At 41.1% G+C, this 72089-nt stretch overlaps 2 protein-coding genes across 5 annotated transcripts; one reads left to right on the forward strand and one right to left on the reverse strand.

Annotated features, from left to right (window-relative positions):
* Nucleotides 1-354: 354 nt before the first annotated feature.
* Nucleotides 355-24125, forward strand: C7 (complement C7). Of its 2 annotated transcripts, none has more exons than XM_009511271.2 (18): nt 355-523; nt 808-863; nt 1604-1679; nt 2635-2776; nt 3596-3737; nt 4568-4706; nt 5345-5479; nt 6561-6804; nt 7450-7563; nt 7986-8152; nt 9194-9422; nt 9973-10144; nt 10512-10599; nt 11940-12072; nt 13048-13239; nt 15613-15709; nt 20673-20857; nt 22738-24124. In XM_009511271.2, the coding sequence occupies exons 1-18, from the start codon at nt 518-520 to the stop codon at nt 22923-22925; spliced, it is 2505 nt and encodes an 834-aa protein (XP_009509566.2). In that variant the 5' UTR covers nt 355-517; the 3' UTR covers nt 22926-24124. The 2 variants fall into 2 exon arrangements, with proteins under 2 accessions (XP_009509566.2, XP_064295523.1); XM_064439453.1 differs by having other exon boundaries at nt 503-523; nt 1601-1679; nt 22738-24125.
* Nucleotides 24126-36939: 12814 nt separating this feature from the next.
* On the reverse strand, nt 36940-65070 carry C6 (complement C6). 3 transcript variants are annotated; one of them, XM_064439450.1, is made up of 19 exons: nt 64977-65070; nt 64676-64766; nt 63222-63379; nt 62293-62449; nt 59820-59964; nt 59062-59203; nt 58095-58233; nt 55933-56133; nt 49591-49831; nt 48773-48895; nt 47643-47809; nt 46529-46754; nt 45172-45343; nt 43955-44066; nt 43401-43533; nt 42212-42403; nt 41596-41686; nt 39754-39995; nt 36940-37814 (listed from the first exon to the last, which is right to left on the reverse strand). In XM_064439450.1, the coding sequence occupies exons 3-19, from the start codon at nt 63377-63379 to the stop codon at nt 37636-37638; spliced, it is 2820 nt and encodes a 939-aa protein (XP_064295520.1). In that variant the 5' UTR covers nt 64676-64766; nt 64977-65070; the 3' UTR covers nt 36940-37635. The 3 variants fall into 3 exon arrangements, with proteins under 3 accessions (XP_064295520.1, XP_064295522.1, XP_064295521.1); XM_064439451.1 differs by lacking the exon at nt 36940-37814 and adding an exon at nt 38559-39013; XM_064439452.1 differs by lacking the exon at nt 64676-64766 and having other exon boundaries at nt 64977-65046.
* Between the last annotated feature and the right edge of the window lie 7019 nt (nt 65071-72089).

A 72089-nucleotide genomic window follows, 5' to 3' on the forward strand; every position in this document is an offset into this window, starting at 1 on the left:
GTAAGCTGATTTTCAGTGTGAGAACCAATACACAAAACTCAGCATGACCGCAGAAGTGGAGACTGAAGATTCGTGATCAAAATTAAATCTTATTAACATCAGCTTAATTCTAGAGCAGCTATTCCTACTGAAACTGAGGACTCAGCTGTGGTGTAGTGTACATGGCACCAGGACTGGCCTGAGGTCTCTGAAAAGTCTTGTTCAGAGGAAAGAAACCATGAGAGATAAGGAAAAGATGATTTTTCTTCCAGTAAGTACTCTTCACAACTTGATTTATGTATCTTAAAAACATTGAGTGGCTCCCAAGGCAGGCTGTGTCCCTAGAGAGGACTAGATGGGTTAAGATTAAAATTCCTTGGCAATATTCAGCCTTTTTAGAGAAAGAAAAGCAAAATAGCAAGACAGAGTGAGAAGAGATGTACAGTAGCAGACAGACTGACTGACTCCTTTGGCTACTGAATTGAGTGGAAGTGCATTTTCTCTGGTAATTGCTGGATATCTGAGTATTTTATCTAATATGAAGGTAAGACAATTGCTTACTTAATTTGTACTGATGAATATGGCAAGTGCAATGAAATTTTAATTAATGTGGAGAAATACTTAGCTGAAAATGTAATTGAGCAGTATTCAAGAAAGAAGAAAACCAAAAAACAGCAGCTTGCACAACAAAACTGAGGAAAATCAGAGTGGTGCTCTCTATTTCCTTAGCTGACTTGTGTAAAGATTGCAGAAAGTTAGAGCAACTGTACTAGCTAATGGAAAAAGCAGAAAAGCAAAATAAGTTTCCTTTTGCTCCTCTTTTTTCAGGTGCTGGGGATTTTTCTGTTGCTGGAAGTTTCAGGCTTCTTTTCCACTTTTTCCAGGTGAACGTTTCCTTAGTAAACTACAGGCTGAAGAATGAGCATGTATAATTTAACAGTCAACTTCTGGTGCATGATATAGGACAGGGCTTAAGATATATTTCCTGGGAGAGGAGACACTGTTTGGTGTCAGTGCTGCCACTGCCATCAGTGATGAAAAGAGTGAGGCATTATGGTGACCCTTACCTCTGCCCAGAGGAGCCAGCCACCCTTTAGGAAAAGAACACAGCAGCGGTGTGAGCCACAGCAGTATATAGCTGTGGAAAATAGCACACCTTACCTGAAGACAGCCCCAGTCCCAGGGGCAGGTAGCACCCTCAATGTCTCCCACTGCCAAACTGGCTGTTTGAGAGCTGCTGTGGAAAGGTCTGCTGCATGCCATGGCACACACAGCCCCTGGCAGCTGCCTGCAGATCTCCAGATGTGGTCTGGCCTCTCCCTGCTTTGCAGCGTGAAGCTGGTCTCATTATGGTGGCACAAAGTTGTTGCTGATCTTCAGGCTAGGTGAATATATTTAGTATCATCTTTTCAGTGACCAGAAAACCCATCTGGGACTGATTTCAATCTTACACATGAAAAGCAAATCCAAGTGGGTTTAGAGGGAGCCTGATCATACACCTGATTGTTATTGGAGGCCTGCTTTGCTGTTTAGGAAAGCTTTGCCCTAATGCTTATGGATGGAAATTCTTGATGATTTTCCTCTTTTTTTTTTTTTTTAATGCAAAAAAATACTACTGGAGCAGCCCTTCCTCTCCAGTTCATTGCCGCTGGAATTCTTTTGGCCCTTGGTCCGAGTGTGATGGCTGTACTCAAAAACAGGTATAGATGGACACACCTTCTCTGTACTCATGACTTCATAAGCATATGATTTTTTCCCCAGTAATTAAGAAGCTGCTGTATCTTTAAAACCCCAAATTAGGTGTCAGACAAAAGCCCAGCAGAAAGAGAATGTTGTGGAACAAAGAACTCAAAAAGGGAAATTCTCCAGTCTGTCCTCAGTATGTTCCCTTTCAAAGCTATGATATTCATGTTGTAAAATAACCTGTGCACTTTTTATTTTGGTAATAGTTCTAAAAACCTCAACTGAACCTTTTGGTAAACCAAGACATTTTTCCACTAATGCTGGTTTATACCATTTCCATTGATTTTTCATTAGTGGAGACACATCTCAAGGAAAGAAAATGTGGTTGCAAAGTATTATCCTCAATGAAAACAAGTTGATGATTTTTACAGTGCAGCTCTACTGATGTGCAAGACACTTGCTTTTGATTTTCCTTCTCATTTACTTTGATGTTGCATCAATTAGAGAGGGATTAGTCAAAATTAAAGATGTGCCATAAGACAGTACTTACTCTTTTTAGAAGCAAAAAGTAGCCAACTTGACGCTAGATTTTATCATCTTCCCTAATGACACTGTTTACTTTGAAGAACTTTAGCAGATACATATCAGGCATGATTGTTCCAATTAAAAATGTAAAACAACCCTGAAATTTATCGGCAGCTTTCTGTTGGTTTCAGTTACATATTAGATTTTTGAACAAACCAGCCGAGCTTATGCATCAGTGTAAAGACCTTATAGCTAAAATAGTTGTCTTTCTATTAACCTAAGAGTTTGTTACCATATTGTGGTAATACTAAGAGTGGTTGTTCTCAGAAAAAAGTAGTGAATGTCTCATATCCTTACAGCAGTAGAGAGGTAGCATCCTCTTGACAGTACTAAACTATTCCTGCTTTGCATTTGGACTTTTTAAGATGTCCTTTGATTTGCATTCAGATTCGGAGACGGACAGTAGCAGTTTATGGCCAGTATGGGGGTAACCCCTGCTCTGGGGATGCCTTTGAAACAAGACCATGCACCCCCACAAGAGGATGCCCGACAGAGGATGGCTGTGGCGATCGGTTCAGGTGTTTCTCAGGTACCATGCAAGATACTTTTCACCATTTTCTGGTCATAAATTTAAGAAGGTAACCTTATTATCTTTGAACTTTAGTAATGAGCAATGTCTCTGCAGAACCCATGACCTACAGATAAATTTGGTTTAGAAGACTGCTTCCTTTATGCCAACCTTGACTACACATGTTTTTAATTTCATCTGGAGTGTTGCAGAGCTTTGCAGATAATATTCTGTAGCCCTGAGAGCCTCTCTAACTCATTCTGCCATACTAATTTGCCCCAGAATACAGGTTTTTTTAATTATGAGAAGGTAATTAAAGAATGCAAACTGACATGTGATTGTCAAAAACTGTTCTAGACTATATCCAAACATTTTGGAAATCACCTGGGTCATGTAAACTAATACTCCTTAAAGCAGTGCTAGTATCCAAGCAGCTTCCCTTACCTTCACAAAAAAAAAATCACATTATCTCAGTAGGTAAACGTTTATCACAGAAGAAGATGATGAACATATTTTGGTGCTACCAGAGAGATAATCACAGTTCATCACAAGTGATAGGGTCAAAGGATGAAATCTCAGGAAATAAATCTAGAAGTCAACTGTTCTATTAATATATCATAAGCCTTGAATGGCTGTGGTTCCCTCAAGTGTATTATACACTATTGTTTTTTTGTCTACATTTACTGTTGTTTCACAAGCCCTCTTAGGCACAGGCTGTTCATTGTGGGAGTGAACAAGCTAATTAATGTAGGAGATAAGTAGAACTTTTGCTTTGATTTTAGGTGATTTATTTTTAAACAAACACTTTTCCTTTCCCCATGCATTTTTGTTCTGATTTAGGTCAGTGCATTAGCAGATCTCTTGTGTGTAATGGAGATCAGGATTGTGAGGAAGATGGTGCAGATGAAGATCAATGTGGAGAGAAGAGGACTGTATGTGATATTGATAAAACACCTCCGAATTCAGAACTTACAGGAACAGGGTAATGTTCTGTGCCATGCTCAGTAGTACTTGTGCCAGATGCATCTACATTTTGTTGTATTTACAAGCTCTGGCTGTACAGATAGGCTTCCTGGGGCTATGGTAAAATGTCCCATATGCAAAAGTGTTCAGTACAACAAACAGCCTGCATCACACCAGTGGCTCAGTGCAGCCACGATGTACAGGCTCTTTGATCTGAAGCACAGAATAAAGGCTTTTATCTTTCATTCCTGCTATTGAAAACATTTTTTAAGATACAAAATGAAATTTAAACTAATAACACATGATCATCAGCATGGGAAAAATGAGCCAGCAATGCTCACTCTTTTTGTTCGTTGCTGTTGCATTTAGTACTGTAGATCCATATGGATTTCTGTTTATACATCCCATCTGCAACCTAGAAAAAAGAATTATCTTAAGTTTCTTTAGTGTAGTTGTATCACTTGATATGTGACATAATTCAGATATAATACAAAAACCAGTTTGGAATGGTTGCTGTTTTTTCTGTGTTGCATTAATTGCTGGAAAAATAAAACTTAATGAAATCAGTTGTGATAGGTATGAATGTCTTAATGTTAAGAGATATTGATGTGTGTTCATTTTTGTTGACAAATCAAGAACAACATTTTGCTTTCCGTATTGTAACATGCTATGCACACTGCAGTTCTGGAGGTGTAGAAGTCTAGCAGTTGACATCCCCTTTTCTTGGGTAAATCAGGTTATGATCTGTAGATACAGCATTCAGTTATAACACCTCTGTAGTTTTTGCCTCCTGAAAAATAATCTGCTACCTCTGTGTCTTAATGATCTGTCATGTTTTTCTTCTTGTAGCTTTGATGCCATTACTGGTGAGACTAGGGGAAGAGTCATTAATACAAAAAGCTTTGGAGGACAGTGCAGAAAGGTCTTCAGTGGTGATGGGAGAAAATACTACAGGCTGAGTGAAAGCATTCTTGCCTATTCTTTCCAGGTATGTTCCCATTAAACACAGCTTTATATTTAGAGTCATGATTAAAACTGGGAGATGATGCAAAGCTTGTAGGGTCTCTTGGCAGGTAGGTTTCCCTAAAGGCAGCTGAATGACACCTGTTCCTTCTCTGCAGTCACTTTTATTTTGAAATACAAACTGGTGTATATCATGCTAAAATTAAAGAAGAACTGTAATTCGTTCATGTGATTTCTAATTCTCTCACAGTTAGACTGAATGTAAAGCCATCCCCTTAGCCTAAGTAGCAGCCTGAATCACCCTAAGAAATGTTATGTGCACAAGGCTTTGGGGTGCATTGTGGAGATCTTCCAGGGCTATGCTTTGTTTGAAGTCACTGTCTCAGAGATTTGGTTTGTCTCACTTTATCAAAAGCATGCCATGCAATCCTTAATGTACTTTACTTCATAGCATAAATACTTAATATACAAATATAAAAAAAAAAAAATATATGTAATGCTTTTCCAATAGCGTTCAGTACTTTTTATGAAATCTGAAATAGATTCAGCCTGAAAAACACATTGGATTTTTGCATCAGGAAGGACTTGGTCTACTCTGTAAGTTACCATTTTTAACATCCTTCAGGAAGCTCTTTATACAAAATTCTATCTTTCAACTTCTAGGTTAAAATTCAGAATGATTTCAGTTACGAGTTTTTCAACAGCAGTTGGTCGTATATGAAACACACAGAGAGGTATGAAAAATCAGACGGTGGACACAGTTATTCACAAAGTAAAATTGTGCAACACAGTCAAAAGGTATGTATAAGTTGTCACTGTGGCTTACTATTTTGCATTAACATTTTCATCATTTTTTTAATGTGTTTTTACTGTGAGATGCAAATATTTATTTCATCCAGATATTTTTGGCACAAATACATGACAGAAAAAATCCCATGAAACCTTGACAAAGATATTACTGGTTTACTTATCATACAAGGACGGTTAGATGCTGTTTTTACTTTCTCCATCTTACCTCTCTATTAGTAATTTATTTATTTACTAGTTGCTTTCCTCCCTACTTGAGGAAAAAACCATTAGCTTCTTGTAATTGCTTAATCTTTTGCATTTTATTCTAATAATTTACTGCCCTTTTTTTTCTATTACCTCTGGCCGTATTTTGCAGTGAAAAAATGGAAATAAATCTGTGATTAAAGTGAATTTATTTTATAATACATTTCCCACTAGTAGAACTCCATTAACAGAGAGATCTGGTGTCTTAAACAGCCAGAAGGTCACCGTGCTGATGCCTTTGACTTATTTATAAAGGAGCATTATATAAATAACTTGAGAGAAACTCTCAATTATGAAGTATAACCTCTATCTTATAGCAAATAAAATCAATTACCAAATTTATACATTTTATGGCCCCCAAGCTGACAGAGGACAAGTTCATTTTACCACAATAACAGTAACAGTTTTTGTGACTTAGCGTAACAAAGTTCAAAAGCAACTTTGAGAAGCTGAGGTATAGGCATATAGGATTTTATAATTCAGCAGCCTCTCTAGTGCCTCTGATTTGCTTTCAGATAAGGCTCGTTAACCTGCTACTGCCAGGCTTCTGTTGTTGGAAACCACTGTTAGCTTTGAAGAGTGATATTTTCCTTCTTGTTTGTCCTTATGCTAACTTGCAGGTACACAGGAGGAAAAGAAAGGTGTTGCAGCAATTATAAATAAAGGTCTGAAAGGTATTTCCTAAGTTCAGGGTATTCTTTTTGTATTCACTGAGTTGCTAGACATATCTAACAGCTCTGTAAAGCTGTTGATAAGTAGCCAATATAACTTGCATGTCATCTGGCTAGTGACATGGAGCGTGACTGATGTCTTTTCCTTCCCCCAGAGTAAGCAGCTGATGGTTGTTGAGAACAGCGTGGAAGTTGCTCAGTTTATTAACAACCACCCAGACTTCCTCACTCTTTCGGAGCCCTTCTGGAAGGAGCTGGCCAACCTTCCAGTCATCTACGAGTACAACATCTACCGAAGACTTATCGAACATTTTGGGACTCATTTCTTACACTCTGGATCTCTAGGGGGACATTATAAAGTTATTTTTTATATGGATACCGACAAAATGAAAGCAGAAGGTAGAGTACTAGAGTACTTCTTTCAAGAAACAAAATGAATAAACAAGAATAGAAATTTTGCATGTTGTCCCAGCTAATACCTAAACTCAAGAAAGAGACTTTTACTAGTCACCACATTCTCTTCACAGGCAAAAGAAAGATTAGAAAAAGTGCTGAAACTGCAACATTTAATTCTAGATCCACATCTGTGACCTGCAGGGCTCTGGGTATCAAAGATTTGATAGTTGGATCAGGATCTCATCAGGCTAAATTTGAATTCTAGTGCCTAACTAAATCTCAAATAATGTTAAAGCTTAAAAGGTACTTGGAGATGAAGGTTGGGTAAAACTGTGTAAAACAGAATAAATTACAAGCAGAGCAAACACCAGAGTGATATGTATGATAGTAGTCAGTGTGGAGCAGTACTGTAGAATTAAGGACTGCTGAGAAAAGAGATGAAAGAAACAGACTTTTTCCAGATATGCAGTCTGTTTCTCAGCTTCTGTCCATAGGATTTAGCAGTGCATGGACCTTCCCACAGGATATGCTAGTTAGTTGCCTTCTTTAGGCATAATACTTCATAACATCTCAGGTCCATGAGAAACTTGGAAATGAATCCAACACACTTTCTGTGTCCAGTATTGTTAATGGATCAATTATGTGCAGGTATGAGCATAACAGACATGTATGAGTGCACCACATCAGGCTGGAATGCATTCATTGTGAAAAAGAAGAAAGTAAAGTGCTCCAAACTGGATGAACTGCTACAGACTTCTTCAGGTAAATGTTCAACAGTGACTTGTACAGTTGTCATGTATCCATCTTTCATGTCCTTCTAAATAGCTGCCAAAATGAGGAACAGGTGTTGAAAGCTTTGTTGCATCCTGTCTTAGCATGCTGAACTCAGACACCAAGTAAGTCGTTTAAAAGGCTCTCCAACACTCATCAGTCACTGCTAATGCTTTTCCAGTAACTAGTACATTTTTAGAAGCCCTAAGTGAGGGATGCCAAGACACCTGCAAAACCAGATACTTCTTGTATATTATCAATGTAGGAGCTCTTGATCCAGGCACAGGTGGTTGACCTGCACCAATGAGTCCTTTCACTACTTGTTAGTATAGCTTTTGCATGTGTTATTTCTGTTTCCATTTGTAAATATAGCAATGCCGGTATTTTCTGTATTTCCCATCCTGAATCTACAGGAAGCAGTGGTAATAAGATTAAAGGAGACCCCTACATAGAAGGTGGAAGCCCAGGTGCTGTTGCTGGCCTTAGTTATCTAGAGCTGAATAATCCTGCTGGGAACAGTCAGAGATACTCCTTTTGGGCTGCATCAGTGACAGACTATCCCAGAGTAATTAAACAAAAGGTAAGGCTATTTTCCTGAAGCAGAGTTGAGCAGACTGGATCATCTCAAGGGGACAAATTATTAAACTATAGTGTTGATTAATCAGTCTATAGTCTGCAATAATTTTGATTTAAGATTACTTTATAAAGAAGAAAAGAAATGTTCACAGTAAGAAAATGCCATGAAGCTAACATGATCCATTGCATCATGAATCTAAGTCCTCTGGCAGGTCAATACCTACAATCTTAATAGCCTTCAGTGACTGTGACTGTAGTGCAGTTCTGCTTAAAAATAGAGGGGCACCCTAGCATAGGAGAAAGCCCAGATTTGAGAGACCCCCTTCCTTGAAGTTCATATTGGCAGGTCTGTTTGGCTTCTGCTCAGCTTGCCAGCTTCACTGTATTCTTTTTATCCCTCCTCCTTCTCTGTGTATCCAGAAGTTTAGCATAACTGGAGATTCTGGAAACCAGCCATTTCAAAGTTGAGTATGGCCATATTCATTGCTACTTTGTCTAAGTCCCTTTTGGGAACCACCCACACGCTGAAGAACAGTATAAATGCAAAGATTTCTCTCAGGATGTTTTCAATTAAATGTAAAAGCACAGAATATCATAAAATAGGCAATAGAAATGCACAATGTTTTAACTTATCATTACCTTCAATTACTGCTCAATGAACTACCATAATGAGTTGTTTAAATGTCCAGCTTTTTAGTCTGGGAATAGCTGGGTGAGAATTCAGGTTACTGTACATTGGTGGTCTGTGCTACACTTTTATCTCGACTGTAATCTCATAGCTCAAATACATTTAAACATGCCTGATCTACCACTAGCTTTGAGGGAGGCTGTTAAGCAGAGCTGACTTTTCAGAAAAAGGCTAATATTAAATACTAACATAAGATTTTTAGCTAGCTAGCTAGCAAATTAGAGCATCTGTCAGCTCCCATGTGCAGGAGCATACATTACAAATTATTTTGCATGACAAAATGTGCTTATAAACTCTTATATCCCAATATATCCCAATTATAATTACTTAATATAAATATTTTTCTGCTGTGTGTAGCTAACACCATTGTATGAGCTGGTAAAGGAAGTGCCCTGCTCCTTAGTCAAAAAGCATTACCTAAAACAAGCCATTGAAGAATACATGGCTGAAAATGATCCCTGCAAATGTCAGCCTTGCCAGAATGGTGGTAAGGCGGCCGTGGAAGGAACTCAGTGTGTGTGTTACTGCAAGCCTTACACCTTTGGAGCAGCTTGTGAGCTGGGGAGTCTCGTGCAAGATCAGCCAGGTCAGCACCGTTTAAACTTGTGAGAGTTTAGATGTGGCAAAGTGTGTTCTTCTGCTTCCAGAGTCTGTTTATTGCACCATACAACATGAATGAGTGGCTGATGTGCAGTGGCAGATGTACAGCGTGGGGAGGGTCATGCTGAGCGTGATTCTTTGTCTAACATGTCCAAACAGTACTTAACGAAGAACTGTTTTTATTATTATTGTTAAATGCAGTGGACAGTACTAACCACTGAAAATGTAACCTTCATTAAATACGTATATATACTAAATGAATGAGTATCAATAACTTGAAAAATTTTTGCTTTTTAATTTTATAATGAGTTGTAGCTGATAGATATTTTTATGTTCTCTCAGGGTCTGATACCATATAGACTCTGTGGAATTATACTTGTATAAAACACAAGTTTGGGAAAGGTGAGAGATTAGATCATTGCAGTCTGAAATTCTATGTAACAGCACAGTTTGGACCATCGCTAGCTTTGAACAGCCTGTGCCTTTAAACCACCTACAGATTTGTTTAATGCCAAACATCCCCAAATGTTGCATAGGTGTTGCTGATGGACAGTGGAGCTGCTGGACTTCCTGGAGTCCTTGTTCAGGGGGAAAGAAGTCAAGGAGTCGAACCTGCAACAACCCCTCCCCACAGGGTGGTGGGAAGGCCTGTATAGGAGAGCAGCATGAAAGCAGGCCGTGTGAAGATGAAGAGTTGCAGCATTTTCGGTAAGCAGAAAAAACATTTGGAGCATGACTATAGGAAGATTTAAATATTTATTTCAGAAAGGTGCATAAGCTATTGGATTCAGGGAGATCACTTACTGAACTTTCATATTTAAGTTGAAACAAAATGAAATTCAGAAGCCACGAATCTGACACAAGTTAAGAGTAGAAAATGGGGTAAAAGCCAGTAAACCTGACAGTATTCTATTTAGCACTCTCTCAGATAGCCTGGCAGTGCCTGATTTAAGTATAATTGTGATGTAAATGGGATGCATAATAGTCTTGAAAATGGGCTTCACTGAGAAGTGTAGAATTTTGAAAGGAAGTGAGTCTGAATTCAAACTAAATTGTACTTTTGTTTGATTCATAGCTTGATTGAACCACACTGTTTTGATTTATCCATAACTCCTACAGAATTCTGTTCACCTCCTCCCCTTTTGGAAAATGGATTTGTTCAAGTAAGTTATTTGTATTACTCTGTTATCTGTCCTATCCCTGCCTGCAATGTCTCTATTACAGTTAATACAGATATTCAGTTGCAAATTTGTATGTATCTTGGTAAGCTTAGTATCAGAGCTACTGTAGAGAAGGTCTCTCAGCAATTCTCCCTGGCTAAAGCTTACATGACATTAGCCAAGACTTCTTACAAAAAAAAAAAAAAAGAAAACTAAAAGAGTGCCACCCCTGAAACTAGAAGAAAGCTTTGCTTTTCTGGACCAAGGTACCTATAAAGAAAAGTAATCTACTTGTCCTTTACCCTATACACATATTAAAAAATTTTCTGAACCACAAGAATTACATGTTAAAGCACAGGAAACTAGAGAGAAAACAGCACAGAAGGTAACCTGTCCAAGGCCATCCAGCAAGTCCAGCAAGTACACTCAGTAACTCCATTGCGCTTCCTTGTTCCCTGGACTATGATCTGGCGAGGTATAACTTGGGGCTATTTAACAAGGGAGACTAAATTCCTCTCTTGGAGGAATGGATTATGCCTTCTCCATGTAATGTGGCTGTCTAGAGTCTTTTTGCTCAATAAATAGATAAAAGGATTAGTTCAAAATCCATTAGTTGTCTCTCTACAGCTGCAACCTGAGGCAAGATCAAAAATTTTGTCCTGCCTCTTTTGCCAGTGATTTTTTGGGGGGATAATCAATAGATTATCCTATACTAATACTTCTCTTTCACAAACTAAAGGTAAAACCTGGCAATTTGTGGCGTAGTCTTGCTTTTTCAAAAGATCTCTCCTTAAAAGAGAGTGGATATAAAATGAGAAGACCTGCATTTTCAAGTCCAGCTCTTTTGAGTGACCTTATCACATTAACCTTTAGCAAGCTGATAATGTGCCATCCTGAGAATTAGCAAAGCCATGTACTCTCCACTGATCCCCCCAGAAGGCTGTTCAAAAGCTTATGTTCCCCCTCTAATGCTTGATAACAGCCATATTAGCAGTCAGTTTATACACTGGGAGGAGAGCACTATTCCATCACTGATGTACCACTGCCAGACCCCTCTCACAAGATACCTTCAACTCTAACCCTCCCTTTGCTAAGTTAAGATAGCCCAAATATTCTGTATTCTACCAACTCATTTGCTGCTTCGTCTCCATTTTGATCACATTTACTGACTATTGATAACCAAAATTGTCCCCAGTATTCCAGGCACTCTCATCAGTGCATTGCAGTGGCATTAATACTTCTCACTGTCCTCAGATACTGCATCCCAGGATCAAAGGGAGTTAAACGCTACCGGTGGCTCTTAGATTGTACATCCAAAATGTCATCTGTTCCTTTTCTTTCAGAATGCTGAAAACTCATACCCTGTTGGGAAAAGCATTGTTTATGCTTGCAGACATGGATATTCTCTTGTTGGTGATCCTGCTGCTAAGTGTGGCAGTAATTTACAGTGGCAAGTTGGAGACAGATACTGCAAGGGTATGTATAACTGATTCTTGTTCTGAAATACAGCTCCATTCCTCAATTCCAGTGAAACTTCTCTGAACATTTGCCTTCCAACAACAATGGGGGAAAAATACACACCGGCATTTCCCAGTTCCCCAGACATAATGAGGTCTAAAACGACTATTATTTTGAATCCAGATATTGTAATACTGAAAAGAAATATGTCCATAAAGTCTGGTTTTAAGGAAGGCTGGAAGTGAGAGAGAGTAAATTCCAGTCCAAGAATTACTTGTGTGGAAACAAACTTAGTTGCTTAATTCAGTCTTGTGGCTATATTCAAGAACCATGGGAATGAGTCTACGTCTAAAGCCAACTTAGGAAAAGATCCAGTGAACAGCACTGGGCAACCACAAAGTTCTCAAATAATCTCCTTGTCATAAGAACACAACCCCAAGGATCACTTTACATTTAGAACAATCTCCCCACTTCACTCTTTTCCTCTAACCTGGTCAGTAACCATTAGGGTTTCACATTTTATTTGTGAGTCAACATTGAGTGTGATCGTACAGACTTGAGAATTTTCAGACATGCAGTTCAACACCATTCTTTCCTTCTTCCAACCAGGACTGACTGCCCACACTGTTTAAATGCATCACTTTGTGTATCAGTACATGGGGTCCCAGGGTCCTGTATGTATGACCTCTCTCTACTAGGATGTTACTTTCAACCCTCAGAGAAGCGCAGGTCCTAAGAACAGAGAAGCCCTCTTCAAGCTAGGGGCTGAACCTGCAGGGAGTAGGAGAAGGTATTGTCACTCTGTCCTTGGTATAGCACATTTGGCTAGTGTGATGAGTTAATATCTTGTGCTAACAAGATTGATGTTTCTACAGGAAAATCAGGTAATCTTACCATTCAATTTATTAAGGAATGTAGGAGCAGATAAAATATGTGACTGCTTTCTGCAATCCACTGATTTATTGTGTCTATCTCAAATGCTTCAATCCTTAGAAACTGCTTGTCTCCTGCCTATTCTGGAAGGGGGTTTGCAGGGACAGCCATGGAAACCTGTGTATGAGATTGGTGAGAGAATAACTCTGTCTTGTCCACATGGCATGCACTTAGAAGGGGCACAGTCTGTTTTGTGTGAGCCCAATCTCAAGTGGTCTCCTGACATGAAGAGTATCCAGTGCAAGAGACCAGGTAAGCCATTGCAGTCCTCCAAGTGCAATGCAGAATTTTCCTTCCTGGACAGATTATGGCTTACGTAGGTATAATATAGACAGAACTATAGCTGATACTGTGATAGAGAAGCCAAGCTTACATCATCAGCAGGAAGCACAGAGAATGTGAGTGTGTGTTTTCTGTGGGCTGTTCAAACAAGATGCCTTAAGACATTTCTAGTGAGGTTTCCTTACAGCTTTTTGCTTCCCACTCCCTTATTACTATCAAGATTTGTCACTAACAATATTTTAAATGATTGTCTGGGATGTTTGTAGCCTATTCTGCCACCCAAGTATACTTCACTTTCCTCCCCTGTTGTGTAACAACACCATGTGAGCTGTACCTTAGGGATACAGCTTTTCTATCTGGAAGCTGTTCAGTGCACCACAGCCTCTCATGGCTGAGAAGGACAGGGCTGGATGACTCCTTTTGCTCATCTGACAGTCCCACTGCTGATACAGAGTAAATCTCAAGGAACTGGAAAAAAATGGAAAAACGCTGCTTCAAGTACATGGTAACAGTTGTTTAAGCTCTGGGTTGATATTGTCAGGCGCTGGTAGAGATGGAAATGGGCTATAGCATACAGCAGCTCTGTCAAAGTAATCTTTTCCAGCTGTGGAAGGCAGACAAGGCTTTCTCTTGAGCATTCCTGTGATGCTGATCGGTGACATACAGGCATCCAAGCAGCTTGCTGCTTCAAGCCAGTCACATCTTCACCCAAGGTCCCACATGTTCTAATACCCCTGGAGAAACCCTTGCTTGGGGACAGCAGCCACTGCTGTAGAAGACTAGACATACCTCCTACATTTCATATCTGTCCTCTCCTTATCAGCCAACTGCTGCCTGAGGTTACCTCACTTGAGGGAAGAGGCAGGTAGCAGTCAGGCTTTGACCTCAAAAGGCAGTGGTCCTCTGAGATTCCCAGTGTAAGTCATCTGTTGCTGTGTCCTATCCACATGCACAGGAAGCGTAAGGATTTCGGAAGGCATAACATAGCTGTACCTAAACAGCTCACTGCTGCTGAAGTGCCGAAGTACCAGTGCTGAAGTACCGTTGCCAGTTACTCCTTAGGCTTAGCCTTAGTGACTGATTTTTGTCTATTTTCTTTTTTTGGTTACATTACATATTCAAAATCCAGCAATAATTAGAAACAGTTTAAATGCTTCCATCTTTAGAAACAGATTGTGCCTGGCTGTATGGGAGCATTGCACTAGTAGAAAAGTTAAAAAACAAAAAAGAGACAAAAAAATAGGTTAGAATAACAGCTAAAAAAACCAAGGAATACAAGATAAGAAGGGTAAATATTAAGAAGATATGTATAGACAGACACAGTGGCACACATACCTTTGAGTGAGAGAATTTAGTCACCAACAGTGTCAGTAACAGTCAGCTATTCAACCAACATCCCAGGGATGGAGACAATGCAGTGATTTTTTGGTACAAATTTTCCCTCTGCAGGAAGACAGCGTTATGCTTGCTGTCTGTGTTGTAAAGCACTGCAACCCCCACTTTTTTTTTTCTTCTCTGGTAATTTCTGCCTGTCTATTTTGCTTAGCAAGTCTTAATCCATAAAGGAGTTGGTTTTTTTTTCTTTTAAAAGGCAACAGTGTCCATGGATATTAAAGTTTCGCGTAAAAGTAGAAAACTGCAGACATGCAATCTAAAACACAAATCAGTATAAAGCTGTCTCAGAAAGTCTTGCCATTACTTGTGACAGAAATCTCCAGAGGAATGTTTAGCAAAAGCTTAATTTTCAAGCTTGGAATACAACTCAGAACTCAAAGAATAGTACATGGGATGTACATGATGAAAATTCTCCAAGAATCCCTATTGCTTTTACTTTTAAAGTTAGTGCAGACTGAGGGCTGATGTTGGAACTTGTAGTTTTCATTTCCATCAGTGTATACAGATACTCAGGTTCACATTTCTTCATAGGACTTTGGAGCCGTAGCTTTTCTAGTGACAATAGTGAAGCCAGTAACTCTGAAACCTAATGATAAAGCTGTTGTCATCTATGATTCGGCACTACTAAGTTTAATAGAAACAAACAGCTGCTGCAGAAATGGGATGAATGTTTAAGCTTGAATATAGTCCTTGTCTCCTTCCATCTGACTCATGACCCATAGATAAATTACTGAACAGTAATTTGCAAAGTGTATCATACTTTTTTAATAGTGTTGATTCCCTTCATGCAGTAGATACTTTTAATGAACATGCAGGATGAGACTTTATGTCAAGGTGGTATAGTTCAGTGCCTTTTAAGCTCAACTGATAGGATAATTTCAGAGTAGACCTTTAATAGCCCTTGTTTTTCTGACCCTTAATAGCACTGTCTGTGTTCTTCCACCTCAGTGCCCAGTGTGAAACCAGAAGTGACAGACCCTAAATGTCAGCCATGGGAGAAAGTACATCAGTCACAATGTGTGTGCAAAATGCCCTATGAGTGTGGGTAAGTTCAGGCTGAATTTGGCAATGACTTTCTCTATTCATGACCAATTAAATTTCTTAAGTCTTCAGTCCATGAGAGATGAGAAAGCTTTACTCATATGAGGAGGAGGCATTGTACTTTGCTTTACAGCTCAATCAATGTCCTGTTCATCACTTACCTGCCTTGTCAAAGCTGTCAGTGGGTTTTAGCAGTGATGGAATTTGGTTGTATGACAGAAGGTGAAGGCATAATTTCAGCTCCACTTGATCTGTGAAATAGATGGGAAAAGATAAAATGATATTTTGAAGATTTAGATGGAGGAAAAGTTAGAACAGAGGCCCTTGGGACATAAACCATCAAAGCAGTAAGCTAGTGAAATAAAGCAGATTTCTTTCCCTTGCTGAGAGACTGGAGAGTTATGAAAGACATGATAATCTAATCTCCCACCTACGCAGCAGTTTGCACAGACCAGGCACATCACCTTTCCTGACCTCATAACTTGCAGACCAGAGTTTATTGTTTCCTGTTTGAACTAAGCCTATATTCTGCAATAAGTAATGCAGGAGAAATGTAAGGATATTAGTAGCTCTCTCAGTTCTCAGACATGGAGGTAACAGAACCAAGGCAAGAAGACATCTAAGGCCACATGGTACTGATGGCCAGATGTGCCGAAGAGCTCAGCACTCCAACATCTGGGCTAGTTTGCATAGGCCGGATAAAGTCTCCTGTAAAGTCATTACAGTGGATCTGAGCTCTCGATATGAAATCTGTCCAGGTTTATGCCACAGCAGGAGCTGAGATGTTTGGAAACTCTAGGATAACAGATCGAGATTGTCTTATCCTTGTGTAGTAGGAGGAAGACATTTTGAAGTCATCTCAACTGACTTCAAGGTAGCAGAAGTTCTCAGTGGAGGATGTGTAATTTCCGTCAGCCACATAGTTCAAGAGTGCCCTGCATGATGCCCCTGGTTCAAAGCCAAAATCAGCACACTTTCAACATCTCAAAATTAAAATTGGTGAGCTTAATTCAGGTTTTGTAGATTCCCTAGGGTCTGAGGCCATTGTTTTGCATGCGAAGGTAAGTGCTATGTTTGTAACAACTCTGCTAAGACCCTATTCCTATCCTTAAATGCCTAAATAATTTAAATAATCTGGTGCTACTCTTTTTGTTTCAATTCTCATTAAAGTGCGGCAACAACCCCTCCTCTGGTTCATGGGTGTGTTGAGGTCGGTTACATAGGAGATGAGGGGAATCCACAATGCTAGAGACGGCCTTGAGCAGAGTCAAAATAACCTTGGAAGTTAATGGAATTACATTCAGTTATGCATTGAGGCTTCAGTTATAATTAATCTACTACTTGCCTGTTTCTGTTTTTTTTTAATTATGTTCAAAATGAGAGGAAGATAGATAACAGTCATTTCTGTTACCTGATGCCATCTTTTCACTCTGACTTGAAATAACACATCTAATAATAGAAGGATAAATCATCAGCTGTCAAAGCAGACTAATCTGCTAGCCTGTTAAGGCTTAGGGGTAAGGCATGTAAGTGTATCTTGGACCTTCCTCAGACAGCAGAAGTAACTTGGCTTGCTTTGCTGTGGCAATGACTTTCAGCAGCTGCCTCTGCTCAGAAGAGGTCTGGGAACAAGAGTTCATATCGGAATTCAGGAACACCATGGATTCAGACCCATCCTGCATCCTTTCTGTTTCCAAGAGACTAGCAACAGAGACTTCCCAGAACAGCACAAGAACCCCACAACAGGCTGGTGAAGGGTAATTTGTCCCTCATGTCATGGTGCCTAGGGCTACATCTGTCCTCATCAGTTAGAGCAAGGGAACGATCCTGGGCGCGAGAGCTGCTAAATTGCTAAAGCAGCTCCTGGTAGAGCTCTGGCAAGGGCCGACTGCTGAATAATTACCAGACAGATCGCAGGAGTTACTAGGGTCAGGGACCATTCCAGTCTGATGCAGTCCCTCATCTTTTGGGGGCAAAGAGTGTTTTAACAGTATGGATACCAGCTATTCTGTGTGAATTGGCCTTAGTGCAAGGAAGGGGTCAGAGCACAGTTAGTGTGTTAATACAGATGAAAACTCAGCCTCCAGTAGCTAAAGATTATCTCCATAGTGAAATATGAGATTTGGTAATTTTTAAGTACTCTTTTTTCCTCCAAATTTATTTGTGTAGCATTAATGTCATTCCTAAGCGTTCTTGGTCTGTGTTATATTAAAACTTATGATGTTGAATATAATTTTAAGAAGTTAAAATAATTTACAGCATGCTGAATTTTTCACTTTTTAGTCTCACCAAAAGTTGTCAAGTTGTCTGCCTCTCATTGTAGGTGAAAGGGGGAGAAGGTATTTGCTGACTTACATATGCTGTTTCATTTCTTACAATATGTGCATTAGTAAAAGCTTGTGTTTATCCAAGCCTTCTTTTTCAGGTAAAAGGTATTGAATTTCTCACATTCACTTTACAAAAGGATTCTTCCTTGCCTTCAATAATTTCTATTGCACTGTTGTGATGCTCCCAGCCCTGTAATATCCTTTCTTAGGGCAAATTATTAATTTCTCTTTCAAGTACAGATTCTCCATCCTTTTTCTTACGCATCTGAACATGTCGATTTCCACTGGCTTTCTCCCAGATAACCCAGCTATAGCAAATACGTGAAGCACTCTCAAGGCAGTTTGAGGGATTATACTGTAGAGAGAAGTTGGCAGTACAGACCATGAACTCCCTGGGTTCAACCTTCAGCAGCTAGTTAAATCAACCTCCCTCCTCTCTTTCAGGTGTTGTTAAAGTGGTGCAATGTGGACAGATTAGCGTACTTGTGTCTGGACTTAATCTTTTCAGCTAAATTAAGGTGCCTTGTGTACGAGGTTTTGACCTTAAGACTCAGATATTGAGATTTATTACTCAGACAAATACAGAGGGCCTCTGAACAATTTTAAACTTAATAAACAACTTAGTTACGGATTAGGTGCTTTCCCTGGATCACACTTTGTTCTTCCAAATTTAAGATGATATTTAAAGATGAAGTTTTTCTTACACCTCTGTCTGTAAAGATAATTTTCACATTATAAAACAGTGCACCGCTAACTCGTAGGCTGTGCAGGTAGATGAGCAAACAATATAATGCAAACAAATGCACCAGTTTCCTTTATCATCTGCCTCAGGATAAGAGGGTTGACCTCATTCTTTATGTTAGCAAAAGATCATTAAGGAAAATTCAGGCAACAAACTTTACTAGGGATTTAGTGGCTGGTATTTTGACTAAGCACAGCAGTTAAGGGACCCATTGCAGTTGAGGATACTAACTTAAGTAGGAGATGTGATACAGTAATCTTTGAAGGCATATTTGGTTGCAGGTAGATGCAGCAAAGTTTTCAGGGTCAGCTAATGAACTCTTTGCCAAATTTTAAATATCTTAAAGGTGAACTACATTACAGGTAGTTAAACTTTCCATAAAGCCAGCTCATTTACAAGGCTTCAAAACCATCTCTCAGAGAAACATCCCCAAACCTCGGAGCAGGCACTTTTCCTCAATGCCTTATTTATTGCTCTACCAAAACCGACTTCATAATTCCCAGGGGAAAAAAAAGGGGGGGGGGGGGGGGGCAAAAGAAAAAAAAAAAAGGGAAAAATTACCTTAACACTTAGCCAGAAAGTGAGCAAGGTTTGAATCAGGACTTTATTACTAGACCTTCCCTCCTCCAAGTTCCTCTTCCCTACTCTGACGATCCACTTTCACTGGGACTGTTACCCTCCCCTTCAGGCAGCCTTGTGAAGTTCATTATGGCCATTTGCCTGTTCCTCATCTGCCTTTTCTCCCCACCAAACACCTGTTTAGCTGATGTTGACCCTCAGAACTGACCCATTAGACACTGAAAGTTTCTGTGGGAGTGTCTGTGAACTCAAAAGGAGGAGCTGTACTGAAAATAAGCCTTTGGAGCTGTATTTCAAAGCCCCCTGTCCTGGGAGCATGCTTTCATACTCTGCATAGCACCTTACCTGTGGCTGTAAAGTGCATCCAGGAGAGCACCAGCATGCGCTGCTCCATAGAGTGCTTTTTTGGTTACTGCACACAGATGTCACTGATTGCATTGATAACAGTGGAGAAACCTGGGGTTTGAGATTGAAATCCAGAAATAGTGGAAAGGCTTTTCCTCCCCTCTTGCATTTAGAGTATGAAACGCAGGTGATTGATTAAAAACTTCCTGAAACTGTCTGCAAGCAAACACTGTTCAAGGTTGTCCAAGAACTGTTATTACCCCTTTCACAAGCTAATTTTTGTGGGTGTTAGAAAAATACCTGTATTTCAAGAAATAAAGAATCAAATTCCCTGGAAAAATAAAGCAGGTTTTTCATAAAAATTTCTGTGAAGATCTATACGTATTTCCAGAAATATCTTTGGTCTCTGATGTTCGATCATAACATTTTATTTAGTAAAAGCTGGGGATTTTAAAGGACAAGAAAGTGTTTATTATAATGTCTTATAATTAAGAAATACTTATAAAGTATTTTCATCTTTGTGCAAGTCTGTATATATCATTATAGGTATATTAAATATTCTCTGTGTATATATTTAGGTGCATGTATGTGTAATATATTGAAGAATAATTGAGATTTGAACTCTCTTAACGAAAGTCTTGCTCTCACTGCTACTGAGGTCAATGACAAATACACAGTAATATCGCTGTCCTTCAGAGGGGACAAACCCTGGCTCTGCTGAGGTGCAGCATCCCGTGGAAAAGGAAGCAGTTTGCATTATTCTCATCTCTATGTCTGAAGTTCCCTTGCTGCACTCTTAGGACTTACTTCAATGAACAGGGAAATTGGAATTCCCTTGCTGTGGTCTTGGGAAGTACTTCAATGAACAGGGAAATTAGGACTGGACCCTGAATATTTTTCACTCTTTCAGCTCTTTTTAAGAGGTACCAAGACAAAACATATTTAAATAGCGCTATGCCTGCTTTTGTTTTCAGTCCTTCCCTGGACATCTGTGCTACAGATCAAAGAACCAAGAGAAACACACATTTAACTCTTTGCAAGATGCATGCCTTGGAGTGCATGGGCAGAAGATATTCTCTTACTAATGCGGAAAACTGCAAAATACCTCAGGCAGCTGAAATATCGTGTGGATCATGCCGTTCCTGGGAAAAATGCAATGGTAAGAGATTCTTCACAACTGTAAGCAAAATTAATTATATGATCAAAATGAAATCTTTATTCCCAGTTATGCATTAGCTGTAAGTCTGTCCTGGTATGGTATCTCCAGACCTTCCCAGAAGCACCAGGCACTGCTAAGCTGGTTCAAACCATCAGCCCAGTGCTTGGTGTCCAAACATGGCAGGAAGCTCCAACCATGGAAAAGAAAACCCTGCAGGATAGCATAACAAAATGCACTATCTACAGGAAAAGCTTATTCCTAGTCCCTGTTAAGTGGGTTACCCTGTTGGTCGGCTAGAATTTTTTGGGTGAAACCCTTGTCCTGCTCTTTTTTCACTGTATCCACCTGTTCTAAATTCTGTAACCCTGAGCAGTCTCCCCACCAGTATCTTGTGGCAAGGAATGGAATGTGTTATTCTATGCTATTTAGGAAAGTCACTTACTTTTGTTTGTACTTCACTGCCTATCCCCAGTTTCTCATATTATGATCAAAGGTGAATATCTCTGCCCTCAGAGGAAATAGTCCCAGTTTTTTGCAATCTGTCTGCACTGGAAGTTTTCAAATTCCCTAATCTAATTTTCCTGAGTGTCCTACACTACATTGCATTTAATGAAGGTTTGGCAGAAATGGGAAAATAAAGAAGTAAATTAGGTTTTTAGAAGTGCTCCAGATAGAGGCACAGTTATTGTCATATTTTGAAAATAAAAAAGATTACTTGATAGGGGTTCATCTGTTTTGTGTAACAGAGTTCAACAGACAGAAATAATAACACAAGAAGATAACCAAAACTGGCTGGAGCTTCAGCAGAGACAAACACAGGCAAAAAACCCCCAACCCATACAAAACCAAAACAAAGACACAGTTATGAAAAATAAGATCTTAGATGGGACCATAATTTTATCTGATTATTTAGCTGTTGTCACTAATACAACTACACACATTAATTTGTAGGAGTAGATCCTTTGATCTTAGTGAAACAGCCCGTATGTAAATAAAGATACCAGCTGTGTCTGTATGATCAGGTTGTTACTGTCCAAGTACAGACGTCTCATCTTACATGTTATCTGGACTCTGAAGCAGTAGATAAACAAACTGGTTCAAGTAGTAACATCAGAGCAGTCTTTGAGATCAATATCTCAGGCACCTTGAGCAAGGTTTTGCCCCAAGCCCTCTCCAAGAGGAGAAAGCCCCAGCAGTGCACCACTCATTTCCACTTCTAGGTTTTCCACTGAACCTGAATGTCAGCTAATGTTACTTCTGGTTAGGAAAAGAATCATAGTATCATAAAATGGTTTGGGTTGGAAGGGACCTTTAGAGGCCACCTAGTCCAACACCCCTGCAGTGAGCAGGGACATATTCCACTAGATCAGGCTGCTCAGAGCCCCGTCCAACCCGGTCTTGAATGTTTCTAGGGATGAGTCATCGACCACCTCTTTGGGCAGCCTGTTCCAGTGTTTCACCAACCTCGTTGTAAAACAATATTTCTTCCTTATACCTAGTCTGAATCTACCCTTATAGTTTAAAACCATTACCTGGTGTCCTATCGCTGTAGGCCCTATTAAACAGTCTGTCCTCATCTTTCATATAAGCTCGTTTTAAATATTGAAAGGCTGTAATAAGGTCACCCTGGAGCCTTTTTCTTCTCCAGGCTGAATAACCCAACTCTCTCAGCCTGTCCTCACAGGGGAGGTGCTCCAGCCCTTGGATCATTTTTGTGGCCTTCTCTGGACCCGCTCCAGCAGGCCCATGTCTTTCTTGTACTGAACACCCTCCAAAATAAAATTGCTCTCAGTACTACAGTTTTGCAGGAAACATTTTAGTCTGTTTTTTTTTTGAGTCGAATGCCATCCTGAGTGTTTTCCCTCTGTGCTTTTGCTTAGTGCAATCCAACAGCTGTGTTTGTGATGAAGATGGGCTGTGCGAGGAGGGAGGCATTCAGATCTGTGCTGAAGTGAGCGATTCTGTTGCCCGTCGGACCATGACTGAGTGCGAGGCTGGGAGGCTCAGATGCCAGGGGGAGACTGTCACCCTTGTCAGCATAAGGCCCTGCAATGTACAGAGAAAATAACATATGTTGTGGTTCATTTTGCTTATTGCCATAGGATATATCAAAATGTGTCAACTTTTGGGCAGGACATACTTCGAACCTTGCTCCACCAAATGTAAGCTCTGCTGTGAAGTCCACCACAGCTGATGAGACTGTGCACATCAGATCTGATTGGCTCTGAATCAATGCCTGAGACTCTTCATTAAGCAGAGCTGCACTCACCACTATTGCTCATGACAGGGCTCTTGCTTAGGCCCCAGACGTAGCACTGGAAAGTTTACTTCATAATTCCATCAGAATTAAAAAATGTTGCTGAAGTGAAATTTATAGAGATGGATGACAGTGTCTAACATTATAAATACATTTTACTTAAAGCCACACAAACATATACATGCACTGATTAGATTTAGAGTGCAGAAAAAAAGAATAGGCTTTACAAAGTAAGATGCATGATTCTCCTCTTCTAATAAATTAATTTCTTCCTACTGTACCTTATTCAGTTGAGCAAATAGCATGCACAGCATTTAGCCTGCCACTGAGACTCAAGCAATATGCATTAATAGTAAAGTCAGCCCAAAGTAACTAGAAGACTTCCTATGCTTGCAGCTTCTTGTACACACAACTGCTTCATGAAAAATCTCCATTTTATGTTGTCATAACTATCATCATAAGCCACATTTGTAAGCACAGGTAACTCTGTTGCATTTATCACACATATTTATGTTAGTGCCAAGACCAGTTTGCTTGCAAACTGTTGCACGTAAAGGCCTTCCACTACAGCAAAATGTTCTCAAAGGCAGCTATTAGGGAAAGCATATGGTCACAGAAGTGGGGATGCTATGCATACAATCCCCCTGAAGATATCTTTGGACAATCTCCTAAGGGTGTTCCTAGATAACAGAAGTCTCTTACACATACAGTGTACCTTGCAAGTCCATTCAGGTACCTGTCCTGGCAGTCTGATCCCTCCTGACTATTCTCAGATGCAAATAAGGACAAAGGGCTGGATAGCAAGTGGGTGATCAAGCAAATGCAGTACTATCAGCAGGAAGCTCATATACTTTTTAAGCGAGTGATTTTATTTTTTACTATCAATAAATACCTACCAGATAAAACAGCGCTCTTGGTTTCTTGTTTGTACCTGTAGCTTCCTCACATAAACCCTACCCTCAGCTGGAAAATCTTTGTTTTCTGTGGTGCTAGAAATGTGGATTAGGCTAGAACAGCAGTAGTATGCTTTCCCTTGGAGACTCCCTCTCCGAGGAACAGCTATGTTGGAGGGCAAGGTTGCCACTGTACCACCTGAAATGATCTCCTGATCTTTACGCAGTCTGGAATGTAATGGCACTTTTTTGTTTTTTAAATTAATTGTAATTTTTTACAAACAGCTTATAGATGAAAACAAGTAGAATAAAAGCCAAATTAATTTAGTCAGTTATTTGCTCAGAAGTAGCATGTTTGGAAAACAGCCTGAAAACAGCTATTGAAACAACCCTGTGGTTACTCCCAACTCTCTTGTCCGCACTTTCTAGACTTTTTTATTGGGGTAGCTGGCACAACGTGTGATTGGACCATGAGCCTGCTCGGTAGCAGGAGGCAAGAGAAAATCACCTGAAAATTTCCTGATAGATAGCTCAGAAAATAACAGTGACTTGATGATTCATGTCTTCAAACACAGGGAAATGTAGGAAACCAGCACTGGGCCTCAAGAAATGTTGAGAATTCCTGCTTAAGAAACAGTTCAAAAAGCCAGTAGGTTGCCTGATAATCATCTTGATACATCAGCAGAAATAGATCTCTGTGTCCATAAGTAAATTAGTCTGAGATAAGATAGACAAAATATTAATGAAGGCTGCATTTCAGATGCAGTCCCTTACATCTCACTGTTTATTTGACCCCTCTAAATCTTTGCAGGGATCCTTCTTCTCTCCTTTTTCTTTCTAAGTACTCACTCCATCTTTTATCCTCCTACTTCTCAGCCCAACCAGCTCCCTCCCTGTAGACACCTCATAGACCCTTTCCCTCCCAGCCGCCTGCCTGCAGGTGTCCAGCAAGGGTCTGCTCCCCTTTATGCTGTGACACCACAGTCCCTTCCCTGCCTGACTTCTGCCACATACTGTTTTCAATCTTGTATTTGCCCAGGTCAGACAGCACTTAATTCCCATCATCCGTCTCAAAAACCTGAGGACATGATGCGTTTTTTTTTTCTTAAAACAGCCAGCTGACTGTCTAATGCTGCTTAGGAGGGAGGAAGTAAAGTGAGTAGGTAGAAGTTTTCTTCAAAGCAATACGACTATTTAATGACTGAAAAACAGGTTCATTCAGGACCAGTGGCTGGGAGGATGCCCTATCCAATTTTTCATTCATTCACCTCTGCCGGCCACACTTTGTCTCTTTCAGAACAAAAGTATTCATCATCACCATGGTCCACCTTTTCACTATACTATTGTTAAACTAACAAGAAACTGCAGGATGTTTTGGTCGCAGTCTGTTCAGCTGGTGAGAAAGCAAGTCAGAGGAATTAGTGTCAAATGAGAAGGAAAAAGAGGGGGCCATGGTTCCATGCAGTCAATCAGCTTAGCAAAGTTAGCTGGCAGAAAGTGGTAAACCTCTTTGTTTTACCTGAGCGTTGGGTGAGCATTTGCCCCATCACCATGTGTTAGGATACCTGGGAGGAATTTGATATTAGATGACCTGGGCTTTGGGCAGCTGAACTATGAAGGGCAGAAATAGAGAGCTGCAGGACACTTCTGTGCCAGACTTTTACAGGAATTGGGCTCTTTTAAGTTACTGATAGCATCACTACACCTTGTTGTCACATTTCCCAGTCTATGATGTCAGATCCAGTGAGACCTTCAATGTATACATGTCCCAAGAGAAAGCACCTTAAGGTTAATGTTCCTGCAGTATCTTAAATATCTGCTCCTATTATCAATGAGATGAAACACTCCTAGAGTTGTGTAGAGGGACCAACAGTTTCATATACTGTGTGAAGGGAGAAGGAGAAAGAATGAAGGGGAAAGCTCACAGCAAGCTGGTAAATTCTTGCATGACTAAAAAAAATATTACTGTATAAGAAGCTGCCGAGAAACAGAAACCAATTGGGAATTGAGTGGTGCTGTGGCAGATGAAATTTAACTAGCTTGAAGTAAGGTAAGGTTGTTATCCATACTGACGAACCATACTCACAGGATCATCTGAGGCCAATGACTTGGAAGATATCATCACAAAAAGTAAAAAGGCTTACCTGATGCAGACTAGAAGGGACAAGGACAGAGTGGAGGGACCTTTATAAAATAGTAACACTGTAAAAATTCCTTGTAGTTAACACTATTTGGTAAACACTACCAGCATGTGGAGTGAAATTCAGCCTTCATCGCTTAATTGCAAAAAAGTGGTCCCCTGTGCAGCATCACTATCAAGAGTTGGCTTTCTGGATATTTACATTTTTTTATAGATTCTCTGATGAATAAGAACAAGTTTGCACTGTGTCCTTTCCCTTAAGGAAGACACAGGAGAGATCTTCCTCTACCCAGCTGCCTATTTTCATGAAAGATACTAAGGAATCAACACCTTTGGAGCATCTAACCTTCCATTTCATGTTGTTAAAAGGTGGACAACAGGTTCAAATGCTATTGAAGGAGCAACACAGGTATATAGACTCCTGCTCAAATGGCCTTGTGACAACTCCCTTTCTGAAAAATGGAAAACTGGAAAATGAAGGAGATGGTGCAGGAGCAAAGGCAGGAAGGATACAGAGGGACTGGCACAGAGCAGTAGTGGCTCCAGGTTAACCACAAGACCAGGAGTATTTCCAAGCAGAACTGACAAGTAGCTAGCAGAACACGAAAAATAAAGCTTTTATGCTATACCTTTTCCTGATCTGGGAGCAGCGTATTAACACCTGGAGAGTGGCAGACACTTTCTGTTCCTATACAGTGACATGGCCGAAGCTTCCCAACTTCCTCCCAGATGGGAATGTGCCTGCACAGAAAAGATTTGGCACCAATGTGCATCTGGAGGCTAACTGAGGGAGAGCAAGTGATGTCCACAAACCTGCTGTTGTTAAACTAATAATGGTAGACTAATGGTATGAGCTACTATTTGCAAATAACTTTTTCACTGGGGACTGTATATCCCTGCTGTGCTTCTCAGAGCTGCTTGAGCTCACACCCTGGCACCTGTAGATATCCTCCACTTTTCAGAGTGAAACACATGGCGCAGGAAGCTGTGGTTCCTGAAGCACTCCCTGATCTGCAGCCCAGGGTAGGAACCTCCTGGGTGACAACAGATTGGCAGTTTAGTGCCCTGCCTAAAGCAAAGCATCACTAACTGAAATAAAAATGTTTCAAAAGAAAACATAACTTGAAAACTGGTGTAAATAACATTTACAAGGTATATTATTTCCCACCACTGAGAAGTCCCTTTTCTCTCCTGTTCTGTTGACATCTTCTTTAGACAGCTTTGATCAAGCACGTTCCCCCTATTCCATCCCTCTTCTCATGGGGCTTAACTTGTTCCCCCTCACTTGCCTGTTCATAACCTGATGAAACATGCTTGCAATTTCTTTGGGGACAGATCTTTATACCTGATGATTTTGCCAATTGCTTTCAACCTGGGAGCTGTTGCATCGCTTTTTTATTCCTTCTCTCTCTAGCCCCAGTAGAAGCTTAATCAATAAATTCCTGCCCTGGTCTTGTCACCACCTAAAGCCATTGCATCACCTTATTCATAACGTTGTTACAGATCAGCTCCATTCCCATCACACTGTGGCTCTCCCACATTGCTCACTGTGATGAGCCACCACTGTGTGTAAGAGCCGAGCCATTACTGCGTATGACAGGATGCTATTAATTTCTTTCTCTACTGCAAGATACAAAAGAGTTGTCTCTGACCAGCAGAAGGATGGTGCTGGCACCCCAGATCTTCTGGCCAAACTCAGGAGACATGTTAAGTGCTCAGGGCTCAGCATCCAGGTGCGGCTCTCTTGCACATATTCCTCAGGCAGCTGTTTTAATTTCTTGTGGTCAGGGGGCAGTGGGCAGAGTCCTACCCCATAGCAGGCAAGACAAAACTATCAATCACTTTAACACTTCTCTAAATGGGTTTTAATTTTATTCAAGCCTCTAAGAACTGTATTAAATGTGAATATATAAAATAAAATTTAGCAAGAGCGAAGCAGACAGACAGCTGCAAATAGAGCTTTTGAGCAGAGTGATAGTTTAACCAGACTAGATCGCTAGCTTCTGGTAAAGCAAAGTCGTGGTTTTATATTTTACTGTTGACAGCAATTGCACTGAGACTTTTACAGTTGTTGTATTTTCTTCCTGAATAATTACACGATGTATGATGATAACTGAACTTGCTCATAATGCAGGCCTTACTGATCTAAAGGCAACAAACAAACACAAGCAATGTTCTTGTATTTTGAGAACTGTTACTCAGGTGATCAAGTCTTATGATGAGGAGACCTATATAAGTACTGCCACATGCATAAAGCAGGTTATAGCATTCTACTTGTGCAATTAGTCCAGACACAAAGGCTGCTGCAAATCCTCTCCAAATAGAAAAAGATGCCAAGGCTAGAATTTCTCAAGTGAGAATGAAATTATTTGGATCATCTTCCAGGACATGTTCATGCTGATATCTCCCTCAAAAGAGAATTGCCATCTTTGTTTCAGTACATACCATTGCTCCCAGCACACAAATACTGGCTATTTTCTTTCTGTGTGAAACTCCCATCAAGATGCAGACTGCTTCTAATCCTTGGAATGCTGGCTGAAGCAAGAGGAAGAGGTATTGTGACTCTCAGTGGGAAAATTTGGGGGTCATTATCTACAAAATAGTCAGAGTTTTATTCTTTTTTTCTCTCTCTACATTGTTTCCTCTAACAGATTTTATGAAAGCTCGCCAATAAAATGCCTTTCCAAGAAGGTCAAATCCCCATAAGTCCCAAAGACAACCTTAGTCTATGCATATCTACTCTCCCTGCTCTTTAAGCTGTCTACACACAAGATAGCCTGATCTGGGGACCATGTAGCTGCACTAGGGTAATACAGTGGCTAATAAGCCCTGGGGAGACCAGGATGGGTTAACTTGAGCACAGGACAGTGCTTTGAGACTTCAGCCAGCTTTTAGGTTGAGAAGAGGTGGCACAAATACAGAGGTGCACCAGCAGTGCCAGCCACAAATGCATCCAGCAAGGACTGACTGTTCATGCTGTTTTGCTGCTGCACTCAAGATGTTTCTCGGTATTTACAAGTCTTGATTTTAGAAAAAGAGGACATATATCATATGGCTAAAAAAGTAAGCCAAAGTCCTGACACTGAATTTGTACCGACAGGGGCAGGAGAAGTCTCTCTGGTTTGCGTGCTCACACATGCAAGTTAGGGCAACCTAAACAGGGACTGCAACATCCATGACTTTATCAGTGATGGGAGCATGTAGTGGTGTTGGCCAGTACTAAAGCATTTTCAGTCCCTCCAGTAAATGTATGTTTTTGTACAGGTGTGCAGACACATACCTGCACACACCCAAGTGCACCCATCAAGCCAGTAAGGAATGCAGCTGCTACCCAGGTTTTTCTTGGCAGGGCTCTGCGTATTGTGTCAGCCGAGAAAAAATTCACATTTACAGGAAAACCCACTGCTTGTTCTCACCCTGTTACATAGTAAATAAAATCGTTGCACTCACAAATGTTGACACAGTAACTCTCAGAGGAATTTCACAGACAAAACAACCATGTATTCACAGATGTTAACAAAATAACTCGGGATTTCACATGTTAAGAAATTATTCCCTAGTGAACTAAACCAAGGATATGAGATGATTATCATCCATCTGATACCTGTGTTATACTATGTGGCTTTAACTTAAGAGAGCATGAAGGAACATATAGAGTTTGGCTTGAGGTTTTGGACAATACGGGAAGAAGATCTTAGTTTCTTAAAATTTCCCATCCCCGTTTGGAGATCTCAGATGACTGAAACACTTCTGTCAAGTTTCATTTATGCTTCAAAAACTGGAACGTTTCTCTGGCCCTGAACACTGACCCTTTGGACTGTTGTCTGTCCCTAGTGCATGCTAGAGTTTCAAAACAGATATGGGCATGTGAATAAAGTAAATCAAGCCCAGGAATTCCTGGGAAAGAACAAATACCCAGTGCTTATAACAGTAAATAAAACTGGACAGGCCTCGTTTTACAGTCCCAGAGGCAAAGGGGTATAGGTCAGTTCAGATCCAGCTGGCTAACCCCCTGCCACAAAAACAGTTGTCTTGCTGGAAACAGTCCTTGGCCCATGTGAGTCATTGAATTAGGCCCAAAAGAACTAGCTATCACAGACCAAAACCACATTAAATAAGTCAACAGGAAGGATAAGCATGTGCCCTTTCCTGAAGACCATGACCTGGTTGCCTTTTGTTTACGCAGCACAAACACAACCAGGCTGCTTGACAGAGGACAGAAACAGCTACAGTGTTACGGTGACCCCACTCTGCTGCTTCTGGGGACACAGGACTAAAAATGCTCCACTTGCAAAATATCCAGAACTTACACAAGCAATGAAATCTTAAGCACAATTGCTTTATAAAGTAACAGAAATAATTCTAGAAAAGCAGGCCATTACTAATGGCCAACTCTAAAGTGCTATTTATTTGCTAGATCGTTTTTATTTCTTGGATGATCGCTTTTAATAACAGTAGCTCCCAAAATGAGTTTATAAGAGAAGTCCTTGCTTGCCAGACTCATCTCTACCTTTCTAACCTCTGCAAATGAAATCAGCAAGTCACTGCATGCACTATAAAGCTTTGTAACAAGCGGTCACAGAACTTTTGTGAATCCAAGGACGGATGATCAAATTTAGTTTTGAAAAGTGAGACCTAAATCAAGTCATTTGAAAGTTATACCTATTGCATTTATCAGTGGTAGCAGGTGTCATACCTGCAGGGCTGTTTCCTTCCAGTCCTCACTGAAGACTTTAACTTTTCAATAGCCCAATTCATGTCAATGTCACAATAACAGGGACCAGGACTCAGAAATAGCAGTTAATGGTCGTGTAGACATTTTCAACCAAATACTGGCAGTGTGGCTTCATTCTCTTTTATTCTGCAATTTTGACAAGGACACAGATGTCTCCAGAGTTGGCACTATCAAAAGAGGAAAACTTAAAATTAACCAGAAAAAATCCTTGCCCCCAAACTTTATAAAAGGCCAGTTCACTTCTGCCTCCTGAATTCTAAAGCAAGCTTGTTGAATCCAGCAGCCTGTCCAGTGTGTGTTGTGGTTGTTTGTCCCTGCTCCTGTTGCAGTCTTTGGATATATTTCTTTTGCACAGGTATTTTTCCTGCTGCATGGCCCTGCTGAACGAAGACCACCACTTTTCTGTAGTTCAATCTAGTACTACCTGGCACATGTTCAAGTTTGAAATCATGTCACCCTGGCTGTGAGTATGGTTCACTTTTAATGGGTCATTTTAGAACAGCTGCTTCAGGGCTTCTGGTTATTTTTAGCTCATGCGGTAAAAATCTCAGGGAATGCAAACACCAGACTTCCCCACATATTGTTGCCCACAGTCTTCAGCTATAGTTATACAGATGCATTGGGATCCAACCTGCCTTGTCCAAAATTACAGTTATCCCTTGAGCTCCCCTGAAAGGCAGCAGGAGGTGGCAGGCAGCAATCATCACAGCTCCGGGGGGGAGCATCAATGAATTTCAGAGCAGTCACGGCCTTCCTCAGTCTTGCAGCCCCCAGAGTGGCTGGCAGCACATTCAGTGACTCATTTCTGGAGAAAAACTCTGGCAATGGCACCTATGCCACCTGCTTGCTATAACCTGCATCACCCTGCTTACATGTGCATTGCAAACGTTAATTGTGGAAAGTAGGGAAAAAAATAATCGTTTTCAACCTTTTGGTTCATTCTGCTGTAAGTTTCAATTGTTTCTGATTTCCAGGACCAGATCTTGTAATTTCTGCTCTGCTATTAATTGCAGCTCGCTCTCTGGACTGGTAATCTAAAGATATGGATTGGCTGCTTGCAGTGCTGTGTCAGAAAGCCTTCCTGAGACACAAGTAAACAGCCAGTGAGCTGAGTGAACAGCAGAAAATCAGCTTTATTTTCTCCGTGAGCGGGTTTTAACACAACAGGTCACATTGCCCAGGGCCTGAAGTCTCCAAGACAGCATCTGACAAGACCTACTTTTTCATCAGAGGCATGAAATTCCCAGGTGATGCCCAGCTACCTGCAATCACTCGTGTGTGATAGCTTTTGTAGTTGATTTGTCTGAAAAGTAGATGTCACCATGGGAAGACTAAGGCTCTTCTACTAGCTGCGCTGTTTACAGTATGCTAGCAGAAGGATCTAATAAAAGAGGAAGACTTTATTATTTTAGCAAGAACTCAGCAGCAGAGAGCAATAGAGGGAGAAAGTCCCTCACACATGGGAAATATCATTAGAAGTTTGCACTTGCTGACACGTTTATGACTGCCAGCTAAATGTGCACTTTACATTCCCGTCAGAGTGCTGCAGGAGCTGGGCAGTCCCAGCCCTGAGCACCTTCCCTGGGGATGGGAACAGGCCAAGACAGGCAGGGACACTGGCCTATGGGTAGGCATCCCAATCAACAAGGTCCATGGCCAGGCAGAGCAGGGCATGATGGCCTTGGGGTGCTGCAATGGGGTCCTGGGCCATGGGCAAGGTGGAGGTGGCCCATTGGAAGCTGGTCTGGGACATAAGTGTGGCAGGTGCCCTCAGGCCCTGAGGTTTGAGATACCTTATGAATCACAGAATCATAGAATCATTAAGGTTGGAAAAGACCTCTAGGATCATCAAGTCCAAGCGTTAACCCAACACTACCATGTCCCCTAAACCATGCCCTGAAGTGCCACATCTACAAGTCTTTTAAATACCTCCAGGGATGGTGACTCCACCACCTCTCTGGGCAGCCTGTTCCAATGCCTGACCACTCTTTCAGTGAAGAAATTTTTTCTAATATCCATTCTAAGCTCTAGGTATGTCCTCTAGGTAAATGATTCAATCACCTAAGGGCGACACTGGGTGAAAGGCTCTGCTACCATAGAATTTATGGAAGTAGCAGCTTCCAAAAAGAAAAAAAAGGAGGGGGCAGGAATTTTAGCATATCTCTCTACAGTAGTTTCTTTTCTTCCTTTAAGCTCCTTTGTGTCAGTCTGAAGAACCCTTGACTCTCAACTTAGGATGTAAGGGGCCTCCAGGGAGGGATAATTTAAAAAAAAAAAAGTCAAAAAAGGCAAACAGGCTTAATCTAAAAATGAACATGCTAAAATCAAGTCCCTTCTGCTCTGGGCTTTGTTATTGCAGGTTGTGAAACAACTGGGCCCCAAACCCCATCAGGTAAGGAGCAGGGCACAGTGTACTAAGGTCATCTTGTCCCTGGTTTGCCAGTGGCTGGCTTTGTCTCATACAGACATGCTCTTCTCTTAGACCCACACGAGAATAATGCTTGACAGTTTCTGGTTCACAGAATGTGTAACGGGAAGGAAGCACAGGCACCTCATTTGGTGCTTAACACCATTTTGAAAGACAGTCTCTAACCTTGAGTTATCACAGTGCTGAGCCCCACAACAGCTTTGGTCATTTGAGCCAGCTATGCCTGAAAAGTGGCAATATAAATGGCACTGACCTGGAAGACAAAAAATCCAATGCTGGAAATTAAATGTTTGGAGTATATATATATATATATTTTTTTATATATATATATATATAAATTTTAAATGTATATACAGATTAATTTAAAAAAATAGATGAGATGGGATTAATTTCATCCAGTTTTAGACAACTATAGACTGAATATTTGCATTTGGCCTAGTCACTCCCCCAGTTCCCTTCACAGTCAACAGAGGAAGACAGGCACCTTTAGGGTATGACTCACCCAGTCTGTTTTTAGATGTCTCCTTAAGAAGACACAAATCCTGTCCTCTAAGGGACTGTTTCTTTCCTCCACTGACTAAAAGGACAGCCAAAGATGATTAGCTTGGATGCAGACATACACCTTTAGGGGCATCTCACTCCCAGTAGCCAAGCAAGGAAGATCAGCTTACCCAAACCCCTCTGCATCAGAAATCTTCACACTTACCCACACACAGAGCCAGTTGGAAGACCCCTTACTGTAAAATTGACACCTCTGAGCAGAAGGTTTATTAAATCTAGTTAAGTTTTAACTTATAAACAATGTTATTTGTAGCACCTTTATCCCCTAGCACTCCACCAGCAGAGTTGAGTCAGTTCTCTAACAGACATAGCTGAAGCCTCCCTTTTCTGAACAACTAGCCAGAGCCTACTGCTCAGGGACCTCTGGGTGAGGAGAAATAAATAAATTGAATATTTTGAGCTGGCGCTATCATGAATGCCACTAACTGTGCTGCTGCTGGAGATGCATCCCTGCACTCCCTGGAGTGCAAGCCCAGGAGTGCATTGGACAGCCACAAGCTCTGCAGGAACCCCATGGGAAAAAAATGGCCAAGATCGCCTCCAGTTTATCACTCACTGGGAAAGTAACACAGGCAACAGCTCTGGTACCCATCTTCTACTATGCTCACTGCATCTAGCAACTTCACATTTAATAGTCACAGTCATATTTTGCACCAAATTCTTAAATTAGAAGATGTTTACCTCTCACATACCAGCTGAAATAAAGACATCAGGACTCAGACATTTCATATAAGGTGTTTCCTCTCATAGCTGTAACAGGAAACGACAATTGCTGTACTAAGCAGTGGCTCATTGGCAAAAGTTTGGCAGCTGATATTTAAACCTGCATATCTGCCTTAACTTCAGACCCTTGAAGCAAACTCTGGATTACCGCTTTCTGAGGTAGCATAAACATTATAACAGAAACTATATATGTACTTGGTTCTCTTCTACATGTGGTCAAATTTTGCATTCTACATTACAATTGCAATAACTGTTTATACAGAAGTCCACAACAGCATCTGCTAATTGCCCAGCCATTGAATCGTGCCTCAGCTGTCTCACTGTGGTAAGTGTATTCTACATACACTTCACATACTCTTGTGTTAGTGAAAAATTAGATATGCTGGGATGTTGTATGGAACTTTGCGTCAGTAGAAAGGCTCATTATATTCATTTTGGATAATGCCTCATCTCTGACGTTAAGAACAAATAGATGGATTTTTCTGTGCAGTAGAAAAGCCGCATTACCGAGAAAGCTGTCCTTTGAGAATCAGTAATGTCTCAGTGACCCTGGTTACCCTGACAGATTCAGTTCAGGTTTGCTTCATCTTCCCCAGTTATAATTTATGACCCAAGGCAATGATCCATCAAGCCACATAACATTACTTGGAGATTACAATGGCAAAGGAGAGATGGCATTTCCTGCCACCAGCAAACAAGAAAACTCTGTCATTACCTAATATAAGTTACCATAGTAGAAGAGGAGAGCTCATCCAAGAAAAAGATATAAGTTGCAGGAAACATTTAAGAGCTGCAGTGCTTGATATGAGGGTTGAGGACCCCTGCGACAGACCACAGCAGCAAACTCAAAGTCCTTGTGAGTGCAGTCAAGACCCTACTGAAGCCAACAGCAAAAGTCCCACTATCTTCAGCAAGCTGAAGCTTTCCTCTGGATTCAGCTTATGGCTGAATCACCCCCATATTAGTGAGTGGTAGATCATGTCTCCATTCTGTGCCATAATGCTCAACTGTAAAACAGAAAATACAGGAGTTATCCCCATGAGCAAGAGAGAAAAATGTAAGTCTTAGCACTCACACAGCACATAACCACTTGAGACCAGAGGTGCTGGAGGAATTGGGACAGCCAGGGAGCTCTTGGCTGCCTTCTGTTTACCACGAAGAACTTGATCTGGTGATTTATCATGATCAGAAGTGTCAGGAAAAAAAAATTCCTCCTATCAGAAACATTGCTAGACAGTCACACTGGAATGAGAGTCCTGTAATGAAAAGCTAGTATTAAGGTTAGAGGGTCAGGAGCAAGAAATCTTCATTGCTTTTTGAGGGTGCAGAAGGCATATGCAGCCATTCTGAGTCATTATTCCCCTACAGAATGCAACCAGCAAGAAGAAATAAGAATGCTAGAAAACAACCTGGCCACAATCAAATTTGCAACCCTCTCCTAGCCCATCATAAGCATATTGGTATATAACTTCAGTTGGAGGAAAGAGCTATAGAACTGCAAAGGCAAACCTATCTCAGTTTTTTATAATAATTTTTACTACACATTTTAAGCAAGAAAACATCATGCTTTGTTGTATCTAGCAGCAGGATTAATTGCTTCTTTTCCTTGAGCTCCCTCCAGTTGAGACTAGCTGCTGATTTAGGGAGCTTGTCAGCATCCCGCATACAGGCATCTGATATCTTCTTGGACAGAAAATAACCATTTCACACCCAGTCCTCTCCCAGCTCCCAAATGACAGTGCCCTGTTGTGGTGTGATGCTTGTACATAGGGCAGGTTATTCACCAATAGACTCTTCTCGTGCTTTTTTATCCCTGATTTTCATTGTTCTGCTGACTGCTGGTGAAAAAAAAAGTGATTTTCAACTTTCCCCTTCTTGGACAGAAGGTTTCTAACCCTCAGTTTTGTAATATTTTGAATGTTGAAGGGGAAATTCTAATTGTAACTACTAAGCAGTGGTAATTTGTGACCAAGGAATGATCTGGCACAGAGGGCAAGAAGGCTCAACTACAAGAAAAGGTTAAACTGGCTGGAAGCAGAAATGCCAGGGAAAGAATGACTCCTTGTAAGGGACTGAAGTTTCCCTTGATGATGATAACAAACAGTGTCACCATTTTCTTGTACCCATCCTGGAATGGGAACACCCAGGGGCCCAAGCTCAGGAGCCACCTTTGGGCAGCAGAGCTGGGCTGGGGGATGGACCCATGGCTGGTCTGAGGCGCCCCATGTGTCTGCTGTCAGGATTGGTGCTGGTGCAAGGTGAATCTGCTTGTGACGCGTCTTTGCAGACTCCATGCAGAACAGCGTATTGCAGTAGGACTTAGACAAATGCATTGTTCATTAAACTTTTCTTTTATATTTAAGCACAAATGTGTTTAATTCACCTCAAGTGGTACCGTAAAAATTCCCCAACAGTGTCTAAGGCTCAAAATCAGCAAACCATAATCAGTTCTTCCCTTCAGTTACTCTGATTAAGAATCACATGGTTTTGAAGACTTCACTCAATCATTGCATATTTGCTCGCTGAATTTGTACCACAAGTGTCCATACAGGTAGCCTCCTTCGTGATCCTGTTAGGTGTCAGAGGGAACATGCAATGATGCTGAAGTGCCCAGTCTGCCTGCCTGGATGATACAGAAGGTACTCAGCCAGTGAGAAAACCAGGGTGCACAGCAGTCACAGCCACAGGAACAAGCCAGCAAATGGCTGAGGAAAGAAAAAGTCTCATCCAGCACCAGGGCAGACTAGGGGCAATGCTCTTATTTCTCCTTTCCTATCCATTCCCCTCCTGCCCTCTGCACATCCACAGAGTTACCAGCAATGAGTGCAGTCCCTATACCCCACTACCTAGGTCATTTTCAGACCAAAAAAAGCCCACTGCTACCCTTCTCCCAAAAATCTGTTAAGTAAGCTCTATTTTTTTTTTCATCCTTTATTTTTTGGTCTACTTGTCCTTTGATAACCAGCCAAGTTTTCCCAGGTTGGTTCATCCTGTGTGTGGATGGTGGGATGATCATGGTTGTTGTCAGGAGAGCCGACAAGTTATGCCAGGCAGCTCCCCTGCTCCAGCACCTCCAGTTTGATGCCAGCACACTTCATGGCTGCCAGCGTGCAAAGACTGACTGTCCTCCTCCTCCCTGTTGACTCCATTTGGATGCAGTAAAGGCGGCTTTCTCTGGGGCACTGGTAAGGCATCAAGCAGGAGCACTGGGTCTGTGTCTCTGGGAATGAACATGTTGGAATTTTAGCTGCAAACGTCGTGGCTAAAACCATATTTTATAGTTTGACAACATTTCAAAGTCCAACAGGCAAAAACACTATTGGAGGTTCATGATACATTAGTTACAAAATGCCCATAATACATACACTAGATGTATAATATTAGGAATAGAGACAAAAGCAGCTTTAAATACCAGTTTTTGCAGCAGTGTCCCATACAGAGAAAGAAATGAAGTATCTAACTATTTTTATCTACTGGCTTTCCCCAACCATTCTTCTAAACAAAGAGATATTAGGTTGACTTTCTGTTCCCAATTATCCCTGCACACAATGTTGCTGTGAAATGGAATCTTAAGGTCCATATTGTGTCAGCTCCTATTTCATTAAAGCTCCCTTTATGAATGCTAAGCTACCTGCTGCTGGCCTGTGGTAAAGTGCAGTCCTGACGGTTATTTCATTACCCATTTCTGATCTAATCAGATTCTGACTCTTTTTATTCTTTCCCAGAAATTCCCTAGGCAAGAAACTAAGTTTCTGCCTTCTTTTTCTTAAAACATATGAAAAAAAAAGTGTTTTCCTTTGTTAGCTGCTTTCCCATGGTAATGCAGTATCTTCTGCCCCTGTGTTGATACCAACCACTCATTCTCAGGAAAACCAAAACTTCCATTTCCCAAATGCCTGTGCATACTTATGAGAAAGTGGACTTTTGTGGAAATGGTGAGGACGAAAGTCCAATTCAAATCTCATGAGCACCACAATGAAAACTTATTTTATTTAATGTATTTTTCTCCTCTGGCTCTCATTTCTCCTCACTGAACAGGCTCCTCTGTAGGCTTTTGAGAGGAAAAACAGAGGTGCTGGCACAGGATCTAGCTTTAAGCCACTTCCACAGTGTGAGCAGATCTAGGCTTCTTAGGGGCTCTGGAATAAATAAGACCAATATTGTTTTAAACTATAACCACCTTGCCAGGAGTCCAAGGTGCCTAGATACTCCACCCCAGCATGTCCCGCAAGGGGCACACCTGGTCATGCCCTCTGCTTCAGCCCCACAAGGAACATCTCATGCAGTAATTTTACAGCCACCTACTTCAAATCTTGTGCTGCGGAAACCTTGAATCTTCAAAATGGGGTTTTAGGATTGCTGCACACTGCTGTTGCTTTATTAGAAGTAGACCAGGTGTGATAAGGATCATGTTTGTCTCTGGAAGCAAGTGAAGGAATGAATATGGCTGCCACTCAGCCTTTTCCTGGCAAGCACTTGATGTGTGAGGAGCCAGCCAGCACCTCAGACATTTACAGGAAAACACACTGCTCTTATCACCGAATTACACAGTAAATAGCCAAGTTGCACAACAGTGTATAAAATAATCATCTTGGGGATTTCACCAGCTTAGCTAGTTCATTAAAGCTCTTAATAAATACAGCTTTCACATATAGGTATTTGCAAATTTTAAGGTTAAAATCCCATTAAGCCTGATGGCCCCGGTCTTGCTTTTTAAGTAGTATCATTATTTAATTTCGTAATTTAATTATATGCTATAGAGGGTGTGGCACAAATTAACTCCTGAAGTACAAACTAGTGGTTATAGTACTTCCTACTGTGAGTTCCCTCACAGAGAATGGGCAATAACATTGCCAACTACATATTTGTGATTAGAGAATCAAATGTTAATTCTCCCGAAAAAGTTCTCTTAATCTCCAAGTTCCTAATGGGAAGTGGCAAAACTACACCACTTGTGCCTAAGGGAAAAGGCACATATGTAAGTGTTTCATTTGCTTGCAGCAACATGAGACTAACCACAGTTCCCCACTTCTCCCACTGTAAATTGCTCAAATAGACCACAATGCCTGTAATCCCTGTTCTTGGAGCAGTGAAGGGGTCAGCACATTTTATTTCTAGATCCAAAGGGCTGAATAAATCCCACCATTCAGAAGTCATACCTGAACATTCCTCCCAGTCATAGCAGGTGTCATAGCCACAGGGCACTTTCTTCAAGCTATTTGTAGAGAGCTTTGCCCTTTCAATAGCCCAGTCTAGATTGGAATCACCACGGCAAGGGCCAGCATGCAAGAAATGAAATGACTGCTCTCCAAGGCACATTTCAGCTGCATACTGACAGCTGGGCTTGGTCACATTCTGTTCAGAAACAGCATGTAGCACACAGATGTCTTCTGTGTAGTGGCTGACCCGAGGAAAGAAAAAATAATTTTAGCAAGCTGTGGAAAAATCTATGCTTCTAAATACTCCACCAGTATTGAATGAAACACAGCAAAGCCATAGCCAGGTTGGATATCTGTCTAAAGACCCAAGGCTGTCCCAGCTACTGCAGGACCTGGATCTGATACAGCATAGTACTGTGAGATAAGGAAGCTTTCGTCCTGTCCAACAGATGGGAGGTGAAGGACATGTGCCTGCACAAGAAAAGAGGAGGTGCTGTTACCTCCACAAGGTGTGTGAAATTTCCACAGGTCCTAGGGTTGTTTGTCTGAGTTAATGCAGCCCGGCAGCTGTGTGTGCAAGTCTGTCTCTGAAGCAGTTAGTTTGGCACCAATGGCAGGCAAACCCAGCCATGATGCTTGTAGTTTCCTTCTGTATTGCTCTTGATTCCTGACTGGATGCATTCTCAGCAAGTGCAGGCATTTCCAAGCAGTGTCATTTTGTGGGGCTTAGTCATTCTGCAAAGCGAGGGAGCAATACAGCTCACCTTTTTTATGTTCCTGAGTTAAGCTTATAGCTTTAGTCAACAAAACCTCTCTGGTTTTCAGAGGATTTTGTCTATGTACATTTGACAATGTCTGTCACTGTCTGAACAAGCTCTCTATCTACCCAAGGACTCTTGAGAGAGAAAATACCTTGGTTATTTGGGCATTGACATGAATGAGATAAATCCTATGCCAAGGGACTTGTCTGTGGTGACACAGGAGCCAGGTGGTGGAATTGTGTTGATCTCAGTCCTACAACTGCCCAGCTCATATTCAATCTCTGCTCAACTTTCCTCTCTCGAGCCCCACACCCTACCTCCACCCTGGACAGTCGTTTACTAAAAATCCTCTAAGATAACCTTCTATTCACTTGAAGGCTCAGTGGTCTGTGCAGGTGACATTGTGTAAAGAGACAGTAAATCCAAGTCTTACATATTTTTATATGCTCTAGAGACTGAAACATATGTTGTATTTTACAGCATGTTCATCTCAAAAATATTAATGTCAAACACAAGGAGCATGGCCTATTATAGCAAGGTAATGATACTGAAAATACAGTAATTGGAGGAATAAAGAAAAGAAAAGGAAGAGCTGGGATCTCTAGTAGCAGGTGGTAATGTAGATTAGAATGGTGCACCATGGTGTGCCGTTTGGTTAATGTCATTGTTCATTTATTTCATAGGCTATAAATGAATTTGAATTAATGTTAACCAAATAACATTGAACACTGGAACAGGTTGCCCAGAGAGGTGGTCGATGCCGCATCCCTAGAAACATTCAAGGTCAGGCAGGATGGGGCTCTGAGCAGCCTGATCTAGTGGAATATGTCCCTGCTCACTGCAGGGGGGTCAGACTAGGTGACCTCTAAAGGTCCCTTCCAACCCAAACCATTCTATGATTCTAGGGTTCTGTGGGGCTGTAATTTGGATACAGAGACATAGCTGGCTAATATCTGAACAGAGAGTAGCCCTGCATTGCTTTACCTCTTGTTACTCTTTCTGTTCTCTGTCACAATGGACTCATAGTCTAGCAGTGGAGAAACTTCAACTTTTCTTTTTCTAACTAAAGTATTTAACTTACCCACAATCTTCTTCCGGAGACATACAAACACACTGAGATTCAACCTGCTTTTGTCCTGGATTGCAAACACCTCTAATTTTAGTTTGCACATCTGAAACAAAAGAGTGACAGTTATTGTAACTAGTAACAAAGTGAACAGGGATATCTTAGACTGCTAAAATGGAATTATTTCCATTTATCCCATATTTCTCTCTTCAAAAGCTGCTGTGGTTGGGATTCCACAAGTACACATCAGTCTGCAAAAATCACTGGAAAATCCTGTACAAGAAGAGAAGGTAAAGTTTCAGTAGAACGGATTTTCCTATTCTTCTTTCATAAAGCCTTGTTAATACAGATGGGGATTGTTTAGTTTTGTTTTTAAGAAAACAGTTTTGGTATCTCAGTTTCATAATTAAAGCATACAGTACATTGCATCCAAATATTCTGAACTTAATGCAGAACTTTGGGGCTGAAATTACATGGCACTGTGGTAGGCACAAAGTAAAACCAAAATTAATGAACAGTTGCTGTATGTCTTAAAACCAGTCATCCGCCTCCCAGTTCTAGCTTGCTAAAATAAACCATGCTGTTAATACCAGCAGTATAGAAACAGTAGAGTATCTGCAGGCATACTAACCTTTTTCACATGTAATAGATCTCAAAATAGGAGGTATCCAGGACAGGTCTTTCCCACAGGTGTACTGTGTTTGGCCAGTAACTACAAACCCAGCTTGGCAACTCAGCGTCATGGTTTCACCAATGTTGTACTGTTGCTTAAAAGGGGAAATTGTGACACCAGCAGATGTTGTTGGCCTGAGACATACTGAGGCTGTAATAAACAAGAAAAAAGTATAATTCTTGTTGTTTTTATGGTGTGCAAGTATTTACAGCAAGTCGTAATGTTTCAGCTGAAGAGCCATAAAGACACTCAATAACACCAAATATTCGACTGACATTCAAAACTAATAAATATTTAACATAATTAAGTCTAGAAATTTTCAGCAGACTGTTACAGTCTTTAAAAATATTTTTCAATCAATAACTAAATACTTACAATGTGTTTCTAATGTATGCTAGCATAAGTAATATAATTTTACAGTTTAAAAATGATAAGAAAGGTATTAATGGCATATTTTAATTTTTCTTTTGTAAATGAATCTATTATCAAAACAATGGCAATAGAAAGCTCTTAAGTATATTCAGGTAAATTTTTTTTGTTAAAATCATCACTAAGTCAATGAAATCACACTGAGTTTTAGAAAACAACTGAAGTCTCTCTTGTTAGCAATCCCAGGTCAGTTCTAATCCTTAATTCTTAATTGGACTATAAATACTTCAAGGCATTGATTTATTGTGGGGATTTTCAAGGCAGCCCGGGGCAGTGGTGGCAGTTAGAGACACATCATACATTTAATATAAAATGTGGTAAACAAATTGCTCTAAGAATTCTTTCTTTAGCATAACTCATCAACTTAAAGATAGCTATGCAAGGCTGGAAACAAAATATGAGTCCTTCCATTAAAGATTTTTAAAACTAGACAGAAGGACCTCATAGCATCCATCTGAGGGTTTTCTAAAGCACTGACTATTACAACATCCTTACAAAGCACATAATAGTAACACTTCTGAATCGAAAAAGGAATGGTGTAGTGACTCAGTAGGTTTTTGCCATCTCTAGAGAGAATATATGAAATACCTTCTTAAAATGCTATCTCTTCAGATACCAATACAGATTATTTTGTTATAACCTGTATTAAAATTAATTTTGTGTCTTTTTCTTCCACTTCTGTTTTGTTGCTGGGCTAAATTAATTTTATCTTTCTTACGTTGACATTCAACAGGTTGCTGTGTCCAGCTTTGATCTGGCAGACATCGAAGGAATTGATAGCCACTGAGGACGTGACCACTCACACAGGCAATTTCGACTTCTTCCCCCACAGCATACTGGTTCTTTTCATTCTACAAAAGAGAAACAAAAAATCTCCCCAAAATCAGCGGTAACAAGACTGGAGATTGTCAAAAGAAACAATGATAAAAGCCTGATGGATTGATGTAATGAATGCTTGCTTTTCCTACTCTGAAATATGAGTCATCCACTGACCTATATAATGATACGTTTGTGCAGCTGCACTAACTGATGTCATGGTTACTAAACAAAGATTCAAGTACCACTGTTTGAAATGGATTGTACCTTGACTTTGCTTCAGTTGCTCATGGACTTTGGTAGACTAGAGACCCGCAGCATGCCACATACACAGCAACGTGCTCACTAGCACAGTAGCTAGTCTGTGTATCAGGCACATGTAGCAAAGCGGCTGTAAAATTTCCCAGCTCTCAACCACTACACTCTTCTTCTCTATCACTCATTTTTCATGCTCACCCTGATAAATCCGTTTTCTGGTGGGTCTGGCCTGGAGCATCCAGACTGAGGTTCATCAATCGAGACATCCTCTTCTCTCCTGGCTTCATCATCATTGATACAAGGTGCACCTCTAAAAAGTGAAAACTTGCTGGTAAGGGTGTATCTTAAGCATTCATGTCACCAAATAACTATGGCAGAATGTCAGAAGCTTTGGACAGGGATTCTACAAGTGTGTCCTGCCCACCACCCCCCCCCCCAAATGGTGAGAAAACTGTATTCTGTTAAATAATAGATAGCAGACATCAAAAATTGCAGGTGTTGGTAGGAAATTGATTATGAGAGTACTAAAAAAGTGATAGATACAGGGCCACAATTTCTATCAACGTAACTCCTGAAATATTTTTATACAGTAAGAAAAAGAGACAAACCACAGCAGATGGAGGAAGTATCTCAGGAGTCCATGTGATTTGGTTGGGTTTACAATAACATAGTCAAAACCATTCTGTTGCAATCAGGCAATGGTTAAGGAGGCTCATCTCTCTAAGCATGGGACTTCATGGCCCATGGTGTCCAACTGAGATGAGTAACAAAGAACTGTGTAGCCCATTGCTTTTAATCATCTCTTATCCACTCCAGAATCTCCTCTGTAGTCATTACAGCAGGGATAATGAAAATCCTGCTTCAGCTCTTGGTTCCAGTGGAAAAAACAAATCTGTACAAAGCCTAGGTCTTGAAGATGTAAGAAACTGAGGCAGTTTGGGGTTGGGGTTATGATTTTAAATTAAAACCATGAAAAATGGATACATCAGACAGACTCAGAGCAGGAATATGAAAAGCTAGGTAGTTTCAGTGGAATTCTCTCTGAGTTCAGACCTAATCCTCTAAGAGAAGAGGATGTGATATTAACAAAACCAGAAACTGCGAACTCTCATGAATGGAAGCAGATGAGTTCTCCATGCGTTTGGACAAGAAGTCATGCAAAGCAGCGTAAGAGGTCTACAGGCATACTTCAGTATGTAATTCATCAGCCATTTTCTAGGAAAAACTAATTAATAAATCCAAACTTGAAGCAAGTTGTGAAGATTTTTAGACATGTCCTTCCCTCAGCCCTCACTACAGAAGTTCAGACAGGAGAGTTGTCTGCTGTTTTTCCTTGGTAGTCACAAAGCCACTCTGGAGAGCTCCTTAGATCTGCTCCATGACTATGGAGAATTTTTGATCTACCACCTCCTTACCTGTCTGTGAAAACAGAGGTGTAACAGTCCTCCTCTTCTTCCCGTTCACCTTCACAGGGCTTTCCGCCATTCATCGGGGAGGGGTTATTACACTCCCGGGTCCTTCTTGTTTTGAAGGAAGCATCACATGAACTCCATTCAGACCAGCAACTCCAGTGGCCATCTACAGCAACTGCAAGAAATAATATCCTATCTTTTGGTAGATCTGTACTATACATAGTATTTCTCTTAGGACGACATACAAGAGGGCTGGTGGTAAATTCATAATATTTTTTTCAGAGGATATAAAATTGTTACTGTTAAGGAAGTAGTTTGTCTCTAGAATGTGGAGTTTTCTAAAGAGGTGGTCAGCCAAATTCCAGCTGCTTCATGAAAACCTAAAATATATTTTCTAGTTTTGATTGCAAGTAATGTTCAAACCCAGAAGCATCTTATTTTCTACTTCTGTTGCATATGCTGTTGTCTGAGTTTTCGTAGTGGTGACAACCTTTTTAGATAGCTCTTTATTTAATGAATTATTAAGTAAATCTGAGCTCTAGCACATATCTAAACCCCAAATCTACATCTCATGTGAGCTAAATTAAAACACTACTATCTTTTCTTAACCCCTGTGGTATTTTGTGTGTGCTACCATGAAGCATATATAAAATTTTTATTTACACACCCAGTCTTTTCTGCGTGCAATACACTTTCTACATTCCTCTCTACCTGAATATCTTCAGTTTTTAATTTCTTTCAAAATATTTCTTTATTAGGGTCAGATGATGAGACCTGTAGCTGCCTAAGTGACTTCTCTTCTCTCCTTTGGTCCTGGAATATAAATATGTGTAATAATAAATATAATACTGTAAGTCTCTTCTGTTTCCCATAGGTATGGCATTAGTGCCAATTTCATTCAAAAACCTGTTTGCATGAAATTGTTCTTTAAATTTTTCAGAATGGTTGTTATGTTCCCTCTACTTAAGCAACTGAATTTTCCTTCCACATCATAATCAACAATTTTTATCTCCATTAGCCATTTAATCTTAAGCATAATAGGCTATAGGGAAAACTAAGGAATGGGATTCTTAATTCTTGCATCAACTATCTTTGATCTCAACTTCATCCTTATTGCTGAACAGCTCGTTTCCTGTTATTTTAATTATGTAGCTGAGAAATCTTTTACCATATCTTTTGAGCCATGCCTAATCAGTTTGGTTTTTATTTTTCACCCAACCTTTAGTCTTGTACTTTCTGACCATTACCAAGTGGTAAAGAGTGCTATGGATTTAGTAAGGGAAGGTTATGTCAGATGCATCTTCGACAAATAGGTACCAGAAGGACCATATTTACATTATGACAATGTTACACCAAATACCTGATTTGTAACCCGGAGCTCGTGTCTCACAGTTTTTGCCATAGGTGCCAGACTGGCACAGGCAGAGGCACTCTGTCCCAGAAAGCACAGGCCTGCCGTTGTTGGGGCATGGTGCACACTGGCAAGGGTCAAACCTGCCTGCATATTCTCTCAGGGCTCGCCACAGGTTGCGACGTTTAGTCACGGCACATGGCACATTCTTCACTAAATCCACGATGGGCGACACCTGGTAGAGAGACACTCTGTAAGCAGTTACTGTGACACAGCAGGGTCCTGCTGGGGTAGCTACAGGATTTTAAAGGCACTAGAGCCTACATATGAAGCTATATCTCACAGGAGTCAGGCATATTGAAGGTTACAGATGTTTTAAAGGAGCACGACAATGTTATACATCTATATTTTCCTGCTTTTATTTCCCCAACTTAGGGCTCTGTGAGCCAATGGAAAATGAACCAAGTGGGATAACACATCTAAAAATTCAGGACAACGCAGATGACATGGGGCTAGCTTACACCCTGTCTCTGCCATGTGAAACATCCCTACGCTGCCTTCATGAGCTCAGCAGCTGTAGCAGGAGAAAGAGCACTGGATGCTGCATTCAGGCTGGTTTTGGTGTTTGCCTTGAGTGCTTTTCCACTGGTCCTGAGAGGCTGCTGTGCCAGCAGGGGAGCCAGCGTGCAGTGCACTCACAACAGCGTAGATATGCTGTATTAAATGTGCAGGACAGAGATACCAGGGGACTAATGTTTTATTTCAGTTTAGCTAGGTGCCATACCTTGCAACATAGGCCTGACAAGGGAAAAAAAAGCACCATGCACTTCTTTCCTGCACAGGAACTAGCCCCTGCCCACGTCTGGGCTCCTGCTTGTGCCTGAGTAATTAACTCGTGTTCCTCCCTCTTTCTCAAACTGCCTATGGAAAATGAAAACCTGATGTGGCTTATAAACTCACACGCACAACCAGTAATTCTAATAAATGTTTTATATGTTTATCTTATGACCTTATGTATGCGCATTCATCCCAATGTAAATGACAAAATACCTGCAGAGCTCTCCGAAGACCTGCTAACTGGTGAACAATTTACTGCCTCAAAGTTTTCTTGTTCTTCTCTTACCTCAAAGTCAATCACCACAGGATTGTCCTTTGTTGATTCCAGCCAGTTTGTGAAGACTGTGTGTCCTGGGAAAACCCCCTTTTTCTCCCAGGCCAGAGCTGCTGCATACTCTGACCTGCCACCTTTTACCAGGGAGACCGACAGTTCAGCTGACTCCAAAATGGAACCTGAAAGGGGATTTCATCACAGTATTGTCAGACAAAGGGCTCCAAAGACAGAAAACGTAGCAACAGAGTTCTAAGAAAAAGTGTAAGAGGATGTAAAAGAATATAATAATTTTTTTGAAGCTACCCTTGGAAGAATGAAGTCTAAGCTAAGAAAAACAATCCCTGCTGTGACAGCAGCCCATCATAGTCTTTGAAAGGAAAGTGTTTGAGAGCTCAATCATGGAGATATTCAGAACTACACAGGACACTTGTGGAAGATGCAGGGGATTCAGCAGGTTCCTCTAGAAGAACACACTGCAAGGCAGGATCTTTAGTCCCAGCTGTAAACAGCTGAGTAATGGAAATTTCCTGTAAAATGAGGACAAAAATATGGTGGAGGTGATGAAATCCCCAGTTTTAGTAATGAAGAACATGACTTTTGCCATTCTTGCAGAAAATACATCAACTTTCTGCAGTTCCTGAGACACATATCTAGCATTGCCAGGAAATCCTGCATGTAGATGTCTGCTTGGCATGAGGAAAATGGGAGGGGAAGGTCAGGGAATGTGCTATTGCTGCCCAACACTCCCAATGAGCCTCGAGCAACCCTTAAAGAACATCAGGGACTCAGTCATGATCAAACATTTCTGGTTGTGCCCATTTCCCAGTACAGCATGCCTGGTCCTGGACCCAGGGCCACAGGTTTATCAGATCCATGACCGACTGGAAGAGCCAGTGCCACCAGATACCCAGTGATGATGCTCCAGAGCAGAGGAAAAGCACCCCTAGATCATAATTCCTTTAGCAAGTAAGAGAATGTTTTCATGTTCAGAGACAAACAGTGAAACACTGGCTCCTCTGACAGTGGTGGAAGAGCATCTGTAGTTCAAAAAAGCTGGGAGGTCACCTGGGGCACCTAGATGAGGGGAATTGTGCCTCTCAGGGTAAGTAACAGTACTTGGGCCCTGTTCTCATCACGGTCACCTTCATGTTTCACAGTCATCCTGTTTGTGGTGCATCTGGTACTGACTTTCTTTTTCTTTATGAAGAACACACGCCTTGTTGTTTCTGTTCGGACACAATCCATTGATTCATCCACTGCCAGGCCTAGAAATACCAGAGAGCAGCAGCTTCATCACCATAACCATGTTAGAGGGCAGCACCAGGCTCCCACATCGAAGTGAGCCATCGCAGGTCTCCCTGCTCCTCACTGACCACTGGAGACTTCATTACTGCAGGCACTTGCTTCCCCAGGTACAAAAAAAGCATTGGACTTAGTCATGATTACCATGCCTTTCAGGCACCCTCCCATACCCATGCAAGTTACAGGAGTGACATTAAGGATCACAGCTTTTAACCTTAGATTTCCATTTCTGTGGCATTATCTTTTCATTTTGACAGTCTGGCAGTCATGGGAATATTTTTAGAGTAATTTCTAATCAATACCAACAACTTTATTGACTGTATCCCAAAAAGCACCACTTATACCTCTAAGACATCAGTCTCACGCTGAAGTATGCTGGAACACCTTTTCTTGGTGTTGATCTGAAGGTCTTAAGAGGTTCCCTGAACACAATGACATTTACCAAGCAAGGAACCTCTTGAAATTTTCAAATTATGACAGCATAGAGCAAAAATTTCTCCTTGCTCTATATATAGGCAGTGTGAGTAATTCCTGGGTCTATGCAAGTCTAAGGGATTTTTTGCTGTTGGAGAACTTTCTATGTGGTGTAAGATCTAAAAACAGTGATAAGAAAAGCTGGTAAACAAATCATGATATTTTCTTGTTAAAGATTACATACCCGAGTTCTTCAATTCCTCAGAGCTGTACTGGTAAAGAATGTCATAGGAACCACCCATCTTCCCAGAGGTGTAGTAATGAGTGCCAAAGTCATCAAATATTCTGCTGTATAAAGCGTAGTTGTACTCCAGGGGCAGGTGGTTAAGTGCTTTTAGAAAGACGTCTGAGAGCTGCAGATCTGACTGTTTCATTGTGAAGTTTGCAACAGAAATGACTTTATGGACTCTAATAAAGTTGGAATTCTAGAAAAAAGAAAACGGGACTCTTAACAGCTTCATAGGTAGTTAAATGCAGAAAGTAGAGGATCCAAGAGTATGCCCTGAGATTCATTGCAAGAACTAATTAATCCTGTGTATCATGCTGCTTTATCCATGAACAAACTAGCCCTGGCGTTTCCAAGAGCCCTGTGCAGCTCTTGAGGACACTGCTTATTATACCTTTACATTGTGGGGGTATGTAGCATTCCAACAAAAATTAGGACTCCCTAAGCACCTACCAAACAGAAAGCAAAAGGATTGCTGCCATAATAAATACACCAGCAATGATAAGACAACAAAAAGTTTCAGAGGAAAGGCTTCAGCTTATAAGCACCCATGGGTCATTTGCAGCTAATCTGGTGTTTTGGATACTAACTCACTGTTACGAAGTTTCACAGTTTGTCAGTCCGCTAAAACTAAAACTAGACCACAGGAATAAAGATCTCATGGAGTTCAAGTGTCAGGCTGTTAACGAGAGACAAAAAAAAAAGAGAAAGTTCAAAAACTGGAAACATCTCTTACATTTAGAAAAAGCCAGATGGTTTTGAAACAGCTAATTCATATATTTTTGCAATGCTACAGGCTGTTTATGTGGGAGCTTAACAAAATAGAAAGGAAAGGAATAGAAAATACTGAAAGAAAAGATTTATAAAGTGACAAGCAGAACTGATGGCACAAGGCTAAAGCAAAGACATCAAGAGCAGAAGGAGGGGCAGGAAACTGGAGCAAATGACCAACTGGCAGATAGGAAAGACTGATTATAAAACAATTGGTTACTGATTTATACATGGGTCCTGATGAATTTTGCTGCTGGTAGGTTGGCTCTATTCCACTTCTGTCTCCAAGGTCATTTGGCTTAGAAGACACAAGGATACCTCTAGAAAGGGAGTTCTCCCATCCAGGACTGAGCAATGTAACACATGAGCTAGACATCAGCTTTCAGTTCTGCACAGAACTGCTCATTTCGGTGTTCTCATTTGGACATTGGAAAATAAGCTAAGAATAGTCACCTGTCTGCTGAAGTGAGAATAAGAATAGAAGAAATAGGGTATGTAACAATTCCTAGATTATATTCAGCTCCTAAAATACCCTGTGGTAACATAATTTTTAGGATTTTCAGGTGATTTAGGTTCTGATCCTCAAATTTCAGCTATGCCAGCTAACATTTCAGTTATGACACACAAAATTGCAGGCCACTTCAGCAAATATTGATTCTAAAAACCTTAGCTGGTTTTAGAACGTATATGCATGCTAAATATTAATTTCTGCTTGACATGCATCTCACATCTGCACTTTATGATAATAAAAGTATCTTAAGAGTTTTTACTACTAGCAAGTAAGTGCCTTTATTACTAGCAATTTACCTTACAGTTGACAAACCCAGTGATTTCTATGTTAAATCCCTGAGGCACACACAATGTTGGAAACCCTCACTTGTAGAACAATCCCAGGAAATTGGATTCTGAAGTCGCCAGCATTTCTGGGCACATGTCTAATCATAGTGGTAAACTCTTGTGCCTGTAGCAATCTTGACCCATGAGTACCAGGTATTAATACAAAATATTAGTGTAGATCAGGGATGATTATTTCCAAAGACAGCCTGGTCTAAATCAAGCGTGAGTACTCAAGTTCAGTTTTGTTATACAAACTACTTCATTGACAAAAAGCAGACAAACACAAGCTGAGTTAGACTGATGTTGAAACCAGTAGTTTTAACTGGAAATTTTCTAACAATGCAGGTTTTCATCCAAACATGCTGATTAAGTAATCTTTCATCCCAAATATCATAAGCAGAGTTACCACAAAATCATGTCTGTCCCTGCCTGACATCCCCAGGGATGGAAGTGGCTTCCTATGTTTGAGCTCTCAGTTTTTGAATTGTGATTCAAGCAGTCTAACTCAATTAACTGCTGCCATAAATACTAGTACCATGAGCTAAGGGAACAGGCACACATTTTGATACAAATCTTTCAGAAGTCCTTTGACATCGTAGCATGGGAATTCAGTGACAAATAAGTAGTATATAAAAATAATGACATGGAGCAGATGGGCAAAATTAGTACAGTAGTTTATAATTAAATGTGTTACATAATATTCCAGCCTCACTTTAAGAATGTTTCCTTATATTTACTGTAGAGAAGAATGACAGGTGTTCACCTGGGCTCCCTCTACAGCCCTTCTAGGGCTCCTTTCAGATAACAGACATTTATGTAGAAACCCAAGCAGTTTCCCTTCATCAATTCAGAAGGAGGGTGATTAGCTGAGATGCAGATGTGGAACTGTTGTTGCCTATGGATATGTAAGCTGAATCCCACCCTCGATCGTTACCATGATGCAAGCAGAAGAGGGAGGTCATGAGGATGACCTCTAAGGACACTTTCCACAGAGTGCAAGAGCTATTGATCCCCAGGTATAAGAAAACAGGGAAGGAACGCAAAAGGCTGGCATGGATGAGCCAAGACCAGCTTGTCAAACTGAAGGGCAAGAAGGAAATGCACAGGCAGTGAAAACAGGGACAGGTATCCTGGGAAGAGTATGGGGATGTTGCCTGGTTCTGTAGGGATGGGGTCAGGAAAGCCAAGGGATGGCTGGAACTCAACTTGACAAGGGCCACAAAGAATAAAAATAAGGTCTTCTCTATGCCTGTGAGCCAGAAAGGAAGGTCCTCCCCAATGATTCCCCACCCTTGATGAACACAACTGGCAAACTGGTAACAATGGTTGAGGAGAAGGCTGAGATACTCAATAACTTTTTTGCCTCACTCTTCACTGGCAACGTCTCTTCCCATATCTCTCGAGTGGATGGACCTCAAGGCAGAGACCAGGGGAGCAAAGTCCCACCTACTTAAAAGAAGATCAGGTTCGTTGAGGCCACCTGAGGAAACTGAACATACAGAAGTCCTGACAAGATGCATCCTAGAGTCCTGAGAGAAGTGGCTGCTGTAGTTGCCAAACCACTCTTCATGGTATTTGAAAATTCATGGCAGTCAGGTGAAGTCCCTGGGGACTGGAAAATAGAAATATTGCATCCAGTTTTACAAAGGGTGGAAAGGAGGACCCTGGGAGCTACCAATCTCTTGGCCTCCCCTCTGTGCCTGGGAAGATCATGGAACAGATCCTCCTAGAAGCTATGCTAAGGCACACAGAGCTCAGGGAGGTGATCCGAGACAGCCAGCATGGCTTCACCAAGGGCAAGTCCTGCCTGACCAACCTAGTGGCCTTCTATGATGGAGTGACTACCTCAGTGGACAGGGGAAGAGCTACAGATGTCATCTCTCTGGACTTCCCTAAGGCCTTTGACACGGTCCCCCACAACATCCTTGTCTCTCAATTGGAGAGATATGGATCTGATGGGTGGACTGTTTGGTGGATGAGGAATTGGCTGGATAGTCACGTCCAGAGAGTAGTGGTCAATGGCTCAATGTCCCATGAAAAGTGGTGTTCCGCAGGGGTCTGTACGGGGACCAGTACTGTTTAATATCTTCATCAATGACATAGAGAGTGGGATTGAGTGTACCCTCAGCAAATACGCAGATGACACCAAGATGAGTAGTGTGGTTGACACACCTGAGGACTGGGATTACCACTCAGAAGGATCTGGACAACCTTAAGAAGTGGGCCCATTTGAACTTCATGAGGTTCAACAAGGCCAAGTGCAAGTTCCTGCACATGGTTTGGGGCAACCCTTGGTATCAATACAGACTGGGGGATGAAGGGATTGAAAGCAGCCCTGCAGAGAAGGACTTGGGACACTGGTGGATGAAAAGCTGGATATGAGCCAACAATGTGTGCTCACAGCCCAGAAAGCCAACCGTATCCTGAGCTGCATCAAAAAGAAGTGTGGCCAGCAGGTTGAGGGGGGTGATTCTCCCCGTCCACTCCACTCTGGTGAGACCCCACCTGCAGTGCTGCGTCCAGCTCTGGGGCCCTCAGCACAGGAAGGACATGGAGCTGTTGGAGCGGGTCTAGAGGAGGCCACAAATATGATCAGACAGACTGAACACCTCTCCTGTGAGGACAGGCTGAAAGAGTTGGGGTTGTTCAGCCTGGAGAAGAGAAGGCTCCAGGGAGACCTTATTGTGGCCTTTCAGTACTTAAAGGGGGCTCATAAGAAAGATGGGGACAGACTTTTTAGCAGGGCCTGTTGCCATAGGACAAGTGGTAATGGGTATAACTAAAGGAGGGTAGGTTCAGACTAGATATAAGGAAGAAATATTTTACAATGGGGTGGTGAAACACAGGAACAGGCTGCCCAGAGAGGTGGTCGATGCCCCATCCCTGGAAACATTCAAGACCAGGTTGGACGGGGCTCTGAGCAACCTGATCTAGTTGAAGATGTCCCTGCTCATTGCAGAGGTGTTGGACTAGGTGACCTTTAAAGTTACCTTCCAATGCCAACTGTGTTCTGGTTCTATGATTCTATAATGCTATGACTCTATGATTAAAGGATCAGAAACCAAGATCACATACTAGAGGATCACTTAGCTTAGCTAGGAAAGTTTCTGGTAAATAAACATAAACTTGAAAAATGTCAAGTTTCCATATTTCTTCCATTCCAATATGGAAAAATGCATGACCTTTCAAGTGGCTAGGGGCCTCTAGAGACTCTGTGATGTTCGTGTGAAACCCTTCTGCACACAGTTTAATATATAGGTCTGGATCTCACCTCCCAAAGCCCACGTAAGTTGCCCCTCTTTTAAGTAATCAAAATAAAATTCTATTTTCATTATTTAAGAAAGTATTGCAAATTTATTTATAGGCGTCTCAAATGTATGTAAGTACACATCTATCTACAAACACAAAATTTATACAGATAGATATGAAAAGAGAGACTTCTTATACGATACAGCAGAGAATGTGAGGAAGACCCACATTAAAACTCCTGCTATGGATCCACTGAGGGATTTTAGGCCATGTCAGCTCTAGACAACACCAGACTAAGTTATTTGCTACTTTAGGTGGGTTTCTGGACTTTCATGACAACAACGTTGAAAACCAATGTACATCCAAAAAAACCTTCCTGATGAAAGTTTCATTTAAATTAACATTTCCTTAAGTAGTTTTGTTTTGGGTTTAAGCCAATAAGAAACCACAGTTCCACCAAAATAAACCTAAGAGAAGTACGAAAGAACAGCCAGATAGTATAAAGTTGTCCAAATGGGAATGAAAGCCAACAGGTTTCCAGTAGCTGGAACTTTAATATAGCTGATTTCAAACTAGAAGTAAAGTACTCTTTAAGCTGGCAAGTTACTTAACCATTAGGACAAGTTAACAAGGCCTGCAGTAAATTTCTGTCATAGGAAATCTTAGTATTAAGACTGATATTTTTGTAAAAGTTTAATTCTAACTTAATTAGAACTCATGGGCTTCAACAAGCCTTAGTTTCAGCCAGTCCTATGGCCTCTTCCATTCAGAACTGCGAACAACAGAAAAATCCTTTACTGCCGTTAAAATATAAAAGTACATAGTCTTATACCCCACAGTATTAATCTGCACTAAAAGTGCAGAATTTTATGGGAAACAGGTTTTCTGTCCTCAGAAACTTTTATGTGGATGTGTTATTTCTGAGGTTATCTTTACAACCAAGGGCATCTTGGCAGCCACAAGACTCCAATATACAAGTTTGTTACCAAATCAAAACCTCATGTAGATTAATTCCCAGTACAAACATATATATAACACATTCTTGAGTGCACTTCATTTCTTTTTAGAGTTGTCTACTACTGTTACTACATGGCATTCTGCCTTCTTAATCTATAACTAGGACAGGGAAAGGGGCGGTTTACCTGATCTGATAACCTCAAATGTATGTCACATCTATGCTTTTTAAAGTGGAATATACCAATGACTTCAGTACTAAAAACAGAAAATCATGTTGCATTACTGAAGGTATGTAACAACCAGGAACATCCTGTAGCAGCAGAACAGGAACATTTTAATGTGTAATTCTAGTGTGGTTTGTTTATTTTTTTTTAATGTAATGCCAATGCCTTGATAAGGAAAGTAGCCTTTGATAGCTCAGTTCTGAAATGAACAGACAGACAGAAATTTAATGAAAGGAAGAAAATGAAGGCAATATTCCGTTACCTTTTCATATGAGGCTTCAATGGCTTTCCTGAAGGAGGAAGATGATGTGACTGTAGTCCTTGTCTTTCTTGAGAATAAAAATGGGATACCAGAAGATCTTTGAAGACTATGAGTGGATGAACTACTTCCATGTGCACTATCACTAAGGGGAGTTAAATCGTTATAGAAATCTGATGTTACATCATCCTCTTCGTCTATTACCTGGAGATTCAGTAAAGCAAAATGCATTTGCCCATATAATAATCTGAAACAGAAACCTATTAAGCAATGATTTTTTAATGGAAGAAACATGCCTGATTGAGACTTGGCTGTAAGCTAAAAAACTTAACAGAAAAGATGAGACTGAGAAATGTTATCAAGTGAGAGGAATATGAATAGGCATTTATAGGAGAAAAAACAAAAGACATGTAATGCTTTCTTCTAAAATTCCCCACCCCAATGCCCTGAAGTTTCAGAATAATTTTCAACAAGTGTTTCAACACACTTTTCAAAGACAGTCAGACCTTCATGCTGTGTCCACATTATGACTAAGTCCCAGTCCCATGACTTCTATACTGTACAAGGCAAAGAGCTTGAGGTTTTCTGTCCTATCTTCTTAATTCCCAGCTAGAGGAATGAACAGGTTTTCAGAGGAAAGCCTTAGGGTGTACTTGCAACGTTAGCACCCATAATGCTTGATGGACTAAGGGTAGGTGGACAGGAACCAGGATCAACCTTGTGTGATCAAATTGGTAAACCTGGGTGATGCTGTTGTGCAAAGCACCAAGGCAACTTTATCATCAGTTCAGAAATAACTCATTTCCCAAAATTCAGGCAAATCTCTGCAGGTGTTTGAATGATTCAACTTTTTCCAGCCTCTAGACTTTTTTAATTAATAGGGCTGCTAAGGAACTTGGGAGGTGAGGTGGTTCATTCCCCCAATCCACTTCCATTCTCCAAGAAATCATATACCTTTGCATGAAAAGACACTGGAGTTCCAAAAAGAAAGCCTGATCTAGAGTGACCCTTCTATACCAAAAGCTGCTCTAAATGTTAAAAAATACAGATACACTCTCAAAGGTGAGATCCAAAACCCTTAGCAGTTCTGCAAACAGTTCAGCATCAGTTACTTAACAAACCACACAGCTTTAAAGAGACCTGGGCAAACCAAAGCTTGGTTTTCTCTATTGATTATTTCTGCACACAGTAATTTTTCACCATTTTTAACAAAACCTACACGTCATGGCCAATCCAACTGCAGTTTCCATACAACATATTAGGGTGCCCTTTGTTCAGTTTCTCCTGTTAAAGCAATACTAAAAAATCACAGCACTTGTGTCAAAAATCAGCAGTCCATATTTCATCTATTAGTTGAGCTTTTTTCGCATCCTACATTCCTTCCTTTCCAATGCAGTATCTATTGGCTTCAGACAGGGCCTGCCAGTACGTGCACAGCCAGATGTTATGCCCTCTGTTGTTCAAAGTAGTTTCTAAATATCAGTGTCTAAAAGTCTAAAATATCAGTTCTAAAAAAATCAGTGATCCCTAGATTTTTTTATGAGATACAAGCCACGTTCATTTTGGCCTTGACCTCTCCTGCAAGACTCTTCCCCAGATTGTGGACTTCTTGTCCTCTTGCCTCTCAGACTCGGTGTCTGCCTTCTCTCCTTGCTGCTCTTCAGAGGGGCTGGGCAGGGAACAGGCCGGACTGAGGGGCTGAAATAACTCAGGGAGGAACTGTGTCCCAAGGCTGCAGGTGACTAGAAAGCAGCTGGAGTTAGAACGGCTATTCGTACTGCAAGGATACAGCAATGATGCTGAAATGAGCTTTGGACTTGAACAAGCCTCTGGCCAGATTATGGCAGGGTTAGGAGAAAGTCCTTTGATACCAGGTCAGAACAAAGCCATGGCCACAGCTATGAGAAAGCAGGAGAGAAGCCCAAATCAATCATGTTGGCCTTGATATATGAACCATTGAATAAACACAGATCTAAAAGTTGTGAGTAGAGCCACTGAACTGCTCAGTTTATCCCATTTCCACATGTCACCTGAAGCATGTTCAGGCCTCACCAGGTTGAGAAATCTAATCCTAAACCACACATTACTGCCTATGACTTGAGCACATAACTTGGATTGTGATTATGGCAACGTTTTTTCAGCTAGGAGTTGCTGCTTGAGAATACCTGAAAGCTGACAGCCTCCAGGTTCGCAGGAACACGATACAATTTCCTTGTCTCATTGCGCTTCACTGTTGTGCATTGTCCTCCATTGAATGAGTTGCCAAGGACTTCCCCTCGTATCTCTCCTGCCAGAATATGAAATCTAACAAAAATTTATTTCCAAATATTAAGCAAGCCTAGAAGAACAGATAGACTTGAAACATTTAGTGGTATATAGCTGCATTGAAGATTTTGCAGGTTTGAATGAAACAATACGAGCATCTGAGTTATGTTACTACTTTGAAAGAAGTTCTTCTACAAGAACTTCTCATTCACACTGAATTCACCTGGAAAATGCTGGAGTAGTAATCCTGTTTCCTACTTTTCAGCAGTGCCCAACCCTCTAGATAATCCCGATGTCAGCATGCGACAGCCATTCTTAAGCAGAGAAACACATAAAAATGGCCTAGGAAAATGAACAAGCAGTTCTCCATTTCTACCATAAGGCACTAAGTTCAAAATTAAATTAAAAAATGCAAGACTAGCTAGGACAGGCATCCCATGCTTAGGTTTTGCACTGCTTAAATTAGTAGCCTGGAAGAGATGATGGTTGGTATCATGGGAGTGGTATCATAGACAAACAAACATCTTGAGAGGAACATCCTCAAAATTTCTGAAGCAATTGGCATCATTGAGCTGGAATTTGCCTGTACATGATGATGTGGTTGCTGTGAGGTGGGAAGGGTCACTCAGGCAGCAGTGTTCCCTGACAGATCTTTATCTAGTGCACCAGCAGTGCAGAGCAGGACTGGCAGGTGCAGTGGGCAAGTCCTAGCCTGATGGTTTGGTTGCATTTATATAATTTCTTGTTAATTTTGATTTGATGTGTCTTAATGGGACACTCTCACATGCTAATTGTGGATTATCTTTTTTATTTAAATTAGTGAGATAACAATCTCAAGTTTATGAAAAATAAGCAAAGCTGGCTTACCCACTGCCTATTAAATGCACACCTGGGATGCTCTCATACTTTCTGTTACACACAGACTTTTTCCTTACACAATTTCTTTCATCAGAGTTGTCCCCACAGTCATTTTCTCCATTACATTCCAATTTTTTTGCAATACAGCGACCTGCACCAGAAAAAGAACAGCAGCAAGAAACTTTATGCAGAAATTCACCATGTCTGAAAGCAGAAAAGGGCAGTCTTTCTTTTCCCCTACTAAAGGCATGAACTTGCTGTAGGAATTAACAGCGAGGCAGTGTAATGCCTAGATTACTTCTGTAAGAAATTGTTGTTTCAGTTCTGCCAGTTTTGCCTTGCTTTGAAGCTGCAAAGCCTTAACTTAAGGTTTAACAAAAGGAAATGTAGATAAAATTTTTTTGAGGTATCAGGTATATCTAAATTGAAGCAAACAAGAAATACCTACAAATTTAATGAAAAAAGTTTTAACATGAAAAATTTATGCCAAGAGATATTATTGGAACAGTACTACTGTCTAGCTACCACGGTCATACTGACATCCCAGGCTAGAGATTGCACTTGAATAACTTTTGGTTATAGAAAAACTGCAGACATATGCTGGTGCTAATACGTATGAAATCCTTAAGTAGACTTTTCTCCCTGCTCCTTTTCCCTGGCACTTGTGCATGGAATATAAAAGCTCTGGATCATCTGGACCTTTTTCGTCTCAATGTCTAACCTTTTGACTAATAATGCAGTATTTATGCAATGAAGAATACAATTACCACTTTCACACTGAAATTTATTCTTGCATTCAACTTCCACTATGTTGCAGAGCTTAGTTGGGAAACATGGGCGGGAATCCACCAGCGGCCCGATACAGTCCTGACCCCCAAACTGGGATGGTCGCAGGAGTGTCCGGACACGAAACTGAAAGGCAGAAGAAATAAAACCAGGGTTGTTTTTGTGAGCCTTTTTTGTAGCTAAGAGCCCCCCCAGGCAGAGCCACATCCCTCAGCGCTGCTGAAGCTTTATCAAAACCAGGGCCCTGAAGGGAGTAATCAGTTCTTTTTGTCTTTATATACTACTGTGCAATCATCCCAGCTAAGGCAGGCAGGGAACTGAAATCCAAGAGCCGCAATAGCCCTGATAGAGCGCACACGTGACAGTCTGGGCTACATCACTGGAGGAATCAGAAGTCCAGTCCCTGTATCTTCACTTTTAAAGGTACAGTAGGAAATGGTGTGTGAATGGGCTTACAGAAACTTTTCCTGTTCTTTATCGTCTCTGTTGAAATAGAAATAGTCTAAAAGTGGCATAGTTTCCAAGCCATCTGCAAAACAGCTGGCTTGGCTGCCATACATGGGGATCTTGTCTGTGGAGCACTGCATGATTGGAGAGGACAAAAATGGTTTTCCTGAAAGTGTCTGTTACTAAAGAAGATCTGGGAGCAAAATCTGGAGCTCACTGGGTTTTCTTTCCCCAAGTTGGTACCCTCTATGCAGAATAAAAAAGCTGAAGGCTGCTAGACAAATAATTTCAGATAAGCTTTCCGTTCCACTTCAAGGGACTGCTGGTGAGACTTGTCTGCATGTGACTGAACAGTTCCTTCTCTAAGATTTTTTTCCCTACTGGAAAAGCAGAGTTCCTCACAGACTTCTGCTACTTCCCACCCTGTAGACAGACCTTGAAGTCAAACAATGCAGGAAGATGTCTAGTAAAAATCAGTAATCAAGTACTCTGAAGCGAGAATGTGAGGAGCAACACCAGACCACCTGAAAACTTTTGAGATAAAGATGACCCTTCCTTGTACTCCATGTGGGATCCATAAGATTCACTATATTATTTGTGTGAGCTTCCACCTCTTCATCCCTCCCCCTCACTGGGAGCTTGCTTACACTAGTCTTCACACTTACTTTGGAAGACATCCTCCATTCTCATGGTGGTTTACATTTATACCCAATCAATGATCTTTATAGCTTGGAGGAAAAAATGTATCACAGTCCACAAAAGCACCTTTTTGCTTGAAGCAGAAAATATGTTGCGTCAATACTTAAAGTTAATAAAAAAGACCAACGCTTCTATATATGGATATGTAGGTAAGAAACTCAGCCATTTCAGAGGACACTGATAAAAAAAAAAAGTCAGTTCAGTTGAGTGCAATGCCCCTTTTCAGCTCTTACAGCTTGTTTGCTGTCTCCCACTCTCTCGCTGTTCCTCCCCACTACTCTCCATCCCAGTTGCAGGATGGGAACCCCACAGGGTGGTTCACAACTTAATCCTAGAACAGCTTCTTCGTGTCCCCCTCATCCTGCACAGGCATCAGAAAGTTATATGTATGTATGTAAAGGTATACTTATCTGACAGGTTTTTCAAGATTGCTTTTCAGGCATGGATTTCTGAAGCTGAGCAGGACATTCAGAGAAAACGGTAGGCTGCATCTGAACAGAAACTCAGAACGGCTATCATGATCAGCCTCAAAGCTCAGGCTCACCAGCCACGTAATTACCCCAAATGATCTGCACTCTGCTCTTTTCCACTCCCTACAACCTTACATTTGCCAGGGTTTGGTGTCTTTAGGTCAAATTCACTTGAACCTGACTTGTCACCTCTTCCCTCTCTACCATCTCACCCCTAAGTTTACCATCAGTCAATAGACACAAGCCCAAGAGGAAAACGCACCATCCTGGGACTTTGTTCCACAGATGTTAAGTACATCCACCTATTTTTTGTGTCGGCTATAAAGGTTGGAGGAATGATACTCTGGATTTCTTAACAGCAATCTCAAAATGATCTTGACTATCAGGATAAGATATAACCTAAGCAATTCTAGCCAGTGCTGGTTAGGATTTCCCAGTTAACTTTTTTCAACAGATGATTTGAGCTTGTTATTTTTCTTGTCATTAGAATGCTATGGATGAGTTAAAGATTCCCTTACTTTCTCCTGCTTAAACAGACATGCTAACTCTCCAGCTTAATTATTCCTTTATGTGTAAAATTCATATTTAATAATGACAATGGAACTTTTGAAGCAAGTTCTCATAAATGGATTTACACTACTAAATAGCCCTTTCTGTTTCGATCTTCTTATTTTAACTTGTTCTTTCCATCTTCTACTGTTATAATTCATAACCAATTTCCCTTTTAACTTAAAATGACGTTTTGTGGCTCATTTGCCATGAAGTTCAATGACTGAAACAAAGAGCTCTCTTAAGCATAATTTTTGCATTTAACCCATATAATACTTTTTCTACCTACTTGTTTTTTAATGCACGGGTCACAGTCTGACCAAGGGCCAAAGTCTCCAAGCTGACAATTGATAGGACATGTTTGCTGATTACATGCACGAGATTCCTGCTTTGTGCACATCTGGTCACAGAAGTTTTGGCTATAATATTCATCCATTCTTATTTGCCTAAAAAAAATTGAACAAGTTAGGCTAGGAAGGAATCAGACAGACTACAGATTTTCTCTAACTCTGGGTAAAGGCTGATAAAGAAAATTATTTGAGCCCAATGAAAAAAACTTTAGTGACAATATGTTGTTGCAGAATGTTAATTTAAAGAAAAACCAAAATATGCCTTAAGTTTACAGAGCAATTCTTTGTGATTCATGTCACTTCAATTTTCCCAGAGACTAGCTACAGAAAGAGCCAGGAGCAAAAAAGGGGATTTCTCACAGATTTAGAGTACACCACTCAATTGCATCCAATCTGGTGCTGCTGAACCTTTATTTGACTTTAATTGTTGTAACAAAATTAATCGTACAGGGAAGAACTTTCTCTAGGCTTGCCATGCTGGAGCTCACCCCTTCCATGGTGTTGCTCTGCACTGGGCAAAGCTCCCAGAGCAAGTCACTGAGTGCCGGCCCCATGTGCCCACAAGGGCTGGTTGCTCAATGGACACTACTGGCAAGGCCATCGCAGGACCTGGCTGTTCTCTCCTCACTCCGTGTGTTGGCAGGTATAGGTTTGTTTGGAGGCACTGTAATGCTCTGTATACATAATCTTGTAAATAATAATCTCGCAATTAAAATATAATCTATGCATCTGGTAAACACTTGGATATGACCATTTTTCTCAGTATGTTAAGGAAGCTGGAGCTTCAGATGCAGACCCGCTGCCCAGAAGTTTTATTTTCTCAGGGGTTAAATAGAAACATAGAAGGAGTGAGATAGTTTATTCCTACCTGTGCCTGGTCTGTGTGCCGTAATTACAGGTTTGTGAACAGGCAGACCACAACCCCCATGGATAATGTTCACAGTAGCACCCCTGGCTGCTCCCAATCACCAGGCTCAGCAGGATCAGGTGCATTAACATAGTCTTGTCCATACCAAAGGTGTCCATCTACTCCACACAGACAGATAACAAAAGTTCAAGAAACTATCACTTATGGTTTTGGCTGTATCCTTAAAGAGACTTCTCTTCTAATTTGCAGTCTATAAGTCTGCTTCACAATATAAAGTTACTAAGCAGTGTATCTAGAAAGGGTCAATAATTCGTGATACACATTTATCAATAATTTATTTAATACTTCAAGGGCCAGAAGTCACAATGGCTTTTTTTGCCACTTATTATCTAATCATGTAGTGATTAGGTAGTGCATACTCATCTAATCATGGGTACTAATAATGACTGCATTATTTCTATTTAAGAAGTTGCTTATAAGTAATTTTGAATATCACAAATAAAGGCCTATTATTGCTCTCCAATGCTTAGAAGTGTTCTCAAAAATATTTTCTAGGAATAAGAATAAAAGCATGAGACAGTTCTTCCCATAAAACTTGTAAAACAACAGACAGGATCTTGAGAGTATGCAGCCCCATCTATTACCCTGTAACCAATTCATTTTCATATGCTTATAAATCCCCTTTGCATAAGTGTTTTTCTGCAACAAATCCTTCCCTCAGCTTTTTGGTTTTCTTAGTTTTGACTAGTCTGTCTAAACTGCAAACCATTACTATTGAAAGCTCATCTGAATTTTCTACCAACAGCAGACAGAACAACAAGCCTATTTCTCACTGCAGTGATCAATCAAACTTTATTTGATGAGGCAGACGGTTATAGGCAGTCTTGAGGAAGTAATAATGCCTAGTAAACCTGAAAAACATTTTCCAGACATACTATTTGTTCACTGAAAAATGCAAAAGATTTTTTCCCCTCATCATAAGATTGAATTAATACTGAATTTCATAGGCTGTTATAGAAGAAGATTATAATTTTGTTTTGCCTGAAAAAAAAACCCCAAAATCCAACAGGAAGTTTTAAAAGTAAAGTATTTATTTTAAAACAAAACTCCAAAATATTTCATTTTGAAAAGTTTGACATGAAATATGCAATTTTTTTCTATTTTAGGCTTTTAGCCACAAATTCTATTATGGTTTTTATACCTCACTGAGAAAAATGAAATTGCGTCAAGTCAGAACATTCCTTCCACCTTTAGTAAAGAAAGGCAGTAAGTCTTCACACAGCTGTTGTAGTGAGGATTCAGAGCACTTTTTTACACAATAATTCATCAATGAACAAGACATTTAGAGATATTTAAGTATAAGCAAACCCCAAATATGGTAAAATTGAAGACAGAAATCAGCAGCCTTGCCAATGAACCAAGAGGTGGACAGGTATTATAGCTTTTTTCCTTACCTGAGTTCCTGGCTTCTTGCACCAGTAGTGCCGGCTTAGAAAAGAGATGAAGCCCTACGGGACTCCCTCAATTACTTTGTTCATTCCTTCACTGTACCATACATAGAAAAACACTGTTTATTCTCATGTGTGAGCAGAACTCCAACCAGTCAATATATCAGAAGCATATCAACAGACATATAAGTACATGAGAGAGTAATTCAGCATTTTAAAGAAAATTAAAAAAACGCAGAATACTTTCCCATGTGTCTTGTAACCTGTATGTATTGAAGCCAAGAAAAAAGCTTCCCTATTAACTTACTGTAAGACTGTTAGCTGCAAAGTCAGTCAACTTTGCAGACTGGTGTAACCTTGGTGTCGTTTGCTGCAATCTCTTAAATGAAAGGTTGGAGGTTTTGTTTGATTTGGTTATCTGTTAATGAAGATCTGGTCCAGTGGCAGAAATGGTCAGAACAAAATGGCTTCTCCACCAGCACACCCAGAGAGACATGCTCTAGAGAATTGGGGAGGAACATCTCTTTACAAATGTAGCTGCCCAAAATGAGCTGAGAGGGATAAAAAACCCTTTGCATTAGGCTATAATGGCTCAATGTACTGCAGGTCTCCTTGTGCTGCCTGATAGAGCTGCACAATCTCTCTGCTCTCAGTTTGAAGAGTGTGAGAATCTGGTAAGATGGGACATGCTCAGGATTCATTATTGCTTTCACTAGGAAACAAGAGTCAGAGTCCAGGCCCGGGCAAAATACTTGTTTGCTGCTGCACCCTCTCTGCAAAAGTGGGGCTCCAGGAGAAAGCAAAAATCCAAATATATTTGAGGTTATTTACAGCTCTTTGCCTTTTGCCATCTGTGGTGAGCTCTGGGCACACATGAACCCTGGGGAAGTGCAGCCAGCAGATGAGCTGTTGAGTGCCTCTGCCCTGCAGCACAGGAACCACCCCAAGACTGAGGTGCCAGGGCAGGAATTAAAATGGAAAGTGAGAGAATACACCTGTGCATACAGGAACAGCAATGACAAGCACAAACCAAGGAAGTAGTTTGCCCTAAAAAAAAATAAAGTCTGGAACAGACCCCAAAACCTCCCAAATACCTGGTGTGTCCCCCACCCAGATAGCAATGCAGCATTGAATCCCCCTTCACTCCAGCAGACTGGCAGAAGCATGTCAAGATGTCTGAGTCCTCAAAAAATAAAACCCAATTTGTTGGGACCCAAGGTCATATATATCCTTGTAAAAGAAAAACAAAGCTATGCAGGAAGCTCTGCATTATTTCCAGTTTCCTTTGCAAGTTTTTTTTTTTTAGTGTTTTGAGTTTGGCCAAGGAAGTGTTGTTACACAACTTGAGGACACAATTAGCAAACTGATGTTCCACCAAGTCCTTATTACATTGTGTAAACTTGTGGAAAGGAATCAAAATAGCCATCACTCTGGCTCTATGGTTGCTGCTGGGTGGGATTTGTAAAGTTACGTGAAAAATACAGGCTTCTACCTTTCAGAGGACATCTCCTAACCTTCAGCACTAGGCTTACTAGCTTACTACAGGCAGCTCCTCCAGTCCCAGTAGGACCCCAAACACAGAATACCTGGCTTCTCCCAGGCTTGTAGAAACAAACCCCAGCTGTGAGCTGCAACTCAGTGTTTGTAGTAGTGTAACTCAGATCGCTAAAAGATTCTAGTTGAGAAACTACTTCTACACTTTTTCTTAAAAGGAACATAAGGATTTACTAAAAGATGTTTATAAATTTTAAAATTATTACAAGGAAAGGGTGCTTCACAGAATCTACAAGCAGTCTGTACCATTCATAACCAGACAACAAGGTAGCAGACAAGGACCACAGTTAACATTAACTGAAATATTAGGTGGAGACTGGCACTGGTAGACTTCACAACAAAGTCAGGTCTTGAGGATGGCATGAGTACATCAATATTGAATACTTAGATGGGGGTTCATGTGAACTTATCTCAGTTTCCTGAAGCTGATAGGCCACAGCAGCAAAAAGCAGTGCTTGGGCTAACTCACATTTTGGCGAAGTTGCATGTAACTGCTGATGTGGCCCAGGAGGCTGTCAGCTCATTTGCAAGCAAGCGAACTGATTAGAGGCATGAAGGGTCTGGACCAGGACAACAAAGCTGGTACTCATGCAACCAAAGTGACTAGAGAAAGGAGGTTTTCCCAAGTGTGGCAGCACACCTTGTGACACTGCGGGACTGCTCTCCATATATATACCTCAGCTTCTCACAGGCTTTTCCTATAGGATAGCCTCAGAGCAATCTCAATCTCTTCTGCCCTGGCTGGAGATGATCACTTACATATGCGCATCTTTCCCTTATACCATAGGATGTGTTAGGGCATTTGAACAGCGGGCAATACGCTAGTGCTGACACATCACTTCATGTTCAATTTCTGTCCTCACAGTCAGCTACTCGCAAAGTTTCCTCATGACTTTTTAAAAGTATGAGAAATCAAGTAAGTCTGCTTAGAGATACAAACACTTAGCAATCTAGTCAGCAATATAGCAAGCAATGGCTCATGCAAACAAAGTTGCCTTCTAGGACCGATTTTCATATGGAAAAGTATCAGCACTAAAAGATGCTCTTCCTCTGGACTGTGGTCCTGCAGGCTTTCACAACCTTACCAAGTGTCTGGTCTCAAGGTCTGGTACAGCATTCCCCAAAGATCAAAGCACTATCACTGGAATCAAACTGGGAGCAACCCAGAGAGGTCAGTGTATAGATGCATGCCATTTTACAACACTCAGACTTTGGGAGTGTCTATGCACGTATCCATGGCCCCAATTTCATTATTTCTACAAGAAATATTTATCCAGCAAAACAAACATAACATCCCTTCATCTCTGCTGCAATGTGTTTATAAAAGAACATTTTTCAAAGAGTGTGGAAATGTTATCTCAAGGGGAGCAGGGAAATCCAGTGAGTATTCTACCTGAGATTGTAGGGTCTCTAGCTGGGTTTCTCTAGGTCACACCACATCTATTTCATCCTACACCTAAATCCTCCTACTCAGAAAAACCGTGTTATCCTCCCAAGTCAAACTCTGACCCTGCTCTCAGAGCAGCCTATGTTCTGACCGCAAAGTTCTGCTCAAGGGAGAAACTCTTGAACTGTAGAGAAACTGCAGAAAGAAGGGGGCAAACACCACAACATTTTCTGGGGGGTAAGCAACACAGAAGTCAAAGAGCTCTTCAATTTCAGTGACATCCCCCAGTGCTTCCCAGATCCCCTAGGCAGGAAAAATCATTTATCCTGTCCCATAAAATTCACACCTGTGGACTGTTACCACCTACCTCCAGTTCCTTGGATGATGAACAGCAAGAGTTTACTGAACTGCATCCCTCATCTCACACAGATCTTGCAGACACGTCTTCAGCTGTCTGCTCTCGGACAAAGTCTGGATTTTTAAGAGCATAAACTGATACTATTCACTAGACGTTTTTTCCCCTCAAAATCTTCCTGAAAACAAAGTATAAGAGAAAATTCTTGTCCCCACATTGCTGATTAAAATTTAGTATCAGGCTGGACTGGGCAGAATATACACTTTGCATGTAATTCAATAATTCAGTGAAGTATTTTTCCTCCTCTTTAGACTTCTATCACCCTATATGCCCCCCATGAGAAGGGATATTGAAACAAAAAGAAAACGAAGGCACCTTTAAGCACGAAAGGCCATCTGAATGGCTTCAGTACTGAGCTGCTTTGACATATCCTGTGGCAATAAGAGTGAATCATAAAATATCTTATTTACTCTGTCCATCACTGCGCTGTCTGATGACGGGGTGGCACTGCCTCTGGCATGGCATGGCGGTGGCGGGCAGCTTTGCCTGCAGCCAGGCACCCTTCTCTTGTGCTCTGCTTCACCAGGAAACCCATGCTGCTTCCTCCTCCCTGGCTGCCACCACCGATCTGAAGGAGATACAGGATTGAAGAGCAGGGGCGAAGGCTTTGAGAAGAGGGCTTATATCAGCACAGAGGATGCTTTGAAACAGCAACACCTGTGGAGAAAAACAATTTCTGTCCAAGAACTGTGCTAGGATATTCAGATTTTATGCTGCAGGATTTGAAAGCGTTGAGTTGCAGCTGCCCTCTCTGGCTGCTTTGTTGAATAATCAGTCAGGCATTCCCTCTCTTATACAGGGTTTGCAGCTCCTTGACTTTAATTAACAAGCTGGAAGTATTTGGTACATCAGTATTATCCCAGGACTCAAAACTTCACTGTGGCGAGGGTTGGCACCAAGGACACTCTGGGGCAGCAGCAAGCAAAACCAGCTACTGCTTCTGAAAACGTGCTCAGGTGGCTCTGCTCCAGATCAGGCACAGTTCAGCGTACTTAGCTCTGAAAAGCACATACACTTCTTGCATCACCAGGAAGACCTGGTACAAGCTTTGTTTGCTGAGCCTCAGCCCTGTTGCTTGCACCCCATGGTGATGGGTAGGTTGAAGCCAAGGAGGGACACCCCAGCTCAGTACCTGCCCCATGCATTCAAGCTACTGTTTTGTCACTTCTTCATCCCACAGATCACCTGGAAATTAAATTAAGGTGTTTCACCTTTAGAGGCCACAGTGGATTTCATCCCTATTAACACCCAGCGACACGCTCTGACCCGAGCACAACTACAGCACAGGCACATTCCCCCCAAAGTAGCAAAAGCACCCCTTGTGCCAGGGGCTGAAACGCTTAAAAGTGTTTTTTTTATCTACCACACCGTGGAAAAATAAAATTCCGGGGAAACTAAATCCCAGTTTCCATGCTCGTAAGGCACCTTACCGGCAGAGGATAGGACAGGGGACCAACCAGAAACATTGCATGCAGGCATTCACTCAGCCACCTCGTGGAGGACGGATGGAAAGACAGACACCCTTTATGCCACACCCTGCTTGCCGAAACAGCCACCAAGGAAGGAGGAAGCAGCATCTGAATGAAGGGACTGAGCTGGTCTATCTCAGAGGAGTCACACATCCTCCATTGCATGAGCTGCAACACAGAGCACCAGGATCCCTCCCGCACTAGAGCAAGGAGCCTGCTGCAGCCACCACTTCAAGGTTTATGGGGAAGGAAGGAGGTCAGAAAGCAGCTGGTGCTAGCTAGTGATTTGGGTACACAGCTGGAAGGAGGGAGCATGAATTAGTCTGCTTGCCCACATCTTGTATTAGCCCAGGTGAATGCGACCTTACCTTATAACATTTTTCAGAATAAATAAAAGCTAGCGTTATGTAGATACTATTTAAGCTGCTTGTATGGTGAGGAATTTGCATCTAAAGCATGCCTACTATTTTAAACTTTCATATTTCATTTAACTATTTTGGTTCCTGGTTAACACTTCACAAGTACTAATAAGATGGCATCATTAGTGACCAGTAAAACATATTCTGATCAGTGTTTTTATGAAAGCAGTTGAAATGTTTGTCAAAACTTTGATGGAAATTGCCTTTAAGACATTTTTCATAGAAAATATCTTCTTCGCCCTATTTTTTTAAATGTGAAAGCTTGCATTTATGGTGACTGACATTATTAAAAGGGGAAGGTTTTTTTTTCTTTTTTTTTTCCTCCTCAAGAAAAACTAATAATTTTCAATTGAAAAATGCTTGAAATTAATTTGAAAAATATGGACATATTTTACCATTGCCTTGCATTTTTTTCCCCCCCATGGTTATCTCTGCTGAATAGATCTCATCTGTGGTTTGCCCAGAAAAACCTAAATCACACATGTACCCTTCCTACAACCCTATGAGTAGTTAAATCAAGGTGATTAAACTTGATAAGAACAAATCACAGAGCAGGATTTCCTCAGTACAGTTATTGCTCTATTTTTCATGCATCCAAATCAAATAAGGCTTAAAACAAACCTGCAAGAACCTTGAGAAAAAATTGTCTCCTAAAAGATGCACCAGGAGACATCCCTTCCTGCTTCGAAGCGGTGGGAAATCAACTGGAACAGCCAAAACTGAAACCCACTAGCCTCTCCTGATGGCAGAATGTTCAGGAAGAACAACAGAGCTGTGAGGCATTTGTACCCCATAGTTGAACAGGTATTCTAGTCAAAAGACAGGAGAAAACACATGTCATTTCATGTAACAAATAAGTCTGCAGCTTTATCCATGCTTGACCCAGACACCAGTGCCGTGAGTACCTGTGAGCATACCTAGAGTTCAGGGACAGCGGCTTGTGCCACAGCTGATCTCCCTGATATTTGCCAGGGAAACTGCTCCCTGTCTGCAGCCAGGGAGCTGGGATGTCCATCACCTGCTTATGGGCTTTGGAAACTCCCAGGAACCAACTCTCAAAAGCTGACCCAAGTCATGGAAACCACATGGGGAAAAGGCTCTGTTCCAGGCTGCTGGAAATACACTTTGCAACTGTGGGAGTCATCTGCAGTACTGGGCTTTCCTGCATCAGGAGGGAAGGTGTAGTAATGTGCATATGTAAGGTGAACACTAGGAGCTGAAGTTTTCCTTTACAGGTTCCACAGACTGATTTCAATTTTCTCCCAGCCAGTTTACTGGTAGGTCTCAACTTCCTGAAAGAGATAACATGGTGCTGAAAATGCTGAAGGTAGGAAGATAAGATCCTGCCTGAAAGAAAAAAGGATAGAAAAAGCTTCAAAAGGAACAATATGAAGCAATAAGGTTCCCTGATAAACAATGGTATTTACTATCAAAAAGTTTGATAGTCATTAGTTAAAACACCTTGTTTGATTAAACCAGCACCTGAAAGCCACCCCACAGGGAAGAGGCGAAGGGAACTGGGTACATCCCTAATCATCGCTCCTGTTCCAGCGCTCCCATTACCTGCTCAGACTCACTGCCTCTGTGCAAAAAGAGATGATGCTCTGACTCTGCTGTTTCTCTGGGGCCTTTCAAAGTCCTGGGACAATTTTGCTTTCTCAGCAGAATCTAAACTGTCACAGTCAGCCTTGTCCTTTACTGGACTGGAATTAGTGGCAGGTTCCCGGGGCAGAAGCACCCAACTGCCTCTGCATATGTGGTGCCGTGGTACTGCCTTCCCTGCAATACAGCCTTAGCAGCCATTCACAGAAATGAACCTGAGCCAACAATATTGCACTGGGCTTGAATGAGAGTGGTGTAATTTAAAAGATATATAGATGTTCTATATGCTTATATGTATATATTACATACCTGTATTTAAAGGATATCAGACCTGGATATATAGATTGTACCAACTTCTCCTTTTGTTCCTTCATTTGCCTGTGTAGACATAAATCCCAGTGTGTGCGGGGGAACCCCAAAGGCTTTAGGGGTTTATGCAGGAGATTGGCACAATGAGAATTTACCAGTGCAAATCCAGTCTGGAAGGCTTTAAGCTCAGGCTCAGCGTAATTCCTGTACTACAGCTGGCAGTGGATGAGGGCAGAAGAGACTTCTTTTGGCTTAACTGCTGTTG

This window comes from Phalacrocorax carbo, chromosome Z (assembly GCF_963921805.1).
Source record: "Phalacrocorax carbo chromosome Z, bPhaCar2.1, whole genome shotgun sequence".
NCBI classification, from domain to species: Eukaryota; Metazoa; Chordata; class Aves; order Suliformes; family Phalacrocoracidae; genus Phalacrocorax; species Phalacrocorax carbo.

Excerpts from the sequence above, each read along its gene's own strand:
- C7 (XM_064439453.1), top strand. Across the intron at positions 12,073-13,047 it reads TGGAGACAGATACTGCAAGG|AAACTGCTTGTCTCCTGCCT; the intron begins GTATGTATAACT and ends TTCAATCCTTAG. Across the intron at positions 20,858-22,737 it reads TTCCTGGGAAAAATGCAATG|TGCAATCCAACAGCTGTGTT; the intron begins GTAAGAGATTCT and ends GCTTTTGCTTAG.
- C6 (XM_064439450.1), bottom strand. The coding sequence starts at position 63,379 with ATGGACACCTTTGGTATGGACAAGACTATGTTAATGCACCTGATCCTG. Across the intron at positions 56,134-58,094 it reads TGGAGGCTGTCAGCTTTCAG|GTAATAGACGAAGAGGATGA; the intron begins GTATTCTCAAGC and ends CTGAATCTCCAG. Across the intron at positions 39,996-41,595 it reads TCTCCGGAAGAAGATTGTGG|CCACTACACAGAAGACATCT; the intron begins GTAAGTTAAATA and ends TCCTCGGGTCAG.